Raw genomic sequence first — 71,677 nt, 5'->3', positions numbered from 1 at the left:
TAAAATGCAAATTAATTTCATGGAACTAGGTCCTTTTCTTCTCCAAATGTAATCCAAAGCTATGTTTTATACTGTACTCCAGGAAAGAGATGTGACCTCCTAAAAGATATAACCTCACGTAGAAGGGTGTTTCCGGTCGCTCTACTACACACACTTACCGTCGGATCAACACATTAGTTCTTCTCCATCTGTTCACACTTACACCTTTACTCTGCCCAAGACTATTTATAAATATTTTAAATAGGTTTCATTTGTCCAGGATCTGACTTCTCTTATTTTGATTTTTTTTTTCCTGGTATCGTCTTCTATAAATGAGTCCTTTTTATCCTGTGTTTTTGCCACTCTGCTTCCCCTTTCTTCACTTATTCACTCCTTTGGTTTTCAGTTCTGAATCTGCCATTATTCCAGACAGGCGCCGTTAGTGACCAACAATGCTACACTGGGAGCTTACACACGAAGCCCCGTGTCCCAGGCCGGGGAGGGTGGCTGGCCACTCCATCTAACATGTGGCCTGGGGAGATGACCTACTGGCACTAACGTGAACTGAAGGGCGCCTGTGGTCGGCAGCTGCTTGCTGCGCTGCTATTGCTTTTTAACCAGAGATGGTTGGAGGAGAAAGAAAATTCAGATGAACCAAACGGGGGTCACAGTTAATGACTAGCAAGCTTCCAGCTGCTGAGGAAGCAAAGAGAGTGAGCCAAAGAGATTTTTAAAGTAAGCACTAGGTAAGTGTTAAAAATCAAATGCATCGTTAAGAGCGATAAGCTTTTAAGTTTGTGTGTAGGCTCCACTTTGGGGGGAAATGGGAAACTGAATTTAGAAGCTGCTTTAAGATGGAAGGGGTTGAACGGAGTAAAGGTCATCGCAGGGCTGCTATGGCCTACCGCAGAGTACCTGACAGAACGGGAGGGGGCCGTGAAGAAGGAACCGCAAGCCTCTGCAGATCAGCCTACCACCCTGAAACACAAACTTACCATAGACGTGAGGAGGTGCCAGCCTGGACCACAGTCACAGACACCACCCCCAGCACACATTGTCCCGTAAGAGAGCACTCCTCAGATGGTCTTTGGGCATGGCAGTATCCTTGGTAAAAGATGATTTTAGAAAGCTGTGCAACAAATCCCTGGTAAGATAGAAAGCAGTGACCATATATTCGTTTTGTTTCTAGAAGTCACACAGAGAACACATCGGTTGTCTCTTTACTTTCCCGCTCCAGAAACACTCAGTGGCTAGTCGATAGGCCAGCTAAGACCACTCTAAAAGCCTGACACACTCTACGTAATTCATGCTAGTGTAAATCATGAAACTGGGGTGTTGTTTAGAAGTGAAGGGAGCAGAATTCAAGAGACTTGTAGACGGACTAAAAACTACTTTTTAAAGCTTTCATTCAGCAACTGTTATGTGTGAACACTCCCTGTGTCTGAGCACTCACCGTGCCTCAGCACTCACCATGGCTGAGCACTCACCATGTCTGAGCGAGCACTGAGTGTGAGCACTCACTGTGCTTCAGCACTCACCATGGCTAAGCACTCACCATGTCTGAGCGAGCACTGAGTGTGAGCACTCACTGTGCCTCAGCACTCACCATGGCTGAGCACTCACCATGTCTGAGCGAGCACTGAGTGTGAGCACTCACTGTGCCTCAGCACTCATCATGTCTGAGCAAGCACTGAGTGTGAGCATTCATGGTTTCTGAGCACTCACAGTGTCTGAGCACTCAGTGTCTTGTTCGGAACAAGCAAATCAAAGTCAATACCCCAGTTTCAGTATTATACCATGACACTGCAAGATGCCATCCATGGGGGCAACTGGGTAAAAGGAAAGAATGATTTCTTTGTATTGCTTATTACAATACAATGTAACTGTACTGCTTATTACAATACAATACAGTGTGAAGCTATGTGTGTCCCAGAGGAGCAAAGACTATTTCATTCATTCACACTTATTCCATTTGAAAGAGTAGGGAATATGTCATTTTGAACTAAGAACACATAAAAAACAACAGATAACAAAAACCTGACCTCTCTCTGTCTCTCTGTCTCTTTCTCTGTCTCTGTCTCTCTGTCTCTCTGTCTCTGTCTCTGTCTCTGTCTCTCTCTCTCTCTCTCTCTCTCTCTCTCTCTCTCTCTCTCTCTCTCTCTCACACACACACACACACACACACACACAGAGTTGTGACTGTGTGCGTCAATCAGGAAAGAACTTTGGGTGTTGGTCCTTGCCTTCCCCTTGTTTGAGACAGGGTCTCTCTGTTGTCCGCTGTTTCACGTCCAGTCTAATTGGCCCAGGGGATTCCCAGGTTTCTCCTGTCTCCATCTTGCATGTTGCCATAGGAACACTGGCATTAGAGATACGCACCACAGTGCCAACCAAGCTTTATGTAGTTTCTGGGGCTTTGAACTCTGGTCCTTGAGCTTGCACATCAAAGTGCTTTTACTCACCGAGCCATCTCCCTACCCCTGTCTGTCTTCTAAGAGCAGGAAAGGTGACAGTCACAGGGGAAAGATGCTCCTTGCTCCAGAAGAGAGTTTGTTGTTATCACGGGTGGGAAGCGGAGGCCAGCGGACATCAGCACAAGCAAACCTGTTATCGGAACCGGTCAGCTGATGCACATCCTTGTGCCGTTCCCCAGCCTAGCTCCAGCCTCCTTGCCTTTTTGTGTTTTTGCACACTAGTCTTCATCATATTTGTCCTACTTAGGAGAGAGGAGTTCATTTCTGTCTTGTGTCTTCATTGGCTTAGGAGGACTCTTACAATATGTATATTTAGTCTATTTGTATGTTCCCTGCCCGTTAACCTGCATTATGTTAATTTAAACGAAAAAAAAAAACCCATGTAAGACTATGGTAAAGATATTGTGATCACTTTGTTTGAGGTTTAAGAAGTAGATGTAGAGTCCCCCAGAGTAACTGCCACTTCATATTATAACCTTATCAGAGTAAAAGCTTGTGGAGACACGGGCTGTCCAGGAGAGGGCCCTGCGACCTTACGGAGCCAGCAAAGGATCCACGGTGCCGTCAGCCTTCCGCGCGCACACAGGTTTTTACCTCTCACACTGATAGCCCGGGAGAACGGTTCTGCACGACGACGGGCTGCTCTACCGACGCAGCTAAAATTCTTGTGTGCTGAGTCTCTCGTAGAGGCTTTTGAGCTAATGGAATTAGCTAACTGAATTGCCACTAGACTCAAGTCCTGATTAAAAAGGTAAATCTGCATTAGCAGGCTCTTTCAAGGAACGGCAGCTGCTCCCAAGATCCCGGAGGAGAAGGGAAATCAGAGCACTTGGTGGTCGCCTCTAGACAGAGCAACGGGCTCCAAGTCTGGGTCAGCTGAAGTGAGCGTGCACGACGTTCGGGCTTCTGTGAATTTCACACACTTTCATCTTCTTAGATTCTAAAGGAGAAAGACTCGCTCCCCGCCCTCACATTTCGTGGCACTAATGAGGAGATTGCTGCACGTTGGAGTTCTTGTCCCGTATCAAACAGTCACCACTGATAGGTTCTTTATCCGTTGTTTTCATCACTAGTATTTGAGGAGGGTTGTGGGCGTGGCTAGAGTGTGCCTCAGGCCAGGTGACTCTGGATGCTTTTCCTACCTGTAACTGGTGCAATCAGGATGAACGGTTCATTTGCCATCTTCTTGTGAAAAAAAAAAACAGCAACGAATGAAACAGAACTCCCCTGGGAGTATAGGGTTGTAATGTTTCCTCTAAGCTTGTGGTGATCTTAGTAAGCAAGTTCAGATAGAGAGCAACACCGGGAAGGAACTTTACGGAAATGGTGGCATGCAGTGCATGACCAATCAGTTTCAAGAGAGTTATTGTTGCTGTCGTCATCATCATCATCATCATCAACCTCATCATCATGTGGGATAAACTGAATGCATGTTACTGCCAAAGGCAGCCATGTCTGTGGGCAGGTGGGACATCCTTATGGCACAACTTCATGCCGGAAGTCATACTATCAAGACCCCTAGATGCTGCATGTAAAAAAAAAAAAAAAAAAAAAGCCAGTTTCCTAAGCATATCCACTGTGTCCTAACAATCAGAGAAAGCTTGGTAGTTAAGGTCTGAGTCACAAGCACAGCTTTTACCAAGTGAGGATCCCATTAGTCACATTCAAGTGAAACGGAGGGGACAAATTAGGTTAGAGGACAATTCTAGACAGCTGTTTGCCTAGAATCTGATTAGCTAGAAATTACATTTAGTGCTGTTGCTGTTATTGGTCTTTGAGTCCCCTTGACTGCCCATCATCAAAACGAACCTTCAAATGTCCTATGAAGGAACAGAACACCCATGAGGCATTTCTCCAGTCAGGAAATTAGTGAACTGGGCAACATTAAGATCAACCCTTTTCAGCTGGGTGGTGGTGGTGCAAGCCTTTAATCCTAGCACTCGGGAAGCAGAGGTAGGTGGATTGCTGTGAGTTCAAGGCCAGCCTGGTCTACGCGTCCAGGGCAGCCAAAGCAACACAGAGAAACCCTGTCTCGAAAAACCAAAACAAGAAAAAAAAAAACCAGCCCTTTTCTCTTCCACACTCTGATCTAGCCTCACAGCCTCACCTCATTTGGTGGCTGTGATGTGCAGAGGATGGCACATTCTCCTGAGCTACGCTTCCCTCACCTGACCCACAGGAAGCCCCAGATTCGGCGACAGTCACTTCAAATACAGAACATCCATGAGATTAATTAGAAATCGTTGACTTTAGATACTTCCAGGATAATGAGTTTGAGGGAGGAAGTAACAGCCTTCAGACCTGGTCCCTACGGGTCAGACCCTTGGGAAACAGCTCACTCTGGGCTCCGTTAAAAGATAAAAGAAGATATAGTGCCCTCTAGTGGACAACAGATAAGACAACTTAGAGACAGCTATTTCTTTTTAGAATTTCCTGTCTGGAACTCCAACTAAAATTAATCACAAAAATGCACTATAAAGCTATGAAGCCAACTATTAATATCTAGACAGTGTTTTAATACCTTTTTCTTAACCTCATGAAACAATAAAGTGCAAGAAAGGTTCTTACCCTTTCATTAGACAAGCATTTACAAGAGCCATGTAAGAATAAGAGACTCAAACACCTTTTTTTTTCCCCAAATAAACATGAGCTATTGAGATTATTTTTGCACCAATGATTGGGCTTTACACAATAAAATCACTTTGGCTGGCCCTGATTGTGTTTCCCAACCTCTCTGGACACTGAGACAGATGGATGCTAAATTCAAGGCCAGTCTGGGCAACTTAGAGTCTCCCAAGATTGAGAGAGAGGGGGGGGGGGAGGGAGGGAGGGAGGGAGGGAGGGAGAGGGAGAGGGAGAGGGAGAGGGAGAGAATGAGCTGGGGTATTGAGTACAGCACTTGCCCAGCATGTGCGAGGCTCTAAACTCAATATCCACTACTTGAGAAAGATTTCATCACTGGAGCGGTGGCTCAGCGGTTAAGATCCCATCTGCTCCTCCAGAGAAAGATTTCAGCGTAGCGTAAGAGAGAAGGGAAGACTTCTTTCTGTCCACTTGCAGTCCTACCCAACCGCTCGCTCACAGGATTCCTGGTCATCTCTGAGAGCTGGTATGTCTGGCCTAATGGTGTGTTCTTGTAATTCCTGGCACATAGGCGACTGAGGCAGGAGGATTGAGAATCTGAGACCTGCCTGCTTTACACTATAAGACCCCGTCCCTTCTGTCCAAAAGGAACTTGTCTCGGGACCATCGCTAATGACGTTGTCTATGCTCCAGCTGTTACTTAGAACTCGTCCCTTTAACGGGTGTTATGGGGCTGGTTTGCAGCCAGCTTCTGAGTCTTACACTAAAATTCAGTCGGGACAGTGTGAAGTTGGTGTCTGAAGGCAGGCACTCTGAGTCCAGACTGGACTTCGGTTATTGACAGTGGGAGCTGTGTTCTTCAGTATAAAACAGCAGTGTAGATGCCAGCTGCTCCCCAATGTGTGTCCTTTCCCGGGTGATTAGATAAGGGGCCTATCATCCAGCAACTGTTAAGGGCCTTCTGTGTACTACAGACTCAAGAGGTTATAGCCCATGTGGGCAAGAATAGGCCCTCGCCCTAAGTGTTGGTTTTTAGAGAGAGAATTTTCCCTACAGTCCTCTGGCTTCTCCTCTCTCTGTTCTTATTCTTCCTAGAGAAGCAAGGTGGTGTGCTTACAGTGGATGGACTTTGAGTGCATCCCATGAAGAGAGGGCAAAGCCTCTTCCAGTGATGCGAAGTGGGCTTGCTCCTCACTCTGTACTCCACACACCACACACACACACCACACACATCACACACACTCTGTAGTAAGCCTCCACACTTCCACTCTGTCAGTAATAAAGGTTGCCGCTGTGTTCCACCACAGTGTTATGCTATGGCTCTTTACCTGGACAGAACTCAGTCCTGGAAGCAAACAGCTATTTATAGACAGAGACCATTGGAGACCCCAGTAGACATGCTGACCTACAGGAGCAGCTTGTGCAGTGTAGACTTGTACAGTGTGGCTCTCATACGGTGTGAATTTGTAGAGTGTGGACCTTGTAGAGTGTGGACCTTGTACAATGTGAACTTGTACAGTGTGGAACTTGTACAGTGTGAACCTGTACAGTGTGGACTTGTACAATGTGGACTTGGACTTGTACAGTGTGAACTTATACAGTGTGAACTTGTACAATGTGGACTTGTACAGGGTGGACTTGTACAGTGTGAATTTGTACAGTATGGACTTGTACAGTATGAACTTGTACAGTATGGACTTGTACAATGTGGACTTGTACTTGTACAGTGTGAACTTGTACAGTGTGGAACTTGTACAGTGTGGACTTGTACAGTGTGAACTTGTACAATGTGGACTTGTACAATGTGGACTTGTACAGTGTGGACTTGTACAGTGTGGACTTGTACAGTGTGGACCTTGTAGAGTGTGGACCTTGTAGAGTGTGAACCTACTGCACAAACATCTTTCAGGAAGGAGACTTTGGTGTTGGTCAAAGTGACAGAAAAGAGCTTCAAAGAGGTTGTGCTTCACCTGGTTCTTGAAGACTGGTATAGAATTTGGCTAGGGAGAAAAATAGGAAAAAAGGTTTTTGGAAACAGATTGTTTTCTAATATTATAATGACTTAATATATAATTATAGTAAAATGTAAAACACTGGTCAAAATGAATAACTCTTAATCCTATTTGATGAGCTATGGTGTCATGACTAAGCTATGGCAGTGAAATTGGTGAACAATTCCTCAACATCTGTTTTTCTAACTGTGAGGCATAATTACCAAGAATGCTGTAGGCACATTTTGTGTGTGTGTGTGTGTGTGTGTGTGTGTGTGTGTGTGTGTGTGTGATTTGTGGTATGGTATGTGTGTGTGTGCACTAGCTCTTTAAACTCTATTTCTTTCATTTTGCACCTGATGATGCTGAAACACAGGAAGTAGCAAAATTTGCCCACTGTGGCCTGATGGCTGGTATTGATTGTCAACCTGACAGGCTCTCCAGTCACCTGGGGAACAAATCTCGGGGCATGCCCTTGGGAGAGTTTCTAGACTGGCTTAATCAGAGGTGGGAGGATCCACTCAAAACATGAGCAGCACCGCTCTGTGGCCTGGGATCTCGGACTGAATAGGAAGGGGAGAGCGAGCTGAGAGCCAGCGTTCACTCTCTGTGCTTCCTGGTTGTGGACGCAGTGTGACCCGCCGCCATGCTTTCCCGGCCATGATGGACCGTATCCCCTCACGCTGTGGGCCAGAATAAAGCTTTCATCCGTGAAGATGCTCTAGCCATGTTTTCCGATCATAGCAATGAGAATCACAGTCAGATAGTGAGACGTAGACCAGCTGGGTTTGAATCCAGGCAACCTGATCCCTATCCCGTCACACCAACCTCCTTTGCAATGTCTCAGTCCAGAGTGAGGCAGGGTCAGGTGGGATCTCCTGTGAAAGGAGCCAGTGAACGGACAAGCTGAGCACAGTGAAGGCTCAGATGGCCTTAGGCTGCTGTGTATGGGAGCCTGGGAGACCAGGAAGGCTGATTGATGGAAGCTTGGTTAGAAAAGCTAGACATGCTGAGTCAGGTATGATGTCACACACATATAATCCTAACATTCTGGAAAGAAAGGCAGGAGAACTGTGAGTCTGCATAGTGCGCACAAAACATACAAGCCAAGCCAAGCAGGAGTTTGGGTATGAAGAAAAGAATGATCAGGCTGTCACGATTCTGTGTCAGTTGCTGATTTATTTCAAGGAAGACTTCGTTGGCTCCTGTTTCATAGCCTAGACATTAGAGAGACATGAAAGGCCAGTAGGATAAAACTGGAACCTGACCTTGGCCAGGCTACTGATGGGAAGGGGCGTGGCTGAAAGTAGAACTTTGCTCTTTCATCCTTTGTCTCCAATCAAGGATGGAGACAGGAATTGGAGATTTCATCTATACTGGAAAGCTGAAACTACAAAGTGTAAAGCTCCCTGGGAGAGAGGGGCTGGTGAAGAGGCACAAGAGGAGCCACAGGACCTGGGACTAAGGACCTCCTGCCGCTGTGGAATTTAACGGGTCTGCACAATTTCAGAGTGCCCGGCTGGCCACTTCAAAGAGGAGAGAGGAGGAGAAGTTGGACGCAGCTAGGAAGTTTAACAAGGAGCTTTGGAGCGCTGAAGGGAAGAAACCTAATGTGGCTTCCGCCCTGACCACACTGTTTGGTGGGGTGAAGCAGGGAGTGGCTCCTTGGTGTCCTCCAAGCATTCCCAGCGTGGAGGCCCCTTGGAAGCCAGCTAGGATGGAGAAGTGTACAGAAGGAGGGTGGGGAGCAAAGACCTCATGTTTAAAACTGGAATACTTACTTTTCAACACTCAGTGTGTGTTCGTGGTGCCACCTGCATAGCTCCAGGCCTCCCGATCATTTGATAGGCCTACTGTGTGCAGTTCACTTGCTTCTGACCAATTGTGCCTTCAAGGGAAGGCTCCTCCCATGAACGCCCATGAGGCTTCTATGAGTCTCCATCCTGCCTCGGCCTGGAACATTCTGTTAATATATCTATGTATCATCAAGAGGGGACTAGCTAGATTTCTCTGCTCTTCTTGTTCCTAAAACCTAATGTGGCATGACTAGATTATCTTGAAAGGAATCCGCTGTGTTTGGGCATGTTGTTTCAATCATTGGGTGGTCATCTGGCCCCCTGTGTGGTAGACATAATAGAGCAACCCCAGTGAGCCACGCCCCTTGTGCCATCCTGCCCCCGGGTGCTGGTAGAACCTGTGACTTGCTTCTGAACAGTAAAGCAGTGGCACGTATGATCAGATGTCACCTTGTTGATCATGTTTTGTTATACAAGACTGCCGTAGCTGGATGGAAAGACTTGCTGCGTGGCTTCAAAGATGCCGTATTGTGGGAGAGCCATACAGCAAGAGACCGGAGATGGCTTCTTCAAGATGACAGGGGCCCCAAACCAACAGCTAGTTGGAAAACAGGGGCCTTGGCGCCCTAGCCTCAAGAGACAAGTCCTGTCAACACTGAAAAAGATCAGAAGTAGGAGCTGGCTTCTCCTTGCTCGGGCCTCTAGATGAGTACACCAGCCAGCTGGCCCCGTGTAGCCCTAGGATAAAGCTCAGGATATAGCTGAGCCATGCCCAGATGCTTCCCACTGTAGGAAACTCTGAGCTCAGAGCAGGCCATGCTTTGGAAAGGACGAGCTGCGCACAGCAGTAGAAAGCCAAAAATAGAAGCACTGTGGAGAGGCTTAGTGATAAGAAGTCTGGACAGGCAGGAGACTTTCCAAAGCTCTTTTTAAAAGATAGGAGCACTTCACAGAGCGCCCCACCCAGCCTGTGCTGCATCAGCCATGTGGAATCCGCCTCGTATAAACAGTGTGATTATAGCTTTGAGAAGATGTTTGTATCGGTCAGGTTCCATGCGGGAAAGCAGAAATCATTACACCACTTGAATGACGTAATGCACACGAGTCGTTAAGCAGGCACCAAGGCAGCCTAGAGATTAGCAGAGTATTTAGGGAGATCTAAGCAACTTTTGGGCTTCTCCCTGAGTCTCGTATTTTATGTGGCGCTCGAGTTTGTGTGCGTGTTGGTGTGTTTTGCTTTGTTTGAGACTGGGTCTGGCTGTGTTGCTCAGGCTGGCCTCACACTCACAAGTCCCTTGTTTTAGCTCCCCTGTAGCTGGGGTTACAGGTGTGTACCACCATGCTCTGCTGGTGAAAGTGTATGCCTTGTCTGCTAATTTGCCTTTGGTTAGTTGTTTCAGCAGAATCGATTACTGGAAGGTTGAGCTTTCCTACAGTAGTGTGGAGATAAAGCCGCAGATTAGAGCCAGCAAAATGACTGACACCCAGATCGAGCAGGGATCGGATACTGGAACTGTTATGGGGAAACTGGAAAGCCGTGATGTCCTCGTGGTAAAACACAGATGGCGTGCTTATGTAGATCGTGTTGCAGCGTGTCACCATAATTGTTCTCCTTCATTAACGTGAACAATAAGACAATTCAGAAAAATAGCTGGCTTGAGATAATAGAAATGCCTATTAATAAGCATATAATGGTTTGACAAATTGTAGTTAGTTTCTGTCTGTAAACTGAGGTCTCAGCGAAGTGAAGGACCATTAAGTCACTAGAGTCGTCATCAATGGTGCTTCCTCCTGTGGTACCAGCACACAGCTCATCCTTTGTTTTAGCAAATGGTATTATTTAACCTTGATGCCAACACAGCTTTTTCAGATCTACTCTAGACACTTCCTCGTTCCTGTGGGTTATCTTCCATGAACATAGGAAGTAAACATATAAAAAAAAATGGTCCTTTTCTCCTCTTACTCTTTCAGTATAAAGCTCCCTGGAAGTAGGCATTATTGAGGATTAAGAGAAAACTATCTTTCCTCCCCTACACTGGATGCTGACATGGAATCATTAAGACATATCACAGATTTAAAGAATGAATTCCAGAGCAATGTATAATGTGCTAATTTTAGGATAAAGGAGAGTGTGAGGGTTAATTCTGTCAGTTTGACTAGGTGTACAGTCACTTAAAAAAACCTAACATCTGGAGCTGGGCAGTGGTGGCACATGCCTTTAATCACAGCACTCAGGATGCAGAGGCAGGTCTCTGTAAATTCAAGGCCAGCCTGGTCTACAAAGTGAGTCCAGGACAGCCAAAAAATACACAGAGAAACCCTGTCTCGAAAAACCAAAACCAAAACCCAAAAAACTAACATCTGGGCATGACCACAAAACAGTTTCTAGACTGGAAACAGACATCTGGGCATGACCACGGAGGGGTTTCTAGACTGGATTAATCGAGGTGGGACAACATGTCCTCGATGTGGGTGGCACCATCTCACAGGTTAGGGTCACAGACTGAACAATAAGAAGTGAGAGGCTGCGCACCAGAGTCCACCTCTGAGTTCGTCTCTCTCTGCTTCCCAACTGTGGCTGCGGTGTAACTGGTTGATTCACGTCCCTGCCACCTGGCCCCCCTGCTGTGATGAACTGCGGGCTGCTGTGAGGCAAAAATCAACCCTTCCTTGAGTCACATCTGCAAGCAGCAGGTAGAACTGGTGAGAGACTTTCCACACTCTGGTTTTGGTGTTAAGCCTCAAATCCTGAGGGATGTCATGTCTACCAGAGGTGATAAGCAAAGCCGCGGACACCTCTGCTCCCCTTGCAAAGGGAGGGGAGAGCAATGGGAGCCATAAACAAAAGCTCGGCATCTGTAGACCTGGGTACCACAATCCCAGGCTTCCACTGACCAGCTCTTGGCCTTAGGGAAATGATTTTTTTTTTTATATAAAATTAGCAGTTGGCCTTTTATATACTCATTTGATGTACATGTATGCTGACTTAATTTGGTTTCTGTTGCTGTGATAAAATCATGACTAGAAGCGGCCAGGGGAGGAAAGGGTTTATTTGGCTCACACATCTCAGCCCCAGTTCATTCTGCAGTTCTGCTCAGCTCTTTTCCTTTATACGACACGCCACCAACCTGCCTTGCTGTGGCACCACCTGTTAGTGTGCCAGGGCCTTCTCCATCAATTAGCAATCAAGAAAATGTCTCCACAGACATGCCCGCAGGCTCATCTGATCGAGGCTAGTCTTCAGTTGCCCTATCCGCTTCCTAGGTGCAGCAAGTTGACCACCAAGATTAACTACTGCATACGTGTTTGCCTGTGTTTTGTTTTTGTTTGTTTGTTTGTCTATTGTTTTGGGGGGGATTTTTGTTTGTTTGTTTGTTTTCAAGACAGGGTTTCTCTGTGTAGCCTTGGCTGTCCTGGACTCACTCTGTAGACCAGGCTGGCCTTGAACTCAGAGATCCGCCTACCTCTGCCTCCCAAGTGCTGGGATTAAAGGTGTGCACCACCACACCCGGCTTGCCTGTGTTTTTAACACACATGCTGTGTGTGTTATATGTGCGCACGATTAAAAAACACATTGTAAATGGTCAAATGATATTTTCACGTCTATTTCCCCCGTGCCTACTCAAGTGCTCAACTTCTCCTGTTCCCATGCAGGTGCCGTAGACAGCTACAATTAGAATGCATGTTAACTCCGCTGCTGACCCACCGCAGGTACTTAAGAAATAGTTGCTAAATAGTTAAAGAAGTGAATCTGCCCAGTTCTTCAGAACACCTGAGTAGTGTGGGGGTAAATGAACCCCAAATGAGGACATTCTGAAGTGCTGGGAAGTCCAACAGCTGCTACACCATGGGAGGTCCCCTCTAGCCTGCCCCAACTCCATGGTGACCAGAAACACATCAGTTTCTATCCTGGCAAGAAGATCTTTTCCTCTCCTGTGCTGGGTTCGCCTAAGGTTCAACTGAAGGTTGATTGAAGGACAGACTGTGTCTATGCTCATAAGAGGCTCAATGGCTGCTGGGCCCTAGCTAGCGTCCAGATAAGGACTAGACACTGATAAGACCCTGCTGATTTACAGGGCTGGGATTCTAGTCCGAACCCCTAGACTCTGGGAGGACCTGTGAGCCTCTTGGAAAAAAAAATGCAGGACCACCCGCTAGTAGGGAAGTGTGGGTACGTCGAGTTATAGCTGGTCAGGAGTACAGGCCAGGCTCTGATGTAGCTAAGCAAGAACACAGAGTACCCTGGCTCTGATCCGAAGGAACACAACCAACCAACCAACAAAACACAGGGCACAGCAGGAGGGTTGTGGTTCCACTGTAGAGTGGGGGGTCAGTCCTGAGATAGAGGCTTCAAGGTGGGGGATCTACTACTAAGGTAGTGCCCACACAAAATTAAATTAGAGGCACACCTGCCTGGTGTCCGCTGCTGCATAATTAATTGCTTGCTTAGCAGTTGTAAGGAATCTCCACATCTCTCTTGAGGCCACAGTCCAGTAGGGTGAACACCTAGGAACAATTCCTTGGATCTCCCAGGCATGGAAGGGGAGAGGGGCCATTTCCGAATGTTCCTGCCCTGGCTGTGCTGGTCCTTCTTGTCTGTGTGCTCATTCATAGACGACTTCCCACCCTCCCGTCTTTAGCTGCCGGCTGTGCACTGCTGCCCTCCAGCGCAAGGTACATGCACACCTCAAGGTTTCCTTTCTGGGCAACTGCCTAGTGAAGGTTTTCTCCCTGGTGTCCTGCAGGCACCATAAACTGTATCCACTTATGTTAGCCCAGCGGTTCTCCATGTTCCTAATGCTGTGACCCTTTTAATACAGTTTCTCATGTTATAGTGACCTCCCCCCCACCCCCCTGCTGCAACCACTATTGTTTTGTTGTTGCTAATTGTTAACTGTAATTTTCCTACTGTTATGAATCATAATGTAACTATCTGATATGCAGGAAATGCCACCCCTGTGAAAGGATTGTTCGATCCCCAGAGGGGTTGCAGCCACAAGCTGAGAACTGCTGCCTTAGCCAAACCTACTTCTTTCCACACACACCTCACCTCAGCAGTGACCTTGATCCACTGGTAGCAGAGAATATTCTGGACTCTACGTCCATCAGAACAGAGACCACTCCTGTCACAGTTGCTTCTAGCATAACAAGACACATAGCAGACACTCAAATCCTGCTGCAATAAATGAAAGGCGAAGGATAGGCCCTGAGTTTGTAATTTGCATCAACCCTCCTCAGGGACTAAAAGCACCGGGTTCTTTTTCTCCCTCCATCTGTAGCCTACATTAATCAAATAAGGCCCCCATTCCTTCATAAAACCTTCACCAACTACACCCCTCCGACTACTCGGTTTCCCAAGGCCCAGAATTTCCTGCATCCACAGCATAGGGTTGCTACGCCAGCCACACACACCAGCAGGCAGAAGGATGAAGGAGACACTATCTACTTATCATTCTGCACCCTTACTTGGTAGAGGGCAGGACTGATATCCTGGGAGAGGTTGGGGCGTGAGTGTAGAGCTCAGAAGAGGGCTGTGGCAGAGACAGATGTGAAGCAATCGTGGTGGTGCTGTAGATCACTGCTCTGCATCCAGAGTGATGCTGAAGATGACTGCTCTCCATCCATGGTGGTAGAAGATAGTCTTGGGCAAAAGACACTGAGGATAAGTGGAGCCTGCGGTTCTCTAGAGAGAACATACGCTAGGCATGGGGACAAGCTAGTAACCAGTGTGCAAGTATGCTGGCTCACTGTGGCTCCATCTTCTAATGTTCACTTATCTTAGGAAGTTGGAATTGTGCTTTTGAGTTAACAATCTCCCACACAGATGCTTCTCAACATATTCAGGTGTCACCACTGCTTAATATTGTCATAAATTGAGAATGTTAAGTTAGAAATGTATTTAGTATATGTATCCCATGCAACGCCATAGCTCAGCAACCCAGCCAACCTTAGAGTCCAGGCTGGGTAGTTTCCCCTTGAGGACACATGTCTGACCTAGCATCCAGACTCCCTCCTGTTGCCCAGCTTGCCAAGCAGATCAGGAAAGATCAATGTTTAAATGCAAAGCATGGTTCTACTGGGTGTGTGTTTCTTTGCACAAGTAAAGGTGCAAGCCAGGCCAAACATGTCGGTGCATGCCTGTAACCCTGGCACATGGTGGGTAGAGGTAGATCAGGAATTTGAGGTTGTTCTGGGCAATGTGAGACTATTTGTTAAACTAACAAACATAAAGAGAAAACAGTCAACAATAATAACAACAACAAAACACACACACACACACACACACACACACACACACACACACACACACACACACATAATATCTCTGCATCAAACAGTAGTATGTCAGGATAGAGACATGTAGATCAAACCAAACACTAAACCAGATTCATGTCTTGATTTAACAATTTGTGACTTTCCCTTGGGGATAAAATGTGGACTGTTCCTTTTAGACTATAGAAATGTGAATATGTAATAGTGGAAGAAAACTAGAAGCCACAATCCACAGACAGCTGGAGGAAAAATAAGGAAATATGACCAGCAGCATCATGTTCCTGTGAGAAAACACGAACAGACCTCGACCCCATGTTAATACAGGGTTGGGTCCATCACTGTCCAGTTAAAGGATCCTTCCATTTCACTCTAGCGAGGGATGCCTGAGTGCTTTTGTGCAGCTCAATTGGCTGCAGAATTTCCTTTGGTATCAAGCAGTAAAAAAATTTAAAATAAAGAGACCATGACAAAAAGCATTTTTAGGTGATTGGGGGTAAAGTTCCCCCATCTTTGCTTTTTGTAAATAGTTTTCTACGGTAGAATGAGCTTGTTCCTCCATACCTTGTCCTTGAGGATTATAAGGAACACCTGTAACATGCTTTATGGAAAAAGAGTCACGATTTTTTGAAAAGCTTTGCTGACATACCCTGATCCACTATCTGTCTTGACAGCCTTAGGCACACCGATGTGAGAAAAGGCAGACAGGCAGTGAGCAATTACATTCTTTGTGGCTTCTCTGAATTAGAGAGAAGCAATTAAATATCCAGAATATGTATCTATAGACACATGAACGTATTTTAACTTCCAAATTCAGGTACAAGTAACATCCATTTGCCAAAGTTGGTTAGGGACCAGTCCTTTGGGATTAACTCCCAGATGTGGTACAGGAAGAAACTGAGGACATGTGGAGCATGCCTTCACAATGGCTTGAGCTTGCTCTTTAGTAATCCTATATTGAAGCCTTAGGCTTCCGGCTATTAATATGGTATAAATCATGAGCTTAATGAGCCTTTTCAACATTTGTAAGCCATACCAATTTTTTGGTAGCTGCATCTGCTAATGCATTACCTGTAGCCAAAGGTCCAGGTAAATCAGTGTGAGTTCTTAAATGTCCTATTAAAAAAAAAGGAAGTTTTCTCTTTAGAATAGCTGTCTGGATTTGAGAAAGCAATCCACTAGCCTGTGATGGGGGTTGGATTTATCCTGCAGTTTCTAGGCAAGGAACTGCCCCTGCTACATAGCCACTATCTGAATATAAGTTAAAGGAACAAAAGGCATAGTGTTGGAAAACAGTAGCTACCACTTGCAGCTCAGCAGTTTGAGCAGACTTAGCAGTAGTACAAATAACATGTCTGTGCTTCTACTGAGTAACTATCTTTTCCATTTGAAGATCCATCAGTAAAAATCAGCAAATCATCTGTCACAGGCTGAAATTGAGTTATCTTAGGAAAAATAACTGGATGTTTATTTAAAAACTGGAGAAGCCTATTATAGGGAAAATGGTTATCGGTATATCCACAAAATTGTGCACAAGACAGTGACCAATCATCAGTGTTAGAAAACAACCAATTTTGTTGATCTTTAGAATATGGCTGAATAATAAAATCAGGTTCTTTGTCAAAATAATTTCTTCCTTGTAATCGACCTATATGAATCAATTTTGTAACAGCCAGATGATATGGTACTATTACCTTTTGTTCAGGTGCCGTATGTCTGGCCTGCGGGACAAATCGAACCAGGGTTCACCTGAAAGAGGGAGTGCAGATTGAAAGTAGGGAAAGAGGTGCAAGAAAATTGAGTCAAGTCTGGAAATTCCAGATCAAGACTCCCTTTAATGTAGACAAGTAAGACTTTATATAGCAAGGTCAACAGGATCTATTGTAATCTCACTTTCCCCTAGCCCCCCTGGCAAGAATACAATCCCCTGAATACAATCCCTTCCTTAATCCTTAATCCTCTGGGTAGTTCCCTGTAAGGACTTCCCTATTTCTCTGGGTAGACAATCCAAAGATAGCCTAGAACGCAAGACCTCCTTCAGCAAGAGTCAACAACTCGAAGGTCACAGCGTGCAGCTTGAGCACAGGATTTCTAACATGGCAGAATTTAGCATGGCTCTCCATATGTATATAGATATTTTGCCTACAGGTATGTATGTGTGTCACTTGCCTGCCTGGTGTCCACAGAGGCTAACAAGCATCAGATCCAATAGAATTGACATTACAGACAGTTGTGGGCAGGCATGTGGGTGCTGGGACTCAAACCTAGGACCTCTGAAAGAGTAGCCAGTGCTCTCCAGCCCTGAGGTTGATTTTTTTTTTTTTTAAAGACAAAGTCTCTCTCTACAGCCTTGGCTGTCCTGGAACTCACTATGTAGACCAGGCTGCCTGGAATCCACAGAGATCTGGTTGCCCTACCTCCTGAATGCTGGGATTAAAGGCGTGTACTACCATGCCTGGCTCTGACGTGGATTTTGGGTTTTTTTGTTTTTGTTTTTTTTTAATTCCTATTTTTGAGGAGTAAGGGTTGGAAAACATTGTTCATTTATTTACCCACTTGATGAGTATTTAACTTAGGATGCAGGGCATACACCATAAACGAAGAGAGGTGACTTAAAAAAAAAATAAAATTGTCCCAGTAAAGTTCAAATTCCAGCTGTCATCAAATAGATCCAGGGACAGAGTCAGTGGCCTTCTGTCCGCACGGCTTTGCTTTGAATCCAAGGCTCCTAGTAGACCTCAGACAGTTTCTAGTAGGTTGCCATTACTGTTTTAATAATAACAGTAATTTTGAGGAACCAGCAAAGTACAGACCCATGACTCAGGGAATGGAAGTTCTCAAGACAGCTGAGGCGCCCTAGGCCACACTCACCAACCACATGCCTTAGGCAAACACCCAGTCTGTGGCTGACAGCAGTGTCAGGTCTGTGCCTGGAGGAGCCACTCTGAAAACAGCAGGGACTAACACAATGCAGGTGGAAGTGCTTATAAAATCATTAGTGTAACGCCTGACATATTATAGGCATGGTTTCAGGTAATTATATAAATAGAGTGCTCTTTTGAAAAATGGCCCTTTCAGCCAGTGCCATGACATTTCCAGTGATCTCAGAAAATTTTCAGTCCTGTTCTGGGGGGATGAGTCAGCGGTAAGTCTGTTGACTCGACAAGAAGTATTGTTCAGTTGCCCTTTGAAACAATTAGTTTTAGCCGGAGGGAGGCAGGAGGACCCAAACCAGTAGGACCCAGACACAGGAAGAGGCACTTCTCAGAGCTAACATCATTCGGGGAAGGATATAAGCGAGCATTTTCTCATTCATTCATTAAACAAATATTGGCTGGTCGCCTACTCTGTTTTGTTCATTGCTGTGCCCTTGGTGTCGAGAGTAACACCACTGCCCGGAAGTGGTTTATGTTCTAATAGGGGGAGATTAATATATAGAGATGTGTTTATGTTAAGTAGTAAGCGCTACAAAGAAAAATGTGATGGGGCTTCCAATGGTGGGACGAAGGGAGAGAGACTGTGGTAGTGGCGATAATTAATGCCAGCTGCCTCAACAAACAAAAGCTGCTGTTTCAGTGGCTTAGCCCAGCAAAGGCTTTCTCTCATGAAGGACGGGAGTGGAGGCTCAGGGACCCAGGCCCTCAGGCACTCTCCAGCTTGGTAGAGGGATGCTGATTGTGAAAGAGGGAAGGGTGCAATATGGTGACCTCTAGGGTATGGGAGGTCCAGGCATAAGCACAGCAAAGGCAAAATCCCGGGCCGTCCCAGAAGAGTGAAGAAACCAGTGTGCCCTCTGACCCGTGGAAGAGGCAGCCAAGAGCCAGGCACCTTAGGCCTCTCCAGCTATGGGAGAAATTGAGGAAATACAGGTGTTCCCTTAGGACCACCTAGTGTCCCTTAAAGACTTTTAAATATAAACAGGGTGTTGGCTCATGCTTTTAATCCCAGCACTCCAGGAGGCAGAGGCAGGCAGGTCTCTGTGAGTTTGAGGCCAGCCTGGTTTACAAAGCCAGTTCAGGACAGCCAAGGCTACACAGAGAAACCCTGTCTTGGAAAAACAAAAAAACAAACAATAAAAAAAACAAAAACAAAAAGAAAAAAAGTATCTTTACTATAAAAACGTAACAAAATAGAAATTGCTGATAGCTACAGTGACTACATAACTGTAATTATGATTCATAACAGTAGCAAAATTACAGTTATGAAGTGGCAATGAAATAATTTTATGGTTGGGGGTCACTACAGCCATAAAGGGCCGCAGTATTAGGAGGTTGAACCACTGTGCTAGAATAAAGTCTTCTCAACATTTTCCCACTTGTGACCTTTTTAATCCCAAGAAACCTTATACAACCTTAGGTATCTAGCTATGTAAAAATCAGTATGAAAATCAAGTAGCAAATCAAGTATTTCAAACAATTCTCTTATAGGCATATAATTTTACCATTTATTAAAGATAAAAGTGCATACTAATGAGATAAGTGTGCCTGTTTACTTTAAATAAATATTACATCTTGGATGAATGTTTGTTACTTGAAGGCACACATCGTCAGTGTTTTTCAGAGATGATTGACATTTGTTTTTATAATCATCAAGGCTTGAGACCTATATATTTTACATAAATATATATTACAAATCCTGGGAAATACATTGAGGGTCATTTCATAAATCACTAGCAAACCCTATCTTAATCTCAAGCCAAAATTCACCTCTTTTTTTGTTGTTTGCTTTTTGTTTTTCAATACAGGGTTTCTCTGTATCTCCGGCTGCCCTGGAACTCGCTCTATAGACCAGGCTAACCTCGAACTCAGCAATCCGCCTGTTTCTACATCCCCAGTGCTGGGATTAAAAGCATGCACCACTGTGCCTAGCTGCCAAAAACTCACTTAACAAATTTTTACAAACTTAAGTGAGCAACTCAAACAAGAGCTGTACAATCAAACACTTGAACATGGTCTAGAGATGATTTGACACCACCTGGTTAAGGAAGACCAGCAGGAAACTATTCCCTTTGTAAAATTATGGCTCTACAAGAGCAGAGAACTTTATATGCACACTAAAAACACTGCCACTCATAACAGGCAATGGTCTTAGATCAGAGCTGGGGCACACGGGGCAGCATTCACTGGCATTGCACATCTGTTGACACGCATCCTGTAAGGTGTTCTTATTTTGTAGGCTGCAGTGAAGTTGGCCGTGTAGCATGGTTGAGCACTGGCACAAGCACCTCAGGCCTGTTATGTATTTGATTCCGGATTCATTGTGTTTGTTTGTTGCCTGTTCGGGAAATTATTACTATTTCTAATTTTTTTCATGATGCTCACACTCAGTTATGTAGCCTCTATAAGAAGGAGTGTTCTAGATAAATCTTTTACACATGCACTGCTGTATTTACTTCCCTAGGTGAGCGATTGTAAGTTATTCACGCATAAGCACATTTCCTCCATATCCAAGACCCTCGAGGGGGGTTGTATTTCCTACCATTCTGACCGCAGGGCCAAGCACCACAGCCATTTGCTCCCCTACCCACCAAAAACCTGATGCCTGCGAAACGTGAAGTCCTTAGCCTTGCTCGCACAAGCTGAGCTCTCACAGACGCATGCGCACTTGGGGTGTCAATGGACGCATCGCCCTGGAGGTCCTTAGCTATTGCTTCACACAGTTGCTCAACCCTTCCGAAAGACCCTTCCCGAAAACTCCTGGAATTACTGTACCTGAGAGAAGCCTGAAGCTACTGTAACTAACTCTTGAATCTAAAGTGTACTGCTAACTGAGGAGTGGAGGAAATCCTCTACGTGTTATCTGGAACAGCCTAGAGGACTATCTCGTGAGTTTCTACACAGGACACACTGTTTAGTTAGCGTGGGCTTTGTGTTTCTGACCATGTCAAGGAACGAAGTAGAATCTCACTCCATGGGAATCGTCATCGTCTTCAGAATTTGGGGCTGAAAATGCTCAGAAATAGCTCCTGAGGTTGAGTTAAGGTGTTGCATTAGGATGTACGGTGCGGGATCAGGTGTGGCGTCCTGGGCTAGAGGCTTTAAATAGGATGCTTAGCTAACCACAGTGCTTGGGATAATGGAATACTGTTCTGATCTGATCCCCAGATTGTCACTGCAAGGGTCAGAGGACAGGCTGAAATTAATGACATGTGACTGCACAACTCTAATTAGAGGTGTCTTCAAAGGATTAGAGTAGACTCAGGAAAGAGAGGATGTGAAAATAAGCCTTGGGCAAATTATATATTGAAGGAAAAGATATGAACAACGCACTACAAGATTTGAAGCTAACTAAAATCTCAGGAAGAGAGTTTTGATCTCCTTAACATAAATTTATTAAAAAGGAAAGGTATGGTCCAATGACCTAGGAGGAAATGCAATAAACATGGGGCCCTTCCCTACTGTGTACCACACCTGTAACTGCAGCTTTAGGGCCCTTATTCTCCTAAGGAAAAAGGCCTGAGATTGTGCTTCCCCAAACAACAGTAACAGCGACATCAAACAACTGAACTGTGCTAACCGAGTGCATTAGCAGTTCATTTCCTTCACCTTAAGATAAGGATGACGTTATCACGAAATCCACACAACTCTAGGTTGGTAAGTACAGTGCAAACGACTCGCTCAAGGTCATGCGTCAGAACACGAGCTGGAACAGGCAAACAAAGCCCCGCAGCCTGAGCTCTCTCGTTTGCTGCACATGTCGTCGAATGCTCCCTGTGCATTTACTGGAAACTTCTCAGCTTCTCTCTCCCACACCACCCTTGCCTCTGGTCCAACAAGGATCTTACCGCATCTTCGCTCTTGTCAGTCTCCTCTCACTGCCAATAAGATCAGAGAATGGTGGAAGGAAAGAAGCTGTGCCTTCGGTGATCACACCCCTGGCAAAAGCTTATCAGTGCAAAAGCTAATCTCTATTGTGAAAGCCTTTATTTCAGCGTGGGGTTAAGTCCTTTTAGGAGCACCCACTCCAAGCAGTCAGAAAGGGATCGGTTATCATGGATACAAATACTCACTTTCTTAAGAAAAAAAAAGTTTTTAAACTAAAAAATAAAAATCTAAACGATTTCAGATAATTCACCTCTGGAAAAGAAAACAATAAATTCAACCAGCCTCGTGGTCACCCAAGCTCGCCACTTTCCCTCAGACGCCTCGAGGGGGCAGCGGCGGCCGCGGAGTCGGCGCCGGAGCCGCTGCTCGGCCATCGCTTGCTCTTGCCTGGCAGGCCGCCTCTCGGCAATGGATTTAGCGCCGCTGGGGACGTGGGAGGCCCGGGCCCCGCCCCCCCCCGGCCAGCGGCGCCCCGGAGCAGCAGTCCCGGCTGCAAGCAGATCGGTTCTGCACGGAGGGCGCGAGCCGAGCGGAGCGGGAGGCGGACCGCGCGCTGCCCTCAGAGCTCCCTTCGGCGTATACAGGGGCGCGGGTACTGATCGCAGGGCCCACGGGCCGGCCCGGTGCGCCGGGCTCCGGACCATGGCGCTGCGCGCCCGGGCGCTCTACGACTTCAGGTCCGAGAACCCCGGCGAGATCTCGCTGCGGGAGCACGAGGTGTTGAGCCTGTGCAGCGAGCAGGACATCGAGGGCTGGCTCGAAGGAGTCAACAGCCGTGGTGACCGCGGCCTCTTCCCGGCCTCGTACGTGCAGGTGATCCGTGCGCCCGAGCCCGGCCCTCCGGCGGACGGCGGCTCCGGAGCTCCGGCCCGCTACGCCAACGTGCCGCCCGGCGGCTTCGAGCCTCTGCCCGCCGCGCCGCCCGCCGCCTTCCAGCCGCTGCTGCAACCACAGGCGCCGCCGAGTTCCTTCCAGCCTCCCGGCTCCGGCTTCCCGTACGGCGGGGGCGCCCTGCAGCCGTCGCCGCAGCAGCTGTACGGCGGCGGCTACCAGGCCAGCCAGGGCAGCGACGATGACTGGGACGACGAGTGGGACGACAGCTCCACGGTGGCCGACGAGCCGGGCGCGCTGGGCAGCGGCGCGTACCCGGACCTCGACGGCTCGTCGTCGGCGGGCGGAGGCGCGGCCGGCCGCTACCGCCTGTCCACACGCTCGGACCTGTCGCTGGGCTCACGCGGTGGCTCGGCGCCGCCGCCGCACCAGGCGTCGGGAGCCAAGAGCTCGGCCACGGTGAGCCGTAACCTCAATCGCTTCTCCACCTTCGTCAAGTCGGGCGGGGAGGCCTTCGTGCTGGGCGAGGCGTCGGGCTTCGTGAAGGATGGGGACAAGCTGTGTGTGGTGCTGGGACCCTACGGCCCCGAGTGGCAGGAGAACCCCTACCCCTTCCAGTGCACCATCGACGACCCCACCAAGCAGACCAAGTTCAAGGGCATGAAGAGCTACATCTCTTACAAGCTGGTGCCCACGCATACCCAGGTGCCCGTGCACAGGCGTTATAAGCACTTCGACTGGCTGTATGCGCGCCTGGCCGAGAAGTTCCCCGTCATCTCGGTGCCCCACCTGCCGGAGAAGCAGGCCACCGGGCGCTTCGAGGAGGACTTCATCTCCAAGCGCAGAAAGGGCCTGATCTGGTGGATGAACCACATGGCGAGCCATCCTGTGCTGGCGCAGTGCGATGTCTTCCAGCATTTCCTGACCTGCCCCAGCAGCACGGACGAGAAGGCCTGGAAACAGGGTAAGCGGAAGGCCGAGAAGGATGAGATGGTTGGCGCCAACTTCTTCCTCACTCTGAGCACACCCCCTGCCGCCGCCCTGGACCTTCAGGAGGTGGAGAGCAAGATTGATGGCTTCAAGTGCTTCACCAAGAAGATGGACGACAGCGCGCTGCAGCTCAACCACACTGCCAACGAGTTTGCCCGCAAGCAGGTGACCGGCTTCAAGAAGGAGTACCAGAAAGTGGGCCAGTCCTTCCGGGGCCTCAGCCAAGCCTTTGAGCTGGATCAGCAGGCCTTCTCGGTGGGTCTGAACCAGGCCATCGCCTTCACCGGAGATGCCTACGATGCCATCGGCGAACTCTTTGCTGAACAGCCCAGGCAGGACCTGGACCCCGTCATGGACCTGTTAGCGCTGTACCAGGGCCACCTGGCCAACTTCCCAGACATCATCCATGTTCAGAAAGGTAAAGCCCGGCCTGTGGAGCAGGTGGCACGGGATGCTTCTTCTGTCAGGCTGGAAGCGGTGACTTCGATAGATGTACCGCCCGCTCTCTCTGGTTTCTGGTTTTCCTGTTCGTCCAACATGTCTTGTGTTGCGGGGAGGAGGGGGCTGAGAGTTTTCTAGTCAGGCACTGCCACTTTTCAGAGAAGTAGTTTTCCCCGACTTTGTTGTCATTTGAATAGACAGGGAGATCAGCGGCTCTGGTCTGTTAAGCTTGTGGACCTGGGCACAATTAGCAGGGGACCCGAGCCAGGCACTGCAGAGCTGGCAGAGATAGGAGAAACCCTAGGAAGAATGGGTCCCCGAGAATAGAGGTAAGTCAGGCCCCTCGGTTCCTGCTGTGACAGGGGCCTTTGGCCAGCCCTGTTCACGGGGTTGGGGGTTGAGGGGGGGGGTGCTCCGGGTAGCCCTGGAGCTTCCTCTGTCAGCCCTTGAAAGGCTCTCCACCCTCAGGAACTCAGCTCTCCTTTCTCTGAGTTTGGCATTTCTCATCCAACCCAGACTTGGGCTGGTCTTCAGTACAATGATGTAGGGAGACTGGTTGGGGCAAAGTGGGAGTGTTGTGTCTGAGAGCCTTGCCAGTGTCGGTGTGCCCTTAGTAGGTGTGCCCTTATAGTAGGTGTGCCCTTAGTAGGTGTGCCCTTAGTAGGTGTGCCCTTAGTAGGCAGTGGTATTACTGTCTTTCCTTAAAGCACTGGCTTCCCAAAGGATTTTTTTTATTTTTATTTTTGTAAAGTACAGCAGCCACGCCTGCCTGACCTGAGGTTGCTCACTAGCCCGGCCTTCACTTATAATGGCTCTATTGACTGAGAAAGCTGGGAGGTGTTGCCATTAGGAATGTGGCCTTGCCTCTGGAGGTCCAGTGTGGGGGAGGTGGCAGCAGGCAGCCATCTCCTGTAGCATCCTAGGCTGTGTGGAAGGCTGTGTGGGTCACCAGCTTTGGCTTAACCAGGGTGTGGTGGGTGGGTGGGGGTTGGGGGGTGGTGACCTGTCCACTTCCTTGCCAAGTGGGACAAAGCATTTGAGAACATCCCTGATTTTTGACCTTTTTCTTCCTCCTTCTTGTATTCAACCAAATTCTTCCTTTTTGGATGTCTTTCTGGTTCGCTGGAAGCGAACAGAACAAATCTGTGCCAGGCCCTTGGCTGGAGCTAGCGGTCTCCTTACCATCACCTCCCCCCCAAGGGCCCCCCCTTCTTTTCCTTCCCCTTCTCCGTGTGACTCTTAAATGGGGTGGGGGATGGGCGAAGTTCAAAGGTCCCCAGTCCGTTCTCCATGCTGCCGAGCACCCCGTGCTGTGGATAACTGTTGTACTAATTTCCTAGCGAATAGCAACTTTCTTGACAATTTGCAATTCATAAATACAGTCTGAGGCGTAATTAGCTCTTTGAGAAATAGTGTTGCTGCTTGGCCTGAATTAGGCCCGCATCTGCATTCTTTATGTTTTTATTTGTAAGTTGTTATAAACCCTTACCTTCTGGGCTAGTGTGCTAGTGAAACTGATGTTTTGAGTCTTTAATGCCAGACCTTACCATTTACATTCCATTGTATTACTTCAGCCAGGTCACGTGCTAGCTGCCTACTTACGAATCTCTTGAGTTTGTGCAGAGTGTTGGCAATAACTGAGCAAGGGCAGAACCAAGTACAGACACTGGTAGGGGTGGGCAGGTGTCTGTCTGCCCCACCTCTGTGTGGGGTTGGGGTCATTCACTGGTTTTACTGTGGTTCAGGCCTTTCGCATGCCCTGATATGAAAACTGTGTATCAGGAAAGCTATGTTTGTCCTAGGGACTGTTTAAATGTGCTCTGGTCTAGTCAGCCATTAAGCATTTTTCCCCCCTCCTAAATCCTAATACTTGGATTCTCTCCTGTTGCTTGGGACCTGGAAATCCTCCCTTTTCAAAACTGGTGCCTTTTTTTTTTAATGTGGTTCAAACAGTTCTAGAGATCCAACATCTGCAGAGTTACTGTGGGAACACTATTGGTCGCGGGAGTTTGTTTCCACAGTTGCCTGAGTGTGTGATGTGCAGGGAGCCTGAGTCTCTGGCTGACCTGTCTTTAGAATGCTGCCGCTTAAAGCTGCAGTGGGCCGTGCATATGATGCAAAGACCCTTGGCTTACAAGCACTGTCTGTTAAGGATGCCAGCATTACAAGTATAGATGAGATTAATGTCCTGTTGTCCCCTCCTCCCCCCCAAGCCTGGGAGAGTTTTTTGAGCATGCTTGGGGACTTGTAAAGGGCAGCTGACCCTCTCTGCCTTCATCTATGTAGTTCCTCTTGGAATGACTCTTTCTCAGCTGAGCCTTGGGTTTGTTTACTGCTTGAGTGGCCCCTCTGCCCCCCTCACCCCCTTGTAAGGTCTCAAAGTATAATCACATCCAACAGTTCAGCGGATCTGAGAATAGCAAAAGCCAAAAGAACAAAACAAACAAAAACTCAACGCAACTTCCCAGTGTTTTGTTGTAGGTGATCCGAAGCTTATACTTACATCAATTTAGGAAGAAATTTTATAATTGAGAAATTCAAAACATTTGTCTTATCTCCGGTGTTCTCAGTTTTTTTGTTTGTTTGTTTTTTAAGGGAAAGGTAGTTTGCATTTTACAAACTGGTTAATTAAAATTAAATTTGATGAAAACTGCAGTTCCTCGCGCAAATGGTGGTTAAGTAACAAGAGCTGAAACACAGACACTGCCCTCCTCTATCTAAGTTCCTGCCAAGCAGCACTCCCTAATTTGCTGTGGCTTCAGCAGCCCCTTTCCTAAGGCCCTCCTTCAGATTAGCTATCTGTCATTGTGTTTTCCTGCTGGGTTTTTTGTTTGTTTGTTTGTTTGTTTTTGGTGATTTTGTGGCAACACTTTTCTTCCCTTGTAAGCTTAGTTAATAAAACCTGGGAGGGGCAACAGGTTCTGCTGGCTCCCTGTTGCCGTCTTATTGGCCCTGTGAGCATTGTGTGTGAGAACACGCCCCGGCCTCCTCTGAGAGTCTGAGCCATCCTGGCAGGGGCTCTTCAGTGCAATGGGCTGGCTTTTGCTTAGGCTAATAAAGGTTTTAGTTTAGTACTTGGAGCAAAAGAGGAGAGAGCCATATGGTTCCATCAGCTAAGAGATAATTCTAGAATTGTATTTTTAAATCAACTAATGGACTCTTAGATAAATAGACCTTACTTAGTGTAATGGAGTGGAGCGGAGGGTGCAGGGAGCTGTTGTGCTCTGAGTGATGTTGGGGGAATTTAGACTGTGCTCTGGTTGTAGCCGCATCTTTCTTGATATAACAGGATGTAACAGGAGTCCTTTTCAGCTCTCCAGACCCTCTGAAGGCAACGTGTGTGCTCAGGTCTGTCGCTGACCTGGAAACCCCGTGGCTCTGATTTTGTTCCCTCGGTGGTAGCGTTTTCCGGTCTCTCTGTTTATTGCTCTTGCCTGCAGTGTGCTTTGATAGTGCTGAGGCCAGTGACTTTGAGGCAGCACATGGGGGAGTGTGTGTTACTGTGACGGGAGCCACAGCGCTCTCGGTCTGGTTTCCAAGGATGTGATTGGCCTCTCCAACATAAAGCCACATCTGGACGGCTCGTGGTTTAAAAGTTTTACATTTATCTATCCCTAGGGGATTATGGGAGAGAAAGGCCATGGGGGTAAGATGGCAGGGCTCGCGCTTTCATCTTTGCTTGTACATTTGGACTGGAGAACTGGAGGGAGCCATGCAGAGCAGTTTCTTTATTCCAAAGGAAAGGTATCAAGCCCCGGTACATACCTGAAGAGAGCTAATTTGCAGGAGCATCTTAGGAAAGGGGTCTCCAAAGCTACAGCCTCCTAGGCAGTGCTAATCAAGGGAGCGGTACACAGTGACAGAAACGGCTGTTGGTGAAACCTAACTCGCACCCTGTGAGGTGGCACTAGGTAAGTAGAGTCCTGTTCGCAAGAAACTGCAGACTCGATTTCTTTGCTCTCTAAATGTTCCAGACGGCACTGCCTTTTCGACAACAACAACAACAACAACAACATAGCCCAGGACCTGAGGCTGGGGGCCCAAGCTGGCCTTTCAGTCCCACTGGATAGGGAGGGTTTCATCATTGTGCTGCCTTTCACCACTCTGAGGAGGGCTGGGCTTGTGTCCCTCAGACATTAATTAAAGATAACCAGAGTCCCAGCAGGGCAGGCAAGGTGAGGCCTTGCTGCCCCAGCTTTCATTCAGTGCCCCCCCCACCCCCTTCTCCTGTGCTAAAAATAGCCTGAAGAAGAGGATGCCAGGAAGAAAAAGAAAGCGCCGGAAATTGAGGCCAGTTGTTCTTTTTGTTTTAACTGTTTTGTCTCAGTTGGGATCATTTCTCTCCTTTGCTACCTCCACCTGAGCTGCTGACTTCATGTGCAGTGTGACCTTTGTCCCATTTTGTTCTTTCCTTAGGGGCACTAAGGTAACCTTTGGGTTTTGGAAGTAGAGGAGTCGGTTGCTTGGTTAAAGCTTATATGTGACCGTCTGAGGGCCTTTCCTGGTCTGTCTGTCCTTCTTAAGCAGCTAGGTGGATGCTTCCCGTCCTCCTGCCGATGGTTTCTAGACTTCGAGCCCTGCAGTCCTGTCTGTCCCGTGGGAAGCCAATTACAGCCAAACTGAGAGGAGGCAGGGGACTTTGATTCTATCCCAGCCCCGACAGGAACTCTTGACAGCCCTGGGCTCCATGGGACTTCCCTTCGTGTTGGGAAATGACACCCTGTCTAGTCACTTTAGGATTTCCAAGCATGAGAGATTCTCTGATTCACTAGGAAACAGGAAACTCCCCTTAAACGTAGGCTCCTTTTTGGTGGCTGCATAAAAATTTACCGTATTATTAATAGTGTTTTTAAACCAGAGTTTCCAGTTCGATTGGATTCCATCATCTCTGAAGCCCTTGATTTCTGATTATCACCAATGGAGTGATGTGGTGGCTGCGCTGTGTTCGGTGAGAGTGTGTCCAGGAGACAGACTGGGCCATCTGGCAGCTGGTGCTTAGACAGCACAGACTGCATGTTACTGGAGGCACAGACAGCATCTTCAGTGCTCACTGAGTCCTGGACCGGTGAAAAGAAAGGTGGTCATCCAGCTGTGGCAGTGTGGCGGGTGGTGTGCCAGGACGCTGAGAGCCTGGAGGTCATGGGAACGGGGCACGCTCTCAGTGTCCTGGTGGCCCAAGGCAAGTTGGGCAGCTTGAGTCTGACAACTGAGCTGTGTAGGTCAAGAAGTCTTGTGTGCAGCTTCCTGGCTATGGCACCAGGCCCGGCTGTGGACCAGTATGGTGGAGTCTGGTGGGCTGGTGTGTGGGTGAGTGGGAGCAACTTTGAACAAGTAGTTGGAATCTGCACAGTCTTCAGTGCCAAGGAGGGAGCGCTTCTCAGGGGCCTCATGAAGATTAAGTTTTATTGTGCTTAGTAGCTGCTTAGTAAATGTTTGGTCTTGAGAACAGGAAGGTGCTTTGAAAATGGGTACCAATTCCCACTGAAACACAATGCTGGTAAGTATGCCCTGCCCCCCAGCAGCACGATGCTGGTAAGTATGCCCTGCCTTCCAGCGGCGCGACACCACCAGAATCACAGGCAGGGACGTAAGCTGGAGGGGTCATCGGTGGGATGCCGGGGTGTTCTGTTTTGATCAGGTTCTCCTGTAGTGAGCAGCAGAAGTACTGCTGGCATCACAGGGGAAAGATGCTCTATGGGGTCGTCAGTATATGGTTCACACTCCTGTCAGCCTCTTTCTCCCACACCAAATCTTGTGCAGGGACGGAGCGCTTCAGCATTTCTGAGCATCCCTCTGTAAAGATGATGTTCCGGGTCCCCTAGATAAAAATTTGTTTAGACGATTTTTACTTTGTTAAATAACATTATTTTTATATTGAAAGTAAAACAACTCAGTGCTGCAGTAAATGTTTAGACATTGTTTCAGCCTGGTTTCCGTAGTGTTTTGTCTGTCCACGTGATTGCAAGCTGGGAGTGTGGAATCCTTTATCAGCTGACAAAGTTAAAAACATTACGTTCAGATCAGTAAGCATGTATCCCTGGCCTAGTTCATCAGATGCTTCTAGATGGAAAGTGCCTGGCCGCCTGGCCGCCTGCGAGGGCAGCTGCCTTCCCGTGAGCATCTGCGAAGTCTAGGGCCCGAATGAGGGATGAAGTGAACAGGGCCACAAACGCGATGGGTTGGAATGCTAATTGTTTTTCCTGCCTGCAAAGTGAACTTTATTTTGAACTCTAAATACAGTCTCCTTTCCCAAAATAAAAGAAAATCAGTTAAGAAGTTTACTTTTCATGTTGTGACCTGAACATCTGAAAACATGCAGCTTGCGGGAGGATGGGCTGGCTGCCCACCCTGGGGAGAAGATGTGCTGGCTGGAGTGTGCGGTTTGTTCTCCTCACCTGCTTCCAACTCTGAAACAGGACGCAGAGGTGTGGCCTCCATCTCTTCCTCTTTATTCATCGTGAGGCCCCGCCCAGCCTCTGGGTCGTCCTCAGTTTATCTTCCTTATTAGCCCCTCACAGATATTCCCAAAGATGTGTGTCACTAATGTCCTTAATCCAATCAAATCAATAGTCAAAATCACCCATTACAGTGGGTGTCTAATCTGATTAAACTTTAGTGTGAATAACCGTTGTGTCATTTCTACCCTTCTTCTTAGAGCTTTGTAACTCTTGACATGGTCTGGTTTCCCTGTGCATGTTACTTAGTGGGTTGGTGATGGTAGTTGGGAGAAAGGCAAAATCATTAAGTTTATTCATAGGAGCCTCTTTAAAAAAACAAAAAACCTTGACTTTTATTGCATAAATATTTAAATAGACATCATAGCCTAAGCACTGCCAACATTACATCAGTGACTCAAGTGAGCTGACATTCTAGCAGGGTGGAGACACAGTGAAAGACAAACACAGCAAACCGTCATGTATAACAGATATGTGATACGTGTTCAGAGTGGAGCGGGGGGAGGGCGTTGGAGAGGCAGGATTGTGGTCAATGGGGACCTCACTGGGGGGGGGGGGTTTAAGCCACACGCTGAAGGAGGGGGGAATTATTAGAGCAGGAATTGCAGTAAAGGGCTGTGCGAGAAGGCGGCACATCCTTAACAAGGCCTGGGTGGCTGTGGGCTAGGAAGGTTGAAGAGCAGCCAGGAAGTCAAAGGTTGAGTCTAAGGCTGGCCTGGTAGGAGAGGTCATCGCAGAAGAAGAGATTGGTAAGGCTCTGTTAGTTTGGTAAGATTTGGTAAGGTGACACTTGTCAGGACCTGTATTAAAAGTTCAAGTGGGATGGAAGCTATGGCGGGATTTTGTGTGAAGGGATGGCATCCATTTGAACATCTTCCAGTCAGGCTGGGAAAAAGAAAGAACAGCTTGGAGATTGGAGCGGGGTGCAAACAGGAAACCAATAAAAGGTGGTGGCCTAGACAGGCGGAGGCAGCAGAGTGGGTGGTGAGGAGCAGGGCCCTGCCCACCTGAAGGTCCAGTCCACAGATGGGGGCTGACCACCAGGATGGGACTTTTGCTTCAGCCTCATAGGGACACTGGGTTCCACATCTTTCTCCCTGTCCAACACAAGCGCAGGCGGAAACCCCAGATTTGGAGCCTTCTATTCAGGGTAGGTCTTTTCTAAGCAATCATCCGAATAGGGCTTGGTGATAGGCTGGTGTTTGGTGTCTCCCTTTTGTGACCCCGTATTGTATAGCCACACTAATTTATATGTTTGTACTAAGTGCTTAATGCGTGTTTGTAGAGTTAATGAAGCAGACACTCATTAATAAACTACATGGCAGACTTTGAGAGAGAAGTAAGTGTTCTGTGGCTTACAGAATGGTTTTTGTTTTTCCATTTAAAAGTGCACAGGATCTAAAAGATAGAATGTGTGTATACTTTATGGATGGAGTCATTAATACGTGAGTGATTTTCAAGTCTCAGGTTTATGTGGCTGTGAAGGGACTTTCCAGACTTCACCGGAGGGAGGAAAAGGAATATGTACCTCGTGGCATTTTTTTGTATGGACTGGTTGGAACGTGGAGAGCTACCTACAGCTCACAAACACACACATAGTAGTTATCTGGGGTCCTTTCTGTTTAATCTGGGGCACAAGAACCTAAGTATGTGCTTTGACGTGATCGATGGACTTGGATTCCTAGAGGTCAGATGCTGTGCAGGGGGTACCTCGTGGAACACAGTTCTGTGGGGTACAGTGTGTGTACAGAGGGTCCAGATAAAGGACAGATTCACCTCCGAGAGTCCAGAGGATGGCGAGGGCCGCCAGCTCACATCAGAGGTCTGGGCAGAGGGTACTTGAAGGGTGTTCACATTTGACCTTTGGAAGAACATGGATGGAAAAGTGCCCACCAGGTCTTGGACATGCTTGGATAGGTGTGATTAGCACGTAACAGCTGACACGTTGGTTCCAGCACTGAAGTCCATGATGGAGTGTGCGCACAGCGTGACACATTCAGCCACGGCATACACTGATGGAAGTAGATCAGGAGAAGCTATTCCCGACTGCGCAGTTTCATCCCGAGATGAGTTTTGAACACAATCGTAAATTTGCAAGCAGGGAGGGAACTTCCCAGACTAAAGGAACCGTGTATGCAAAAACCGGTCCTGGCTGCCTCTCAGAATCAGCTGAGGCTCACCCGTCTCTGGAACCTGAGTGTCAAATGCATGCTGTCTGGACACTAGTGGTCTCCAAAAGGTGCTTTTGCTAAGCTTCTGGCTTTACAGCTGCTGGGGGTGGCGGAGGGAATGTTCTAGAAAGTATTAATGTGGCTAGGTTAACACTTCTGTTGGACAGGTGTGTCCCTAATTATTTTGAAATACTTGAAGCAAGACATGATAAAATCCTGACGGGAGGCAGTATCATGGGATGCGGAAGAGGAGACAGGAACTCCTGTCTGAAGAAAGGGAGAGAGGGGACATAAAATGACCTCTGGAGCGTTGACTATGGAGCCCCCAGCGCAGATGCTGTGAGAAAGCTTTAAGCAGAGGTCTGCGCCAGCGGGCCAGGTGTCTGAAGGTGCTTGTTTACAGCACCTAGCCTGAGGATGGTTTTTACGATTTTAATGTTTGTGTAAGTGCCTGCATAATAACCCCAGGTTTGCCTGTTGATCTGCAAAGCCTAAAGTATTTACTGTCTAGGCCTCAAATTAAATGTTTGCCGAGCTTCTGGTTAAAGGATCCGCAGTTTATCGAGTTCGCTGTGTGGCTTTCACTGTCCCAGGCATGCTGGGGGACATTACGTCATCGGTCTCTGAGCAAGCGCTTCACGTCTGTCTGGTGGAATTAGCGCTTACTGTTCTTACGCGTTGGCATTAGCTCCTGTATTAGTTACTTAGGGCTGCTCTAACAGGTCCTGTAATCTGGGTGATTTACACAGAAGCAGTATGTCCCGTTACACTTCCGCCAACCGACTGTCTGAAGTGAAGGTGTTGGCAGAACCGTTGCTCTGTGCTCAGAGAGCACTTCCATTCCTGGTTGCTCAGGAGTAGCTTGGCGGCAGGGGGTCACTCCAGTCGGTCCCTGCGTGTAACCCACTGGCCGGCCGGCTCTATCTGCCCTTCTTTCTTGCTTGCTCTGTCCTGTATGGCCTCACCATGACACCAACTCACTAACCGCATGTGCAAAGCCTGTTTCCAGGTGGATACGGATGGGAGTGATTGTGGTTCAGTCCAGTACAGTTAGCTAACCTCCCCCATGGGGGTATTGCTTCCTCATGGTGACCCTCACAGCTCAGGCTGAGAACTGAGTGAGCCCTAGACCACACAGCGAACTGAGTCAAGGCAAGATTTGAATTGGTCTTTCGCCTTGAGACTGGTGTGCTTTTCATTACATGAATACTTGCTAGGAAATAGTTGATTCTGTTGGCAGCTAGCAGCTGGTAGAGGTTTTTCAACTACAGAGTGACATCTTGATCATTTTCTAAGTAGCTAGGCGTATTTTGAAGGCTTACCATGCACCATGCACGGTGCTTCATGTTTTATATTCGCTATACTGGGTTAAGCCTCAAGGGAGCTTTTGAGATAAGCGCCCTGAGCTCACAGGCACCTCACAGGTGGGAGCCGAGTCGCAGGAGGTTCCCACGTGGCCCCTGGTGACTGTAGACCCAGTGTCTGACAACTGGTAGCCTGCGGAGAGGAGGCGGCTGTGGGTAGGGCTGAGGTGCGTGCAGCTTTGGAAAGGAGCGGGTAAACTTGAGGCGTCCGCCTTGCGTTACCTTTAGCGCTAAGTGTGGGTGGTGGGACATGGTGAGGCTGGTAGTAGAAACAGACACGGAGAGAGGAGGAGCTGCGGAGACAGGCGCGAGGCTGAGAGGGACTCTAGGAGACCCCGTGCTCAGGCCTCTGCCTTTTGTTTGTTTTGTTTGTGCTTTCCTGCAGGTCCCATGGGTGGCCCAGGTTCACCTCGAATTACCAGATATCTTCCCGCCTTAGCCTTCAGTGCTGGTATTACAGGCACGTGCCACTATGGCCACCTTCACTGTTTTAATTAAAGGAAAAACTTGAGCCTCTCTTGATCTTCAAAGATAAAGGGAGACGCTGGCTAAAATAAATCAACAGAGAAGCCCCTAGCAAGATGAATGATACGGTCATGAGCCAGTCCCCACCCGCCTTTAGTGGTCCTCAGGAGTTGAAGCACCACAAGAGCCTTTATGAAGTTCTAGCCGCAAACACTGTTTTTAGCAAACAGGCTGTAAGAAGATGCTCGGCTTCAGGCATCACTTGGGGCCAAGGCAAACTGCGCCTCCCTTCGGTGAGGGCCGCCACCTGCATGTGCTCACCCGCACTGGGTCCTCCTGTCGCTGGACCTCGCCGATGGAGACAAGCTGGACCAGCTGCTTCTTCAGGATACAGCAAGGCTTCTACCATGAACAAGCGCTTATTTTGTTTTTAGGGTCAAACTGAGCTTAGATAATTGAATTCTTTAAATGACTTCCTTCCTTCCTTCCTTCCTTCCTTCCTTCCTTCCTTCCTTCCGTCCCTCCTGTTCTCCCAGAAAGCACCCAGGGTTTTCTGTCTCTCATTCTCCTTGTCCCAACCCTCTTAAAATAGCTCCATATTCTCCTCATTTAGTGTGGTTATGAGTTGAAAACGAATTCAAATTAATTCACCTTTAAATTCTTAGTACGTGGCTTTAGTGGCATTTAAACCCTTCAGAATGTTGTCTTGGGACCAGGCGTAGTTGTCCTGGGACTGTGAGAGGTTGTGTTTAGCAGACCCTGAATTCAAGGGTAGTGGGTAGTCTGGCCTGTGTCTCGAAAACAGGAACTAGTAAACAAAATGATTGCATTCCCTGGCAGAGTGTAGAAGTGTGCTCAAAACTTAGTATGACTTGAATGCATGGGATTCTTGAGGCGGCTTGTGGATGCTGCTACCTGAGGTGTGGGCCAGGGAGGCCCCAGCAGGCAGAGCTGAAGCCGACTGCGCCATCCACAGGCAGCCCACTGCGCTGGGGAGGTGACTACTTCCCCTGGGGGTTGAGGTGGAGAGAAGCCCGTAGCTTAGAGAGTACAGAACAGGAGTCCCTGATGCCCTTGGGACTGCCACCATCCCAGTGGCCATCCCAGCTGCCACCTACCTCTGCCATGGATATCGGCCTTTGTTTTGAAGGCATTTTAATTGAGTGGCAAGTGAGTGAATATTGCAACAGGGGAAAGTGAGTGGAGACCCGTGGGGAGGAGGGGGTGGGGAGGAGGGGGATGGGGAGGAGGGGACCTGCAAGGGTGTGGGGACCAGTAGAGGGAGGTCAGGGAAGTAGGTCACCTTGACCAAATTAGCATTTTCTTTCAACATTGGAAGTGCAGGAAGATGACTATAAACGGGCCACCCGTCCAGACTACCCACCCTTATGACCTTCCGTTTTGCCCCTTACCAAGGCCTCTGTTTTCTGAGAAAGCTCACAGGAACACCAAAAATCTACTTTATGATTTTGGCACATTCATGTATTTCAAAACTAAACGAGTTTTTTTTACCACCACTCCATTTTTCTTTCAAGGGGAAAAAAAACATAGCCTTTGGATCCCGTTGCTTAGTGATGGGGCCTTTTGTGTAAATGGCTTTTGAGGGACAAAATCAGCTGAAAAGATACTTGGGTGCCAATGGGAAGGCAGGGCTGAGGTGCAGGGCGGGGGGGGGGGGGGGAGGACACATAAAGAGGGAGCCCTGCACCAGCCCAGCAACTTTAATTTAAACGGAGTCGGAGATAGGGCAGCTCCTGAGGCCCTGTGTAGCCTGTGAGGAGGGGATCCTTTCTTTTGCTGGGTCAGGTGATGCCAGGAAAGTTGCCTGACCCTGTGGAGCAGGAGAGCTGTGAGGCACGGCACAGCTTGAGGTGGGTAGTCAGTGGGCACCAAGACCCGAGCTGCGGTGCTCAGATGAGGTCTGTCCGCAAAGGCAGTGGTGTGGCAGTGCTTGGTAAGCGGAGGGAGAAATGACGTGGTATGTAAACAGTGTGGTGCTCTGTCACGTGGTCCTGACTTCCTTGATCATTACTCATTTATAAAATTTGAGTCCTTAATGTAGTGATGTTCATGAGCTTTGTTAATAATTCACTTCTTTAGTTCTGTATTCATTGCAAACGTGAGTAACACGCTCTCCTGATAAAGGAGTGTGCGCGTATTACAAAGACTCTGCTCTCTCTGGCTTTGGGCGGATAAGACTTTGCAAGGTGCCCTACCCTTGTAACATACACACACAAGGGTAAGTAGAGGACGGAAGTGAATCCCCAGGACCTGGGGGTGGTTGGGGGGCATCTTGACTCTGGTGTTGGAAATGTGGGGCGCCAGTGGGCGTAGGTGTGAATGAACCTTGCAGGATTTTGCAACCAAAGAGTCTGCGTTGGCATCGGAGAGTTTGTGGTTAACAGCAAAGTAAAATCATTGGTTTAATTCCTCTTAACTCTCAACATGTGGAGAGTGAAGGGTGCCTTTGGGGTCTTTAGGACGCCTCGGTCTCTGGCGCCCAGGCTGGTCTGGGATCTACTGTCCTGAGCTTCCAGCTTCTGCTTCCTAGTGCTGGGATATGGGCGGGCTTGCATGCTAGCGCGAGATGCTCAGCATGCATCTTGTCTACAGATGCCCCCCAAGGTGTTAGCACCCCCCATAGGCACCTGTGTGGTATGAAAGCAGCAAGGGCCAGGCTGGCCAGCAGGTGGAAATGGTGGGTTCTTTGAAGCACATAGCCCTGGGACAGTTTGGACAAATGACAGCCTCTTTCCTGGAAGATTTTAGAATTATACCAGAAACTCCTCCATCCACCTTTCAGCTTCCAATAATGAAAGAAGCGGGGCACCAGCAGCACCCTGCTCACCTGGGCCTGAGCTCGCCTCTCTCGGGGTCTGTCAGACCTCGAGTGATGGGGCTGGCGACTGGCCAAGCTTTCTGTAGAAGCTTAGGGGCGGCGGCTGCTCCCTCAGAAACAAACTGCTAGCTGAGTGAGCCCGGATATTTGCCAAACTAATTCAATAAATCCACCAAGTACTCACCAAAAATGTCCCTTGCAACATGGGTCTTAGTTAGGGTTTCTGTTGCTGTGACGAGACACCATGCCAAGGCAACTCTCACAAAGGCAAACGTTTGATTGGGGCTGACTCACAGTTCTGAGGTTCAGTCCCTTATCAGCCTGGCGGGACACATGGCGGCGTGCAGGAGGGCACTAGAGAGGTGGCTGAGAGTTCTACGTCTTTTTTGTTTTTGTTTTTGAGGTAGAGTTTCTCTGTGTGCCTTGGCTGTCCTGAAACTCTGTAGACCAAGGTGGCCTCGAAATCACAAAAGATCTGCCTGCCTCTGCCTCCCTCCCAACGACTGTAAAAGGCATGCACAGCCACCAGTTACAGCAGTACCAGGTCTGCGTCTTGATCTGCAGGCAACAGAAGGGTTGGAGACACACTTCCTCCAACAAAGCTGCGCCTCCTAATACTGCTGCTCCTATGGGCCTGTGGGCTTGTGGGGGCCGTTTTTACTCAAACCGCCATGATGTGAGCTTTTTGTGTGTTCTGTTCCTGCCCCTTGGTGCTATTCACAGAGCTCCTCATAGGAAGGAGCCATTTGAATGTGTTAGAGGCCTGGGCCTGGGCCATGTCTGTCTAAGTGTGCACCTCACTTCAGTCAGGCCCCTTCCCGCACTTGAAGTTCATGTGAGGAGCCCATTTCCTGTGGGCGACTGAGGAGGCCACGGTGGTTTGCGCCACCTTCCTGTAAGAAGCAAGTCCCTGAGTGCTCCCGCATCTCCTCTGAAGGACACACCCGCTCTGGAGCAAACCCTTTAAAGTAAGCACTTCTTTTGCTCATGTTATTCCAGGCATGACTCATGTCTGTCTGTTGTTGGCCCAGGAAAGTCCCATTAGAAATTCTTCCCACCAGTCAGTTTTCTCTTAGCGTTTTCCTTCTATTTGTTAGCACAACTTCATTATGTGGAAACAGTGGCTTTCACTATGAACTTCGTACGCTTTCAGAATGTGCTTTGAGCATGGTCTCCCACCTGCCTGCTCTCTCCTCCCCAGTCCTCCCAGAGAGTTTCTCTTCTCCTTTCATGTCTTCTTTAAAAAAAAAAAATCTAAATTCTACACAAGAAAAATGTGATATTTGTCTTTCCCTCAACGCAATGTCTTTCTGCAACTGAGATCTTGTATGTGCATGTAGGTGGGTGTGTGCACATAGGTGGGTGTGTGCACATAGGTGGGTGTGTGCACATAGGTGGGTGTGTGCACATAGGTGGGTGTGTGCACATAGGTGGGTATGTGCACATAGGTGGGTGTGTGCACGTAGGTGGGTGTGTGCACGTAGGTGGGTGTGTGCACGTAGGTGCCAGTGTGTTCCTCCTTTAGGTTTCTTACTGCATCAGGAGCTCACAGTTTTGGGAGACTGCCCCTCTCTCTGTCTAGCCAGGAGACCCTCCAGCACAGCAGTGGGGGGCTGTTACAAGAGTGCTCCCCTATGTCTAGCTTTTGTGTGGGTCCTCACACTCGCACAGCGCCCGGCCGGGCCATCTCTGCAGCCCCAATTTACACTTCTTTATGGCAGAGTAATACTCCACTCTGTACACCTGCCACACTGTCTTTATCCATATATGTATTGATGAACACCTAGGCTGATCCCAGAGTTTGGCTGTAGAGTTGTGGGGACGAAGGTGTCTATTGCGTGCTGACTTAAAATCCCTTTCGTCTATGCCCAGAAATGCCGTAGGTGAAGTCTGGCAGCCTTTGGAGGACCCTGCATGCTGATTTCTCCACAGTGGCTACAGTAACTTACATTCCACTGAAGCTGTGTAAACTCTGCTTCCAAACACCAGGCGCTCTCAGCATTTGCTTTTTCTTTTTAACTTGGTGGCATCCATTCTGACTGGTGAGATGGACTCTCGCTATAGTTAGGATTTATGCTTTCCCGATGACTTAGAATTTTTTTTCTCATGTATAACTTGTCTGTCTGTGTTCTTTGAGAAGTATTCACTTGAATTTTTTGATCTGACCTGTATGGTCTTTTCTTTCATTTAGACACTGTTACCCTAATCGTGGGCATTATGGGACCTTTTGTTTAGCAGTGCTCTCTTGACCTTAGACCTCGCCACAATCTCTTCCCCCTTCCTACATTTCCTGGTTTGGTCTTGAAAGCATTGTGACGACAGTACGCGAGGGACCAGGTCCCTCCTGGGTGGACCAGTTACGTAGTGGAGCTTCTGAAATCCTCACTGTTTCCCCGTTGGTTCTCGGGTGGATGTGTGTGGTCCCTCTGTGGCTCTGATCTGGGTTGGAGAGAATGCACCATTGTTGCTGTCGCCACTGCCGTCTCTGCTCCTCTGTAGTTGTCCCTGAAGTCCTACAAAGCACCTGCATTTTCAGAGTGACCTAGAGAGAGCGAGCCTGCATTGAGCTGGCTGTACCCCAGTTTTCCTCTCCAGCTCCCCACTCCTTACATGGTAGGTTTGATGGACAATCCGGCAAACCCTGCTTTGCTTTTGTTATTTAACGGGTTAAACACAAAAGGTTGTGAAGTCGGAACTGCACAAAGTTCGCAGCTTGAGAACTGTCCCTGTGGGAACAGACAGTTTGTAACAAGACCCAGTCCAGCCCAGAGACGCTGGTATTCCAGTTCCCACTGATGCTTTGCTCTGTCGAGAACTCAGTGAGTGGAGGTGGGGCAGAAGCTTCTGGAATCCTCAAAAGCAGTTCTCCATCCCCCTCACATGTTCACGCCCTCCTGATGTATGCGGCTTGGGTTGTATAAGTCTGTCAATGTTCTGGTTACTCCGAGTCTAAAATAGTAAATTAGCTTTGTGATAGTTAATCTTGTTCATCGGAGAGGAAAACACATCAGCTCCCTGTCTATCTGTTAGAAGTTGTAAAAAAATTTTTTAACAGCTTTCTTGTACAAAAAAAAATTACATTTTATGAGAAAGAAACATTTTATGTTGCTTCAGATGTGGAAGGCCCCAGAAGTTAGGATTCTGGAGGATTCTGCACTCTCAGTAGGGGAGTCAGGCAGCTGGTCCCACAGCGAAGGTCTGTTGTAGCATGCTGGTGGCTCTCTTTCATTTAATTCCTCAGTATAATTCTATCAGTGTTATTTTTATTTTTAGCCATCTTGCTTTCTTTTGAAAGTAGTTCTAGGAGAAGTCAAGTTCACTATATTTCATTTAAAAGGCATTGTTTTAAACAATGTGCTGTACATCGTGAGTGACAGTGGTACGGTTTGAGATGGTCTTACTGTGTAGCCCAAGTAGCCTGGAGTCTGCAGTCCCCCCTCAGCCGCCATGCTAGAGGTGTGAGCCTTGACTGCACAGCTCTCACTAGTCTTTGAGTTTGCACATTCATAGTATTCTTTTTAATGCCTTCATGCACTGTTTATATGTTCCTAATTGTTTCAGGCGTGTACACTTTGTTACCTCGGAAAATGATTTGAGCTCTTGTACAGGAGCCACATTTCTCATAGGCACACCTGCTCATGTGTCTCTGTTGCAGGCTTGACATGCTACGCCAGCAAACTTGAATTTCATTAAGTGGGTCGAACTGAAATTCCAAGTGTAATTGGCTCCTGGCATTCATTCTTCCAAATGCGCTATCCTTTCCTTTTGAATTTACAATAGTGATTTGGATTTCTGTTTGTATGTTTGTTTTTTTGTGGTTTTTTTTTTTTTTTGCCAGAATATTACAGTTTACCTGGCAAATAAACCCATACATTCCTAAGCAAGTGTGTTGATATTTGGGGTTGGAGTTGACAATTTATGTCATTGTCCATAGCATCTAAGTAATGGAGAAAAGAGAAAAGAAAAACAAAAACAGGCGACTCCCTCCCTAGTCTTAGTTTGTGTTTAGACTTTCAAATACTGTAGTGTGCGCTTTTTCAATGTTTCTTTAAGTATAAAAAGTTTTACAAATTCAATTAGCAAATTGAATTAGGTTAAAGGAAAAATTTCAAACATAAACAAATAGTTTCTTTCACACACACACAGAGTGCCTTTTGAATTACACACTTAAAACAGAAGTCCGGGGCTGGAGGGATGGTTCTTTGTAGAAAGGTGCTGAGCCTGAGGCCCAGCCCAGAGGCAGGAGGGTCGCTGGCCTTGCCACCTCAAGCCTCGCTCCAAGTTCAGTGAGCTAATGGTGTGACAGGGAACAAGGTGGAGATGATAAGACAGGACGCCCCCACGTGCTCCGCTGCCATCTGCACATGTGCATTTACCATACGTGTACACCGCACACCGCCTGCCCCCAACACACGCAACTCTTGAGGAAAGTGGGAAAGGGGACTGCGGTCTGTGGCCAGCGGGAAGCGTTGTCACCTGCAGGTGGACAGGCTCCTCCACGCCCACCTTGCTTGCCTATTCAGGCGCCTGTTCCTAGCACCTGTTCCTTTACGGCGTGAGAGTGCATGGGGACTTTCTAAAATGAAGCAGGCCAGGCATGCTGCGCACGTTAATTCTGGCACTCAGGTGGTAGAGGCAGACCTGTCTCTCTGAGTTCACTCTCCCTTCCCCCAGTCTACAGAGGGAGTTCCAAGCGAACTACGAGTTTACAGTGAGAATCTGTCTGAAAGAACACACGAACAATAATCCACAGCAGGCACACGTCAATTCTTCACTGGTGCTGTCCGGGTTGGAGAAATGTTTTAAGATATTATGCTTAAGCCAGGCGTGGTGGCGCACGCATGTAATCCCAGCACTCGGGAGGCAGAGGCAGGTGGATCGCTGTGAGTTCGAGGCCAGCCTGGTCTACAGAGCGAGTCCAGGACAGCCAAGGTTACACAGAGAAACCCTGTCTCAAAAAAAAAAAAAAAAAAAGATACCATGCTTAGCTGGGCAGGGGTAGTCTTGAAACCACGTGTTGCCTGGGGGTGGGCGTGTTTGTGGGGAGGGGGGTGTATTTGTGGGGAAGGGGGTCCTAGCTGCCTCTCTGCCCAGCAAAGCATCCTTCTCAGTAGCGGGGTGGAGCAGTGCCCCTGCTGTGCTGTGCCCTTCTGCTCTGGGACTCTGCACATTTCAATGAAAGATCTCATTTAGAATGAGCACATTAAAAAAATGTGTGGGTATGTACATTCCTCCACAGACACGCATTTCTCTAAATAACATTTGCTGTTGGTGGGTTTTCACTTCTCAACTTTATATAGTGCTGAAGGCGGGGCAGGACCACACCGGAGCTCAGTGGCAGAGCTCCCGTGTTTTATTCCACAATGTAACATAGCGTTTTGAGAAGCACACCATTTAACCCTGAGTACTAGTTTATTCTCTGAGTTTTCAGATTTAGAGGGATTTAGAAACAGGGTGGCCTTCTCAGGTGAGAGTGAGCCCTGTGGGTCCGAACAGGCTGCCTTTCTCCCCGGATGTTGAACTCACAGACTGCCGGGGCCCTCCGCTGCCTTCCTTGCTCTGTAGTCTCCGCCTTTGATTGCTTTGGCCACGTGAGGTCTGCTGGACACCTCCATTCTTAAGCTGCTAAAATGTGTCCAGACCCCGTGAGCGTCAACATTGGTCAGCCCTGGAAACCAAAGGGTGCTGTCATCTCCCGCCTTTGCAGCCTTCTGTGTGACGCGTGCTTCTGAGGGAGAGTCCACCCTTGTGTGTCACCTGCGGAAAGGACCGCTCCCATGCCCTCACCCTGCAGTACACTGGAGACAGCTCTAGATAAGATGCTGTGGCTCTTTTGGTGACCTTCTGAAGCAGTCACTAGAGCAAACTTAAAGCCTGCAGCCCCTGTAGTTCTGCGAACTTGTCACCTTCTAATCATTCAAAATGCTAGTGCCCCACTTGTGTTCTCCCAGAAGGCACTGTCAGACCAGGCACACGTGCATACGCCACCCCATGTTGTCAGGCACGTACATCATCTGGGCACAGGCTGTGGGTGGGCCCAGCGTGGGCTTGGGTACCCTGACAGTCTTGTTGTACACTGGCACCACTACCCCACCCTTCCTCCCCTGCCCCCGTCGCTTGATTTCCAGATCCAGATTGAGTTGGTACTGACCCACTTCAGGGACCAGTTCTGACCTTATGCAATTACTCTTCAGTGAGATTTTCTCAGAAAGGGGCATTTCACCCTTTATGGGTCATTGTTTCAAATATAATTCTCTTAGTAAGCATGGGTATCATACTTTGTAAACGTGAAGACTGTGGGTTTAGGGTTTATCTTTAAAAGAACAATTTTTTTTATACCTTTTTGTTAGATATAGCATCTCAAGAAATGCTGCAGAGGCTTGGTCAGTGTGGAACATTGGTTTGGGTAAGTGAAGTTGGAGCATTGGTAAAACTTTGAGAAACCAGGCTGCTTTTTAAATTGGTATTTACAGTCACCACTTTGAATTCCGAAGGACATTGAAATAGTTTAGACAAGCGCTGGCAGTCCCTACGTTCCTGTGCAATACTTAGCTGTGTCACTGGGATATGTGTGTGCGATGTGTCTTAATTATTTACTGTCTTTGACCACAGGAGCTCTTACCAAAGTAAAGGAGAGTAGACGGCATGTGGAGGAGGGGAAGATGGAGGCGCAGAAAGCTGACGGCATTCAAGACCGCTGTAACACTATTTCTTTCGCCACGTTGGCCGAGATTCATCACTTCCATCAAATCAGAGTACGAGACTTTAAATCACAGATGCAGCATTTTTTACAACAACAAATAATATTTTTCCAAAAAGTGACCCAGAAGTTGGAAGAGGCGCTTCACAAATATGACAGCGTCTAGTAACTGGCCGCGGACTCTGCGCTCGTCTTCAGTTCGAGGGTAACTTCTACAGCAGAATAAAACTGCTTTCAAAGAGCTGTTGCCAACTCTAGCTGCTGGTACAAGGACGGCCTTGCGTTCAACTGAAACCCAGCCGGCTGTGTAATCACGTAGGAGAGGAGCGGTTAATATGGTTATGTAGCAGAAACAGTACCACACTTTGTAACTAAATTATACTATGTATGCCTACACTACCATTGTAACTTTTGGATAATGATTATACTGTTTGCCTTATTGCTTTTTGAAGTATGGGTATATTAGTGTATACTTTGTAGACCTCAAAACCCACGAAGAGTCTCAAAGAAGCTGGCTGGGTAAAAGCCTGCTGTGGATGCCTTTTTTAGTCTCACAGATCGAGATTACCTAAATTCAACCTATTCTCTGTTTACAAACTCCCACTAGAGCAGCTATGCGACTTTGTGCCTTTAGACTGGTTGTTTTCATTTCGGACCCAGCTCTGTTGAAGCCCCAGCTCTTCTGATGGAAAGAATGAAAGGCCAGTGTGTGCACTGGTGAAAAGCTGATGAAAACCTCGCGTTTCTGGGGGCGGGTGGGAGTGTCAGTGGCCGTCACTTTGCACAGGAAGCTCGGCCCAGTCAGATGCTGGCAGTTGCCGAGGAGTGAGACATGACACTGTCTTTGGATGTAAAGTCTCACAGGGGAAAAGGCAGTGCGCCATATTCCCTTACACCTATAGTACATGGCCTCTCGACTCGAGGGTCGCGCAGGCCTGAGGATTTCTGAAATGCCCTTAGCACGTGGGGAAGGAGGTTTCCTATCGGGGATAAAGTATAGAAACAGTGAATGACACACACTCCATTTTAGTTTTGGGGAGGGTCTCCGTCTGTCGTCTTTTTTTTTTCTTTTTTCTTTAAGCTTGAGATTTTCAATGTTCCACTTTTTGTTTTGGTTTTAAATGGATCTACACTGTTAACCGAATGAGACTCCACTGTGATTCACTCGTTTACTTAATCAAAAAATTTCAGGGATGCCTGTAAATTTCAGTGTTATAGTCAATGAGAAGTGGTGATGGTTGATTTAAAGAGGGACCAGAAATAATTTCTCCTATTCCAGTACTGAAGGAAAAAGAAATACTGATTTATACCATGTTTTTTTTAAAAAAAAAAATACATATTGATAAAGCCCCCCTTAGAACATTTAACCTTAAAAATTATTTTAAATATAGTCTTTTACTATTAGAAGGGAACTACAGATGACTGATAAATACCAAAAAGACTCACAAGCAGCTTCATTTAAAAAGCACAAAGAGGTTCTGGTACAAAGTGGCCAAATCTCAATGTTTTTTGTAGTTGCTGAGCTAAATAATGTGATTCTTGAGTTTACAGATGTAAAAGCTGTCACTGGAGGCTGGAGGACCTGTCTCTGCTGTTCCTGTGACATACACATATGCCACCACAAACCTCCTGGTACAGAAATGGTGACATGGGGTAACAGAGGCCAACCTCAGGAGGTGAGCCAGTTACCCAGAAGGCTCGGCGTGCAGAAAGGTCAAAAGAGGAGAGGCTAGTGGGACAGTTACTCCACAGCGCATGTACTCTTCTCTGAAGTAATCACACATGGGTTGAATTTCTAAAAACAGATTATGATAATTTTGACCTCTGGTCAGATTGTTGTACTTTATAACTTAAGAGGCAGACTTGGCATCATGCGGCGGCGTTGTCTTTACTACAGGCATGTGGGACTGTCGCCAAAAGCCACGTTCTCTCAAAAAAGCGACTTCCTCTTGTTGATCGCAAAGTACAGTTAGATAAATAAAACCCATATATATTTAAAAATTAATTTTATTGCAGAAGTTTGGCGGTTATAACCCTAGCATTTAACTTAAGTTTGGGTTGGTGTTGAACAGGCAAGCTCTCTGCTTTTCAAATGATTTGAAAGTCACATCTATTTGCCTCTTTGTTTTGATGGTGGTTTGATTTTTTTTTTTTTTTTTTTTTTTAGTAAAATTACTAAACTTGTGCAATAGTAGCAAGGAATTACCTGAGATGTCTTGTACGACTGTGCTTTAGCCAGGGTGGACAGAGCTTAAGTTATATTTAAAAAAACAAAAAAAAAAAACAAAAACAAAACTAAAGAGTAAGAGACAAAGAAGGAGGTGCTCACACTGCCCCTTCGGAGAGAACTTCGGTTCTCCCTAACCGCACAGCACAGAGCCACTGATTTGCAGCGCTGAAAATGAGTCCCTTGGGCTGAAGCACCAGACTTCTTGCTAGTGTCCATCTTCATCCAGGATCCTTTTTCCCTAACGTTCTTGGTCCTATTGAAACATGTCAGTATCTAAAAATACTGAAATGTTAATGTCCAAGAGAAAAGCCATTCTGTGTTTGCTGGTCACCATGATCAGCGTGGTACCGTTTTCTTTTGTTGTTGTTTTGTTGTTTCGTTGTTTTCGTTTTTAAATAAACTATCACACCGTTCAAGCCACCGTTTGTCTTTTACGTGAAGGATTTGTGATTTTGGCATGTGATTGTGTATAACACAACGGTGTGGGTCCTTGTGCCTGGCTTTACTGTTTTAATTGCAGGCAGTGAGCCGTTTATGGGCTGTCGCCGTGGTACAGCAAGACTGGCTGTACAGCCACACAGTTTTCTAGGAAAGTTGTATGTGAAGGCACAGTTCACACCCGGGATGCGGAGACACACTTGAAACCTAACTCAGAGCACGCTGGCTAGAATCCCTCAGGCTTCCCGGGTACTGTCACTGGGTGACTAGGGCTCTTTCCTAACAATACAGCGGACTCCCGACGCTGGGTTTTCATTGTCTTACGTCGTGTTGCTCTTCTCATAACTGAAGGCCTGGAAAAGATTTCAGCTTGTCAAATCAAACATGTAACGTTTATATGTAAACCTTTACGCCCTCGCTATATAGCTATTTCCCCTCCCTCCCCCGACCCCATGGGTTTTCATTTCCTCGGAATCAAATACTCTATCTGAGCCTCCCATGCCATGGACATTATCCTCTTTGTCTTTGGTTAACAGAGTAAGTCCAGTGGGGTATTATTTATTTTTAGATGAGACATGTTGACTATTGTTTACTGCCTTCAGAATGTCACGGGCAGTGCGGATCCTACGCATTTATCTTTCTGAAAATAAACAAAGGTTGCTTCATTCTCAACCTCAGAAGGATGTGTTCTTTTTTTCATTCATCAAGGAGGGGCTCTCTAACGTGAGACACAGAGAAACTGCCTATGCTCTCTGTCAGCGTTCCGCTGTACTTGCCACTTGCATCACCCATGGAAGGCTCGTTGGATTAACGTCAAGCCATATGCCACTCGGGTGCTCTCACGGAGTAAACTGGGATCTTTTGAGATGATATTTAAAATGGATCCTACTCTGACCACACAGTACATGTTGAAGTAAAAATCCTTACAAACTGTCTCCACTGGTTACCAGAAAGGGGCAAACTCAAACCTGCCTACGCCAGGAAACAGCGTGCAAGGGACCTACCTGGTGGAGTTCCAAGGGGATTACACTAGCTCACTCCCTTTGGGGCTTTGTGGTGTGACTTCTGCATTATTGCAAACCTGCCTTCCCTCTCCACTTTAGCCTCTCTAGCCTGCCTTTCTTAAAGGGCGGTCAGGGAAAGACAGAAAATGGCTGTCACCCCCGCCACACCCCTACGCACCCCCTAGTCCCCCCTGTCCCGTCCCCGTCCCCCCCCCCCCCCCCCGTGAGCTGCATCTGTTGGTCCACAAGTGGTGTCTCCAAGGAGACCGTCCCGTTCCCATTTATGCAACTACTGACACTCATACTGGGGTCTGGCTGAAGCCCATTAATTTTAACTGGTCTCACAGGGTGACATTTCTCTGCTTTTTAACCTTCTTTAAGCCTTCTGAGCCCCTCTCCCCCGATGCTGGGTGGATAGGAATCCTGGCATTCTTTGACTGTGCTGTATAGGTGCAGGATCTGCTCTGCTCCTTTTCCTCTGAGGAAGATGAGTGTGTCTATGGAGCAGCGTTGTCTTAATGCCAAGGACTGACAGACTGGGAAGCGTGTCAGCTTACTGAAGTCACCTAGTGCCTGCCTCCTACAAATAGGCCTCCTAAGAGTGGCCTGGGGCTGAGTATGGGTAAGATGTTTGCCCAGATAGTCAGAGGGAGTTAACTGTGACAATTACTATTTGGTCACATAGGTGGGAGCCACAGAGAGTTCTCAAGCGTTGAGCATGAAAGGATGCTGCTGGGCCAATGCACTGTACTGTGGACAGTAACCCAGGAAACCGCACAGTGGAAGCCAGGCCTGTGGCTCTATCCCAGACACCGAGGTGGAGGGAAGTTAGTCAGGTTTGGTTTGTAGCCACAGCCTTCCCAGAGCGCACAAGCTCTAACTAGGGACTGACACCCTTGATGTCCCAGCGCCATGGTTTTTGTGGTTAGACGCAGAGCTTCCAAACGTGATCGTGGCTCTCTGTCTTAAAGGACGGTCCATCCTTCCATCCTCACTGGTAACGTCTTTGAGTCGTGCATCAAGGGCAAGACTGACTGTCCTGTGAATCACGATGCCCTCTCCACACTGCGCAGTCCCTGTCCTGTGGGTCACGATGCCCTCTCCACACTGCGCGGTCCCTGTCCTGTGAGTCACGATGCCCTCTCCACACTGTGTGGCCCCTGTCCTGTGGATCACGATGCCCTCTCCACACTGCGTGGCCACTGTCCTGTGGATCACGATGCCCTCTCCACACTGCGCGGCCCCTGTCCTGTGGGTCACGATGCCCTCTCCACACTGTGTGGCCCCTGTCCTGTGAATCACGATGCCCTCTCCACACTGCGCGGTCCCTGTCCTGTGGGTCACGATGCCCTCTCCACACTGCGTGGCCCCTTCTCTGCGCTCTTACCACTTTCATGATGGCATTTAGCAAATAGTTACCAGGGATTCTGGGAGTAATACCTTTTACCAACTGTATGTGGAATAGCTGCTATGGGCACACTTCTCCCGGCTGTCACACTTCTCCTTCCGGCTGGCACATCCCAGTTTTATCTGCAGCACTCTCCTCCTCAACAGTTTGGTGAGCAAGGAAGCTGGGGGCTTGTTGTCACCCTAGAAAATAGCAGATTTAGAAAAGAAGCAAGCAGGGCATGTTGGCGCCCGCCTTTAATCCCAGCACTTGGGAGGTAGAGGTAGGCGGATAGATTTGAGTTGGAGGCCAGCCTGGTGTGCAAAGTGAGTCCAGGACTGCAAAGTGAGTCCAGGACAGCCAAGGCTACACAGAGAAACCCTGTCTTGAAAAACAAAGAACAAAACAAACAAAACAGAAAGAAAGAAAGAAAAGCAGAGCTGGGATTCGAACAAGGGCTGCTGGACTCCACAGCTCACAAAGTGGTCTAAATCACTTGTCTACCTCACCCAGAAGTACCTGGGTGAGCCTATGCAACATGGCAGGGAGGTCTTGTTGTCTTGAAGACAAGTCTCCTCCCTGTCCATGTCTCACACTTTCCCAAGATCCCAACTGTACATGAGCCAGTAAAGGCAGACAGGCAGCCTCAGTCACAGAAAAGCCAAGTGTGACCCCCCCCCCCCCAGGTGGGCGAACGATACTAAATGGCTCTTTAGGAAACAAATGAAATGGAGACATTTGAGCCCTGGGCACCAGCAATGCCAGCACACACAGTCGCCTTCCTGTGAGAGCCATCCTTCACAAAGACAGGCCTCTGTTCAGCTTCCAGAAGAATGGTGGGCCGGCTGGCCACAGAGCGAATGGCCACAGAGATGCTTTGTTCAGCAGGGCAGTGCCTCTGTGCACCAGCCTGCCGATGCAGATTTGTGACCCTGCAGAGTGACAAATCCTCCACACATCACAACCTTTCGAGCCATTCGTGAGTGGCTGTTGGGTTTTTTGACTATCTAATCCTCTTCCTCCTCTTTCTCCTCCTCCTCCTCCTCCTCCTCCGCTAGGCTGCTGCTGTGTAGAGCTGGAGAAAGGCTTTAGGACTCAGTCAGGAAAGGCAGCCTCTGAGGAGGGGGCCCAGGGAGACGCAGCATCATCAGAGAGATGCTGGAAGTGGACAGCCCTAAACACCAGAAGAAGTCACTTGCCATGCTGCTTGTTTTATGAAGTATAAAATGTCCAGCAGAGCAGACGTCAGGCCCACGCCTTCTCTCCTGTAGACAAGCCCTTGGGGAAGCCGCCTTTCCACTGAGGACATTCACCTACAGTGAACCACACATTTAAGTAAATCAGTTTCAAAAAGCTTATTAAGGCACCTGTCTACACAGTAGAGACGTCTTGGATGTGGGTCAGTGAAGTGCTTCATTCATTCACCATAACTAATTGACTGCCTGTTGTCTTACAGGCCCTGTCCTAAGCACTGGGGCTGCAGTAATGAGCAGCACTCACCGGCCTGGGCGTTCCTAGCATCTGGAGAGTGAGGGCAAATCCATGAGTGAAATAAATGGTGCTATTTTGAAGAGAGCAAGCAGTACAGGAACAAGCAGGAAGTGAGAAGAGACACCCCCTCAGACAGTAGTGGGGGGATGGATTTGCTACGAGCTGGTCAGGACAGGTCTTAGAATGTGAAGGACTTGAGAGAGAGCCACATGGATAACCAGACACACAGCAGAAGCACAGGCCGCGTGGGGCAGGAGCGCACCTAGCATGGCTGAAGGAGGGTATGGAACGGGGGTCTGCGTGGCTGTATGAGGTGAGGTATTCTTGCAGGGTTGAGTGAGAGATTAGCCTGGAGGTGAGTGAGGAAAGAGGAGAGAGAAGCATGGCTGTCACTAGATGAGACGCACTTCCTCTAAATACGATGGGGAGCCCCTGAAGAGTTCAGCGGAAAAGATTAGGATTTGCTTTGTGTGACTGGAAACAATGGCCGTGAAGGAAGGCAGACACAAGGAGACCTGCAGAAAGCTTAGTGATCCTCCAAATGTGGGCGTGGCCCATCCCAGGACATTGGCAGTGGATGCTGATGGCAGCTGAGTGGAGTCCCTAGGCCAGGACACCATATCCCCAGTTCCCTTAGCGCCTACCGTAGGTGCCCACCTGTCTTTGACTGTTGACTTATTTGTAATTTATTGTACTGCCTTGCCTTCCCTTACATAGGGTTTCTTACGCACTGCCTTTATAAGGAAGCCCAGAGGGCCGTCCTATTTCTAAGTCCTAGGACCACCCCACCACTGTCTCCAAGTACACCCTGAACTCAGAAAACTGCCTTCCAGGTTTCTAGGTGCCACATCTATTTTCAGCTTTCGATTGAGTTTCCTAAGAACTTTGTCTCTGGGTGCAATTGAGTCTGCCTAGTTGTCATAGGTGCCAAACTCCAGTCAGCCCTGGGATCTCCAGTGTAAGTCCAGGCATGTTCCTCGGCCCAGGGGACTTTATAAATGCCTGGTCAGGATGCTGGTACTTGACATTGCAAACTGAATTAGCCAACTTGCAGGATTCTCTTGGAGTTCTTCCTACTCCCTTGTGCACAGACATTGGTTTCCTAGCCTTTTGCAGCATCTGGGCTGCAGCTGCCTGCTTACTTGCCAGGCTGCCACTCCTCCAGACGGACCTGTGCGAGGCTCCCTGTAGTTTTGGCTCATCTATTTATTTGTTTCTTTATGTATTTACCATTACTTACCTGCAGATGGGCTGGAAAAACTAGATTCTCTTCTCGGGCCCTCTTCTGGATATGGTCATTTTGGAAGCAAGTTTTACATCAACATCACCCAAGGGCCTTTTAAAGTACTATTTTGTGGGGCAGGTGCGATGGTTCAGTGGTTAAGATGGCCCACTGCTGGCTCTTACAAATGACTTGAGCTCAGTTCCTACCACCCACATTGGACAGCTCACAATTACCTGTCACCCCAGCTCCAGGGCATATGAAGTGTCCATATTCCACAGGTACTTACAGTCATGAGTTCAGACACGCATATATATACATAATTAAAAATAATGAAGTCTTTAAAAATATTGTAATGCCCAAATCAAGTATCTTGTGGGTGGGCTCAGGCCATCAGTGTACTGTGTGAAGCTTCCAAATAATTCTGAATACAACTTCACTTTCCTCAAATAAATATGAGCAGAGCCGGCCAGGCCCCACAAACTATTTACACTTCTCCACAGCTCAAAAGTCTTCATTGGGTGTGAGGTCTTATGGAGAATCTGTTGGGGAAGGGGTTAGACCAGTGGTTCTCAACCTTCCTAATGCTATGACCCTCAGTCCCTCAGGTTGTGATGACCCTCCCCCCCCCACACACACATGAAATTTTTCCTTGCTACTTCATTCCTGTAGTTCTGTTACTGCTATGAACCGTAATATAAATATCTGCTATGCATGGCACCAGCAATGCAACCCCTCTCCGTCAAGAGGGGTCGAGGCCCGCAGGTTGAGAACCACAGGGTTAGAGGGAGAAAACATTCATTATATAAACAGCTCTCCGTTCCATTACCAGGACCCAAGGGCTGGAGTGTACTGTGAGTTCATGTGGTCCAGTCTATGATCTGTCCTGCACACCACGATTTTGCCTTACAGTTCGTGTGCACAGGCTTAGGGTGGTGAGTTGCTAAGAATGGGTGATTTCAACACATCACAAAGAAATGCTTATCATCCTTTAATGCATTCAAGGTTTTCATCTTCTAGAAGTGGCCCTTGCCTGCCTGGGAATTGTACCTGGCCAGGAAGATAGAGATTTCCAGAAGTTTGGATCATCGTTTTCCAGGACCCAAGATGCTGGAAAGGTCTACTTAGCCCCTTCCCCCAGTGGTAGGGCCCGTGCCCGTGCTTCTCCTATTACAAAGGTGCAAGACGGAGGCTCAGGAAGTTTTATGAAGTTAATTATGTTCAGGTCCTTCATGCAGCTTTGTAGAATTTCCTGGTCTCCTTGGGCTACCCCGCCCATCGCAGCACATTAGACCTTGTGCCAGCTGGCCTTTTGTGAGCTGTTTCCTCTGCTGTTCTGGCCTTCTGGTCCTCTTTGTCTGGCTGGACCCTGCTCTTCCTTTGGGACTGGGTTCAGGCACTAACTCCCATGGGCGGTTATCCCTGCCCTGTCCCCCGAGTCGTACTTGGTTAGGTGTCCCGCCCCTTGGATGCTTCTACTCTGCTTTGGCATGTGTCATACTTGATAGAATCTCTTCCCTGCTTCCCCCACCCACCTCCCCTCTATTCATGTGTTCTTTATTTTCTAGTGTTCAGCCCAGTGCCTGGCATATAAGATTGAAGCCAAGAGCGGATGACTCAGAAATACTACAATTTCGCTGTTAGGTTTTATTTGTAGTTGTGAGCAGAATGGTTTAAAAGCTCGGAAGCCTTCCTTCCTTCTTCCTCTACCTCCCTTCTGGTTCAAATTGGTTGGCAAGAAACGTTACCCCCTCTCTTGAGCAAAGGACACGGTCCTCGGTACCCATTGTCACCACACAATGCTTTGCCAGGCTCCTACGGGTGGGGGTTCCGGCGTCTGATGTGGTTCAGCTGTGGCTTAAGTATGCTGGAGGCTTGGTCCTCACTGTGGTGGTATTGAAGGTGGTAGTACCGACAAGAGATGAGGTCTAGTAGAAGGTGGGTAAACCATTTGGGGGGGTACGATCTCGGAAAAGGCAAACTGTAGTTCTTGGGAGCCACCGGTTTTCATGAGAGCAGTTGTTATGAAGACAACGAGCCTGGGCCTGGTTTCACCATGTGATGATCTCTTCTACACATGTTCCTGCCATTGGGATGCCATCCATCCCCTGTCCATCACCAGCAGCTGAACAGATGGAGTGGTCCAAACTTGAGTATTCACTCTCTAAAACTGTTTCCTTACAAAACACCTAGCTCCAAGTCTTTGTTGGGCCAATAGAAAGTCAGCTAGTACAGTTGCCTACCGTTTTGTTTGTTACAAATGGCGCACCTTTATTCATTACATCAGTTGCCTACTGTTGCTACAATAAATCATCACAAACTCGGTTGCTTACGTAAAAGTAATCTTATTCTCCTAGCTCAATTGTTATCTGGGAGGCTAACTGCCTCCTTCTGCTAACCTAGGCCTAGTCCTGGAAGCTTTTAGGCCTAGAAATATTTCAGCCTCTGAGACTTAGTGCTGAATAAGCTCACCCTTACTTGTTTTTTTCTGAGCTTTGGGCTGGCTGGTTCAACTCAGCTGTTCTGGCTCAAACTCTTCTCCCAGCTGACTTATTTAATCTGGCTTCTCATGGCCCGTAATTGCTCTGCTCGGCCTCAAACTAATTTAGCAATCTGCTCTAATAATTTTCTGGCTTCTCATTTTCTGGCTTGTTCTGTCTTTACCTGAGTTCTTTCTCTGCAACCCATCGCTCTATTACTATCCTAGGAAAAACTGCTTCCTCTCTCTCTGAAAAACTACCTCTTAAGTAGCTTCTCTTTCCTCTCTCTTCTCATGAGAGTTGGGTGTGTCCTATTCTGTCAAATCTTCTCTGCCACTCCATTAGACCACTTTCAAACATGGGTGCTTCCTCCTACAAACTAACTTCTTTGTTTGGGATGGAAGGCGTGTACCACCAGGCATGGACCTAAGCTTTTCTTTACCTGATACTTTCTCTACACCAGGCTGGCCTTGAACTCAGATCTGTTCACATCTGTCTCCTGGATTAAAGGCATGTTTGTATTCCAGCCAGATCACACAAACCTAGAAGATCTTTGGATGCGATCTCTTGCCAGAACAGCCATGTTCTGAATTAACTTTCTTCTACAACTTAAGTTATCAAAAATGCGTTACTTTATAGTTCTGGGTGTCAGAAGTCCAAAATCGATATTATAGAGGTGGAGGTGTCAACAGCATTACATTTGTCTTTGGAGACTGTAAAACAAGAGGCTTTTCCCCTGCCTTTTCCTAGTGTCACTGCACTGCCTTCATTTCCTGGCTCCAGACATCTTCCATCTTGACAGAGCGCACTGATTGAGTCTCTCTTGTTTTGAATCACTGTGACACAGTCCCTTCGTTCATCCTTGATCACATTTAGAAGACTCTTCGGACTACACTGGGCACAACGGGTGTGGTCTAGCAGACTCTCGGGAACGTAAGCTGGTTGGCCACCTTTTTCACTTATGCAGCCTTCGTTGCCTTCTGCCATGAATGTTAAGATTTGCAGGTTCTCAGATTTAGGATGTAAACCTCTTTCAGAGCAGCATTATTCAGTTTCCTATAATCATCTGTCTTTGGATGTTTGTATGATGAGCTCTGTCAAACAAATTAACTAGAAGTGAACTTGCAGAACTGTGGAATATTTGCACAACATTTTCATTTGCCCTTATGAGGGTCTAGAGTTCCACCACCACTGTACCTTATGAGGGTCTAGAGTTCCACCACCACCGCAAGCTCCATTCCTGCCGCCCTCCAGCCTGAACATGTCAGTGCACTGGTCCCAATTTACTTTTCTCCTGTGTTCTTAATAACTAAAGGCGCCCAGCTGATTTACATGGAATCTCATCCTTCATAGTCTCTAAGCCAGAAAGAAGCGTATTAAAATCGAGCTGGTCCTGTTGATGTGTGGCTGTGACCCAGGCGCTTAAGAGGTAAGAGGTGGGTGGGAGGTGGGAAGTTCACGGACACCCTTGGCTTCGTAGTGTGCTTGAGTCCAGCCTGGGATAAATGGAGCAATAAGAAGATGGTACCCAGAGTGAGGCGCAGCAATTTACAACCCTCCAACTTCAGTACTCACGTGGCTGAGGTAGGAGGACGGAGGATTGTGAGTCTCAGGCCACTGAAAGCAACAAGAAAAGCCCTATAAAAACAATACAAAGGAAAAGGCTCCTCCCCCACATACATCAGCAAAATGCCACAAGTTTATTTACTCAGAATATAAAAGCCTTGGAAATAGTCAACATCTGCAGTGAAAGTTCATGTTACTAAAAAAAAAAGAAAGTTCTTCCTTCCTCTTCTCTTTCTCTCCCTTTTTCCTTTCCCGTTCCTTCCCGCTGGCAGGGTTAGAGTGTTGTCAGACTCACAGTCACATGGCAGGGCAACACGTATCAAGGTGGCTTATAATTACATTATCTCCAACAGTGGAGTCTTGCTCAAGAAGGCTGGAACAGATCTGTTCGAGATCAGACAAAGGACACACCCCTCCTGCTCCTCCTCCTCCTACCCGGCCCTGGATGACATCATACAAAAAGTCATTTCCTGCTTGATCCTTATCTCTAATGCTCACTAAATTAATGGTCCCACTTCCTTTACTCTTGTATGTCGGATCTGAGAATAGACGTACAATCACTTCCTATTGAGGTTTATACTTATGACCCTGAAAGGTCATGTGCTTGGCTGGTTTTCTCTTCTCTGGGGAGGAAAATAAAACAGTAGTTTGATGTAGACAGTGGACAAACAGAACATACGCTGCTGAAATACAGTGAACACCATTGCCATTTGCTGATGGACGCATTTCCGACCCACAACTTGGCTGAAGATTTGAAACAAGTCCTGACAGACAGTATAGAAGTTTTACAACTGGTTAAAAAGGGTAGTGGTCATTATAAACTCTATCACTATGTGATGCCCTGAAGCTGACCCCCTTATAGTAAGGGACAGTGAAAGCAGCAGTAGACTTTTGTTGTTGTTGTTGTTGTTGTTGTTGTTTCGTTTTGTTTTTTTATGAGACAGGTTTTCTCTGTATAATAGCTCTGGCTGTCCTGGAACTCGCTCTGTAGTCCAGGCTGGCCTCGAACTCACGGAGATCCACCAGCCTCTGCCTCCCAAGTGCTGGGATTAAAGACATGCGCCACTACCACCCAGCCCAGCAGTAGATTTATATTCCCACGTTGCCACCAGAATCCACAGCTGCCTGTTCCAAAGGGAAACTGGGAGTTGAGTAACAAACCGTCAGATTCCTTCCTGGAAGTTCATGTTCCTAAGAGGATCAAGCTGTAAACGGCAGCCATCACTAAGGGCTGAGGTATTTACAAATAGCCGTTATGAATAGATGACACCACAGAGTCAAGCTAGCTGACCAAATTCACTGAAGACCAATATTCTTCAACACACCCTTAATTATCATAAATGTTTCCTTTTATGCCTCAGAAGTTTTAGGGTATCATCTTACTGCCAAGTCTTGGCAGAGTACTTTTGTATTTTGTTTTTGTTTGTTTGCTTTGTTTTGTTTTTTTCAGACAGGGTTTCTTTGTGTAGCCTTGGCTGTCTTGGAAGTCTCTTTGTAGACCAAGCTGGCCTCGAACTCACAGAGATCCATTTGCCTCCGCCTCTGCCTCCGAAGTGCTGGGATTAAAGATGAGCTCCACCAGGCCCACCTGACAAACGGTTTTTTTTGTTTGTTTGTTTTTGTTTTTGTTTTTTGAGACAGTGTTTTCCTGTGTAGCCCTGGTTGTCCTAGACTCACTTTGTAGACCAGGCTGGCCTCGAACTCACAGTGATCCACCTGCTTCTGCCTCCCGAGTGCTGAGATTAAAGGTGAGGGCCACCATGCCCAGCGACAAAGTACTTTTTAATGCGACAGAGTGACAGGGATGTCTACTGTATAGATGTGCTAATGGTTTAAGAGTCAGAATATTCAGGCCTTTGGACTCTTGACTTCATGTGGACATTGTACATCTTTATTATTTCTATCAACAGGAAGCAGATATGGCTGACAGAAACAGACAGAAGAAAATGAGTTCTAAAATTCGAAAATTTTTTCATCAGATCATGATTATTTTACTTGGAGGGGTAAAGTTAAAAACCTATTTGTATTGTTCTAAAGGGAAGGTTTTTTTTTAATGAGAAAATTTATACATGATAAGTAATACTTGGTAAATATAGGCAGGTGAGACACAATCACTATGGTGTTAAACTATTTTGTTTCATGACACTCCCTGCTGAGTGCGTGGCCTCCATCTCTCTTATTCCTCAGACCCCCTTTGCGGGGAGCATATCACTCTCCATTGTTGGGTACTAAGAAGGAAGTGATTTACACAAAGTCAAAGTAGGAGGAAGTGCGGCGGAAGTGGGTCTAATGTAGTTCCTGTAGCCTCCGAACCTAACAGTGGATGGATTCCGGGGCATCCCCCTTGGGTTTCCTTGGAAATATGTTACAAACATGGAGGCAGCAAAGGGAGTGGTTAGACTTCAGTACCTGTGAGTGCAGTTGGTGGTTGTGAGAAAAGGCCTCGGCAAGGGGCAGCACCTCGTCTCTGTTCCTTGTCTAGCGTATGTCCTCAGGCTGGTGACTCTACCTGACCCTCAGTCCTCTCTGTCCAGGTAGAGGAAGGATTAACGTAGAGCCATTCCTACAGCCCTTCCATGATTGTGTGTGATTTGAGTTTTTATATCATCCTTTCTCTTTGAAACAGCTTGAGTAATTCATCTTTTCTAAAGCTAAACTCTGATCAGAGATTTTATATATGTATGTGTATATATATACATTATATATGTGTGATTATATATGTATATATATTTATTTGCGTGCTTGGTTTTTTAATTTCTCTCATCAACATTCCACAAATTTAAAAATGAAGCATCTATTGGTTGCATATATTTATTCATATAAATGTGTCATTGATCGCTTTCTATTCTCTTACTAATGGATACTTAAGTTTTCCACATTTATACTTGTATAGATGAGTAATTTTTTATATAGAATGTTAGCTTTTAAGTACTAAATGCTTGGTAGCTTTAAAACATCATGAACATACTGCTTTCTAGTTTTAGAGGCCAGAAGTCAGGTATAGGTGTCACTGGACTGAAATGAAGGTGTTGGTGGAGGTACACTCGCACTGCAGGATCATGGGAAAACGAATCTCCCTATGCTTGCCAGCTTGGCTCATGGCCGCCTTCCATCTTTGAAGCGAGCAAAGTCTGGTTAAGTGGGCCTCACGTGCGCCCCTCTGATCTTGACTCTCCTGACCTCTTTTTCTACCTACAAGCTCCTTGGTGATTCTGTTCGGTCTACTTGGATAATCCAGTATGAATAATGAATTTCAAACTCACTTGCTCGGCAGCCGCAGTTCCTTGCACCCTCGCTCCCTCTCACTCTGTGAGATAGCATGATCACAGGAGCTCATAATTTTGGGGACCACTTGGGGGGGCATCCTTCTACCCCACGTGAAGTAGTAATTCTTCTAGCAGCCTAGCCTGCAGAAAGAATGAGAGGAGCAGACACGGAGAGAGGTTAAAGGCTACCGTGTCAAATATGGCTCTCCATTTATATTGCACTTGGGAGTTTAAGAGTTGCCGTCTCCACCACCCTACTGTGTAGCACTGAGCAGTACTGCTTCTCAGTACCCTGCTGGCCCAAGAATATCAGTGCAGTGTCTTCATGTGGTAAGAAATTCAGAACGTGAAAAGCACACAGTGGGAAGTAAGCCTCTTCATGACCTGTGTCCTCCAACTTCCTCTACAACGGCTCCTGGTTGTCAGCAGAGATGCTCAGTGTACAGAGAAGCGCACGTGACGATGTGCTTTAAGGCCTTTACAGTTAATGTGGGAAATACAAATACTGTTTTTCATCTATAAGTTCTATGTAAGACTGCCCCAGTGATTTAACATATTTTTTGTTTTAGGCGTTTTGACTCTATAGAGACTTTCTTATCTCTTACATAGAAGTCTGGATGCACAGAAGCTCTGCCCTGTACAGCTGCAGGGTTTCAGTGTATAGAGGCATATTGAAACAGCTCAGCTCCAGGAGAGGCGTCCTGTCCTCATCCTCAGAGCTCAGCACTGTGTTTGTGTGGTGAATCTGAATAACATGCTACTACGTGACAAGAAGACTAACCACTCCCAGCAGAGAAAAAAAATGATAATGTAGTATGGAAATATGCAAAATATAGCAGATAAGCAGATTTCACCACTGTGCATTCATATTCTCATGAAGAAGAGCATGGTCACCATAGCTAATAATCACTTTCTGAAACTATAGTCTTCTGCAACTATAATAGATGTGTTATAAAAAAGAAAGAAAGAAAGAAAGAAAGAAAGAAAGAAAGAAACTAAGTCAGGCAGTGGTGGTGCACGCCTTTAATCCCAGCGCTTAGGAGGCAGAGGCAGGTGGATTGCTGTGAGTTTGAGGCCAGCCTGGTCTACAAAGTGAGTCCAGGACAGCCAAGGCTACACAGAGAAACCCTGTCTTGAAAAAACAAACAAACAAAAAAAAACAAAAAAGAAAGAAAGAAACTATGATGAAGTAAATTCAACCCAGTTCTCCTACATTCAAATAATAAACAGGGTGAATTTTCCAACCTCATTTCAACATCAAGATAAGTCCCCACATGCCTGCCTGCCTAAGGACCTGTCTCCCAAGTGATTCTAGATTCTGTCAAAGTGCTGACATCTTTGTAGATGACAGTCATGTCTCTGTAGAGGAATTTTAATCTAGCAATATGTCTGCTCTGGCTGGAGTACAGGCACACCCTTAGTACACACTTTTGATCCCAAACAATGTTCATAAGATTAATTTGTAGAAGGAAGAAACCATGTTTGAAAAGGGACATTTACTTGGAGTCGGTGCAGGGGAGTTGAGTTCAGGCAGTTCAGTGGGGGTCACCAGAGGCAGCTGAAGCCAGAGAATAAGAAGGAGCCATAAGATTAGAACAGATTGCTAGAGTCAGTCATGCAGAGCAAAAAGTCAGAAGCTGAGAGAAGCCAGTTTGAATCAATCAGCTTGGAGAGGAGTTTGAGCCAGAAGAGCTGAGTTGAACCAGCCAGCCAGAACTCAGTAAGAGCTAGAAAGGGTGAGCTTATTCAGCAGTGAGCCTCAAAGATGACAATTACACCAGGCAAATAAAAGATACATTTACCGTCGTGGCGCTAGCCTTTAATCCCAGCACCCAGGCAAAGGTAGGTGAATCACTGTGAGTTTGAGGCTAGCCTGGTCTACAAAGTGAGTCCAGGACAGCCAAGGCTACACAGAGAGACCCTGTCTTGAAAAAACAAAAAACAAAAACAAAAACAAAAGATACATTTACATGTCTCAGTGTCAAAGCCTGGACACAGAACTGGGAAGATAGCTCAGTGATGTGTCTTCTGTGAAAGCGTCAAGTCCTGAGTTTGGCTTCCCAGCACCATGCACAGAGGTGAGCATGGAGTAGTGCACACCTGCACCCCAGTGCTGAGGGGTGGACAGTGGGTTCTGGGGCTCACTGGCCACCCAGCCTGGCTGAAATGGTAAGAGCCAGGTTCAGCGGAAGCTCTTGTCTCAAAAACAGGATGTTGAGCAATAAAAAGAGACATTTAGACATCAACCATTGACCTACACACACACACACACACACACACACACACACACACACACACACACACACCACATACACACACACATACATACACACCACATACACACGCATACACACATACACACACATGCTAGTGTACTTACATATATACATGCATACATACACACACACACATACACACACACACACACACACATACAGAGTTTTGACCTCTGGAAATAAAGTTCCACCTCACATAGAGTTTTGACAGCTCTGGAAATAAAGTTATGTACTTTTATAGGAGTGTAAATTTATAAGTTATCAGTTTGTTTTATTTCAGATGTCAGCACATAATTTAAATTCACAAACCCCTTGCACATTCGCAAGGATATTTCTCTAGGCTACTTTTGTTAAAAACAGGAGTTGCTAGAAAAAAAAAAGATAGTTATAAATGATGTGTATTTCAATGTTCTTTGTAATTTCAAAGCATTTGAAGTTATATGTAAAAACTGGGGTACTAGAAAGTAATTTTTAAAAGTAAAAAGTATGTAATCTTATACCAAAAATGTTTATGCCAATATTCTACAACATGTTTTAAAGATACATCGTCTTGTATATATAAAACTGTATAAATCTGTTTTTAAAAGCAGTCGTGTATGAAACTGTAGGGACTTGAATTTGTCAGCAGTGGAGTGGGAAAGCTGGGGTCAGCCATGGTGAGGAGCGACTTTATACTTTTAACTATATACAATTCCTGTCTGTTTGAAATTTTGATCATCGAATAATCCAAACAATTATTATTAAAATTAACCAATAAACATGGGTGGTTTGAAGTAGATTGGCAGGTTCCTCTGTTCCATATGGTCGCTGAGAAATCCAAGTTTCCTTCTCCGTCTGTCACGGGGTGTTATCTTCATTTGAAGACTGAGGTTAAGGACCGGATTCCCAGGAAGGGGAGATTGTGAAATACATGTGCGTTGTTTTAAGGGTAAGGCAGAAACTGGGCTGTTTCCTCTCACTTTTCATTGAGGAACACACAGACAGACAGATACACACACACACACACACACACACACACACACACACACACACACACACTGCCAGACCTAGGTGGAGAGGCTCCCCCACCCCCGCCCCCAGCCCAGCTATGACTCACTATTGTGGCGCAAGGAAAGCGGTAGTGTTGGTCCACAGCGGCCTTCCCCTCCCCACCTGGTCTTGCTACAAAACTAGAAATGTTCCACATGCATCTCCACTTCCGGGAAGGGTTTGCCGTGTGGTCTTGGCCTCAGAGACCACGGCAGCTCACCGGCGGCGCTCCTCACAGCACTGGCTGGCACTCAGCCACAGTCTGCTTCTCTTGCTCATGTCTTTTGTGTGAACTGAGATGGTGTCGGTCCACCTCACACTCTTTCATTAGATTTATCAGATTTGTGCTGCTACAACCAATCCTTGCTTGCTTGGGAGCAAGGATAACTTTACTTGTAGGGATAAATATAGTCATTTGGAGCAGAGACATAACGTGTGTGTGTGTGTGTGTGTGTGTGTGTGTGTGTGTGTGTGTGTGTGTGTGAAGAAAGGTGTGCTCAGAACCTCAAGAATTGGATATGAGAGTCAACATGAAATATGTTGAGTCAGGGTTTTTTGTTTGTTTGTTTTCTGGCCCAGAAAAAGCTGAAGAGATGTGTAGCACGAAGAAAGGTGACAGACTGAGCACACGCAGGTGAAGGTGACGCCAAGGGACCCAAACCAGGCAGAGCATTTGCGATGATGCCTGAGAGCTGACACTTCATCCTGTGCTTGGAGGGATACAGGCGCTGGCTGGAGGGCGATGCAGTTTCACCTGCTCATCTTCCAGAAAACTGATACCCGGGTAAGAAGTAAACTTTAAAGAGGCAGAGGATGTGCCCAGAAGACACGGCTGAGAGACGTGTTTAAGAAATGGAGTGACTGCCGATGGTGGTGGCGCTCGCCTTTAATCCCAGCACTCGGGAGGCAGAGCCAGGTGGATCACTGTGAGCTCGAGGCCAACCTGGTCTACAAAGCCAAGGCCACACAGAGAGACTCTGTCTCCAAAAACCAAAAAAAAAAAAAAAAAAAAAAAAAGAAAGAAAGAAAAGAAAAAAAAGAAAGAAAGAAACGGAATGATTTATACCCCGGAGGACACTCAGAAAGATCTCACCTCCACTCGGTGTGGCTGGGAGCACTGGCACCCACTTCCTGCCTGGTCTCTGGGTCTCCTGCCACCTTTCCAGTGCCCACTGTGCCTGCACTCCTGTTCTGCAATGCTCTGTGGAAGTGGGCAGCTGCTACTGCAGGGGAAGCGCTGGCTTCTGTTCTGCTTAACCAGGACCTCCCTTACTGATGCACTGTTTGCTTTGAGTTTCCGTAGAAACCATGCCTATAATGCTGAACTCAGCCTTGGCCCCATCCACACACACTTTTTTTTTTCTGTGCAAGTCACGAGGTTTGGCCCTTTCAGTTGTGCCCTTTTCACATGTCCCCACTTTCCCTCTGTTTCTAAAGGGTGGTCAGTCACGAGGGCCAAGCCTCCTTTGTCACACCAAGGTCTGTGCCTGTGCTCTTGGCAGGACCGAATCTGGAGGCAAAAGATGTGCTCTTAGAGACACGCTTCACGTCAGCATCTTCACTCGGCACTGGCGATGACGTCAGGGCTCACACACCCAATGCTGCGGCGCAGAGGGCCTCCATCAACCAAGTTGGGGAAGGGGGGGGGGGCAATCACATTCATACTTCTTTTTTTTTTCTTTAAATAATTTATTCAGATTACATCTCGATTGTTGTCCCCTCACTTGTATCTTCCTGTCCCCCCCTTCACCCCATTCCTCTCCCTTAGGCCCGTGACGACTCAGGATGGTGAAATAGCAACCGGTTTCTTATATCACGTAAACCTTGCGTGTGAGAGGTGAGACGAAGAAAGGAGGGTTAATACGCATTAGCTCCCTGAGGTCTGGGGCCTCACCTAGGAAAGCAAGTGGCCAGAGATGTAACAGTGTGGCCCAGTGCTTTATATTCGATTGTCAATTATTTTGCTTCCTGAGGTCTGCTGGCTGTCTCTTAGGGGCAGACTATCGCGTACCCCAAAATGACATTTGGAATCCTTGCTTTCAAATTATCCCTGATTGGCTGAGTAAATGCCTACACCTGGGCTGGGCAAAAAAAAAAAAAAAATGAGGTAGGCGTGGCCAAATCTCCAGGGTGTGGAGGAGAGAGAGACAGGTGGAGGAGAAAGACGCAGAGCCGCCAGGGGATACGTAAAGAACCACGTGGTCCGAGTGGAGTGAACTCTGAGAAAGGCGTGGAGAGAAGTGGCCTGGATGAAGAGCATGCGCAAGTATTTATAGAGATATAAATACTCCATAAAGAGTCTATATGTGGATGATAAGTAGCCAGATAGGAAAGATTAAAGCAAATGGCATGGGATGTGGGGCTGAGAGATGACAAGGTAGATTAACCGGCACCAGGTGAAATAAGGCTTATTTAAATAGAACAGGTGTCTGTGCATTTTATTTGATATGATAGCGGTTTAATAATAACCACCATAATAATTATAGGCTTTTAATAATAAAAATTAATAGCCTATATATTATCTGCAACATAGAGATGACAGCAGTCTTCCAGGTCTGGAAACAACTGTAGGTTGGTGCTTGTATTCCTGGCTTCATTTGCAGATGTTGACTATGGTGCCTTCCTGTAGCTTCCTCCTTGTGGCTTCTTCCTAACCTACGTGCCTAAGGGTGCTTGGACTTAGGTGGTGCTTCAAGGCTCCTGAAATGGGTGTCCCAGGAACAAGCTAGGAGCTGTATGACGCCCTGTATTACACACCCTTTGCTTCTGTCATTATAGTGAGCAAAGAAGTAGTAACAAATCACTATGGTTTGGACGTGAATGCGACTCTCCAGATGCTGGCGCTCTTTTGAGGGGCTCTGGGAACTTTGGGAGGTATGAGCTGGCTGGAGGAAGCAAGGTCACGGGTGGGGAGTCTTTGGGGGATTCTTATCTTTAGCCCCTTCCTGCTCAGATTCTGCCTCCTACCGCGACAGGAACAGCCAACCTCCACCCCACACAGGCCTATTGCCATGACATGCCCAACTACAGGAAGCCAAGTGACCACAGACTGAGCCCTCTGAGCCGATCTTAGATCAGGAGATGGCATGAGAGACACTATCATCTCTGCAGTGGCACGGACGCCTCGTAATTTCTCAGAGACCCCCACTGTTTCCTCCACAGGGCTCATCACAGTGGTAGAGTGAGCCTTCCGTACATACTGACCAGCCTGTCACCAGACACAAGTGATACTTAGGCAACACAAAAGCCAGTCATCAACAAGTGCTATAGGAAAGGATTCTTAAACTTTCTTTCTTTCTTTTTTTTTTTTTTTTTTTTTTTTTGGTTTTTTGAGACAGAGTCTCTCTGTATAACCTTGGCTGTCCTGGACTCACTTTGTAGACCAGGCTGGCCTCGAACTCACAGCGATCCGCCCGCCTCTGCCTCCCGAGTGCTAGGATTAAAGGCGTGCGCCACCACGCCCAGCTTAAACTTTCAAGGTATTAAGGATTTAAAGAAGCCGTCATCCTTTTCCACAAACCTCATGCTTAAGGGACTTCTGGAGAACATGAAAACGTTAGCCTGAAAAAGCATTCCTTACAGTGGTCAACTACTGTAAATACACGGGGGTCATAGTACAAGAAGATTAAAACCTATGCTTTACAGATGTAATTCGCACAGGAGAAACGGAGTTTTAAATAATCCGAGCCTCTTTTCTGAGTGTCAAACAATGACTCCGAAATGTCAGAGGATGGCAGAAACACATCCTTATGGTGTAGTGGGCCTTGTGTTTCTTGGTCTTCTCCACATTCGTTACTGTTGTTGGGTTGGATGAGCCCCCCTGGGTCTTCCTTCTCCAGAGCAAGTCTCTTTCCTTGGCCTCATTTGTGCCTTTTCTGCGCAGAAGGCGGGATGGGAGGAGGCAGCCCTGGAGAAGAACCATGGAGCCCCTCCCAGTCCCTAGGGTGGGGAAAGTCAGGGCAGCCAGCAGACTGCTCCATCTGCAGCCGCTGTGAAAGAGTCTGTAGGAAAAATACAGCGAGCTTGTCTCCGAGATCTGCGCGGGTCTCGCTTCGACCGTTTACTAGGGCTCGTTACCTGCCCTGAAATAACTTGTCTAGACAGCTGTTGAGAACGCGGTTAAAGGGCATTCTCAGTTCTCCTTTCGGTATGAATAAGTGCTAATGACGGCCGACTGTTGGGCTGGGTGGAGATTTTCATGCCTTCTGAGTTTTGGGAAGCTTGGGTCCCTAGTAATGCCTTCACGGAGATTCGCCCTTTCTCTAGGGGAGTGGAAATGGGCTCCGCACCTAATGGACAGCCGCCATCTTGGCCTCTGAGCTGGCTCTGAGTTTGCACAGGAAGGACCATTGCTTTGCCTCTGTTGTTTCCCGGATGGGTGGGAGGACCCTTCCTAGAGACTACACCTACACCGTGGCCAGCTTTGCTCCCCAGTAAACGACAAACTTTTTTTAAAAAGTGGATCCAGAAAAATGAAGCTGCGGCGAACAGGAAGGATGTTGCCAATAGTCTTTCCCCAAGATCTTTTGTTACCAGGATTCTGGTATTTTTATTATTTTTATTTTTAAAGGTGGAGATGGTTGGGGTGGTGTGTGTGTGTGTGGTATGCATGAGTGTATGTACGTATAGATGCATGTTTGCCAATGTGTGTGTTTGTGTATGGTGTGCATGCATGTTTGCCTGTGTGTGTGGTGTGCATGCATGCCCATAGCACACACATGTGTGTATGCGTGCATGTTTGCCTGTGTGTGGGAACACTTGTGTACGGGAACCTAGGTTGATGGGACTCATCCTTGATGTTCTTCCACGTTATTCAAGGATCACGTCTCTCAACCAAACTAGGCTTGCACATACAGCTGGTCTTGTTAGCCATCTTGCTCTGGGGTTCCTCTGTCTACCTTCTGAGGCCGCCGTGCCTACCTGGCAGTTACGTGGGTGCTGGGGATCTGAACTCTGGTCCTTATACTTGCCAGGCAAGGGATTTAGCTACTGAGCCATCCACCTGGACCCTAAAACTGAACTTTTGGCAACAAGACATGACCCATGCTTTACCTGACACATACTCTCACACATGTGTATCTGTATTACATTCTGTTTCACAATATATTGGTGTTTAAATACTATTAAGACCAATTTTAACCCCCTCCCCCACCATATATATATATATATATCATATGATATATATGATACTGTATATATAGTATCATAATATATATAGTGTATATATATATATATATATATATATATATATATATATATATATGATACTCTGATAGATGCAGTTTGTTTACTCTGGGGCCTCACTATCCCTGTGTTCACATATTCTGTATGGACCTCCAGGGGAGCAAGTGGCATGATTGGAGAAGGAGCGAAGGAGAAAGGAGCAGATAGATAGAGCTCTGTTGATGGAGATAGAGCTGGGATTGTGGTGTCCTTAGGATGTCAAGATAAGAAACTGGAGCTAAGCCAGGCTTGGTAGCGCACACCTTTAATCTCCGCATCAGAGGCAGGGGCATCTCTGAGTTAGAGGCTAGCCTGATCAACAGAGAGAGTTTCAGGACAGCCAGAGCTTCACAGAGAAACCCTGTGTTGAAAAACAACAAAAACAACAACGGAAGGGAAAGGGAAGGAAAAGGAAAGGAAGGAAAGGGGGAAACAAGGAAAGCAAAGAAAATGAAAGGAGAAGAAATCGGTGCTAAACTCCTGCAGAACACAAGGCTACCCTTTTCTGCTGGTGACTGGTTGTACTGGTGAGCTTAGCATGTTCATATATTTCTTGCAGTTTCTAACATTACCTGGGACAGCACCAGATGTATTTTAGCCAAGTTATGTCATGGTGCTTAAGCAGCAAATAAATATAGAAATAAGGAAACAACCAGTTTTTTCCCTCCTCCATCCGTCTTTGCTTACTCCATCCGTCTTTGATTCACTTAGAGTTGGCCCCACTGAAGGTAAGATAGGGGTCTGATAAGTCAGTGTGTAGAGTGAGGGACCCACAGGAGGCCTTTTCTGAAACAGCTCAGCCACAGCTGCCATTGGAAACGCTGGCGGCTGGAAAAGAAAGTTAATCCAAGATAGGGAAGAAGCTTTCTTGTGTTCCCAAGAGGATGCTCCTGGCAAAGTCCTGGGAGGCTGTGACTTAAAATGCATCTTCCCCCTGTCAAGGAACTCGTCTTCTTGAAAAACAAATGTTAATTTCTTAAAGTGAAAAAACCAAAGGAAAGAAATCTGTTTTCCTCGGGAATAAGACAGGTGTTTGCATTTCATAAAAAGGTGCAGTGAATCCATACAGGCTGACTTCTGATCCAGCGGCTGAAGCACAGTAAGGGTTTTTGAGGGAAAAAAAATGAGAAAGAGGGAGAAAGAATTCTGAGTCAGCCCCTTGCCTGATGGGGCTTGTAAAACAGGCCAATAAAACCCAGTTACGGAGCAGTTTTATAAAGGCCTGCCCAGCAAACACGAGCCTCTGTCACTTTCCCTCCCATGCTCCAGCTTATGCTGTATCTTATGTGCTCTTGTAGGCCTGTGGCATTTAGCAGAGCGTCTCGAAAAGTGTGTTTTAGTGGCATTTTTTTTTTTTTTTGGAGTACGGAATTTATGGAGTTTATGAGCTTTTCCTGAGCACATGTTTCTCCCTCCTTCTCTGTTTTTGTTTGTTTGTTTTGTTTTTGGTAGATGCTTTCGTTCACAATTTGATCTTTTACTTGCATTGTTCTGAGTTCCACAGGCCCAAGCAGTTCTGCTCTTAAGTTAGTTTAGTAATTTGATGGCCATTTAAAACATGCCTTCTATTTAGCTATAGACTAGAAATGAATATACATATATATTCATATTTTTTATTTTCAGATGTGCTGAGAATATTCATGTATGGCCTTCACTTTGAAACTGTGAAAAGAGTTCAGCTAGTTTCTCTATCATTTACAGGGTATATAAAGAGGCTTATGCACAAATTGTAAGTAAAGAACAGGAAAATATGGCCCTTTTTACTATTTTCCCTAAAGACCTGCACTGAAAACATCCTAATACCCTGTCAAAGATAAGTTCAAGCAGAACGAGGCATAGGTCTGACAGCAGGGCTCTGTCCACCAGAGGTGTTCCTGCCCCGATGGAAACTTGAGCTGTTTCTTGGGTAAATTTAAAAACAAGAAACAATTTGCAGTCATAGTAAGAGATAGTTTAGATAGTTTCACCTCTGTGTTGCGGGAACTTTTGAGAGAGCACTCAACAGTGGTTATCTTAGTTTGGTTTCCACTTCTGTGATAAAATCCATGACCAAAAGCAACTTGGGGAGGGAGGGGTCTACTTCTAACACTTCCAGGTAATTGTCCATCCCTGAGAGAAGTCGGAGCAGGAGCTGCAGATGGAAGAATGCTGTTTATGCCCTGCGCCTGTGGCTTGCTCAATTTGCTTTCTCATATCCCCAGGGCTGCTTGCCCGAGGGTACCACCGCTTATGCACATCAATTATCCCACATCAATTATCAATCAAGAAACTACCTTTAATCCTAGCACTTGGGAGGCAGAGGCAGGCGGATCTCTGTGAGTTCAAGGCCAGCCTGGTCTACACAGTGAGTCCAGGACCGCCAAGGCTACACAGAGAAACCTTGTCTTGAAAAACCAAAAAAGAAAAGAAGGAGGAGGAGGAGGAGGAGGAGAAGAGAAAGGAAGGAAGGAAGGAAGGAAGAAAATGTCCTACAGACTTGTCTACAGACAAAGGTAATTTGTCAGTTGAGATTTGTCTTCTCAGATAACTGTAGTTTGCGTCATATTGACCAAACCCCACCAGCACACTGGTGAATGAAGTGAAGCAAAGGTTCCACAGGAAAAGATAATATAGGTGAGTCTACTGGAGGACCCAGCCTGGATGGTGACCCGGGCATGAACTGGCCCTAAAAACACTGAGAGGAGTAAAGCTGGCCCCCCAAAAGCACAAAGTGAGCCCAAGAGCCTTGTGGGAAAACAGACTAAAGAGTCTTTCTGGCTGGCCGAACTGTGGTATACCATCAAATTACACGTTAGTCCCCAGTGTTCACTCTGTGTCAGGGGTAACATGGAAAAAAAAATCCTTTATAAATATCAAGTTATATTTGGGAAGATTAATTTGGTTTCACCGTGTGGGAAAAGAAGAAAAAGGAGGAAGCTCATGGTGGTAGCGGGCCAAGTTAGAACGAAGTTGTCTAGGAAGGGGATGAGTATTTTAGGAATTGAGTTCATGCTGTTATTGTTTTGAGGCTAAATATTCCAAAACAACATAGTACTGTAAAGGAGTTTTAAGAAATGTGACCAAAAGAAAAAAAAAAGCGCAAGTATAACCATGCTTGGGAGGAAGTGAGGTATTTGGCCTCTCCTTAACTTCTGTTTTAGGCATCCTCCAGCTGAAGAGCTGGGCCAGGGTGTGAAGACATACTTGATATCTAAGGAAAGATAACAGGTTCTGGTTTGCTCTCGTGACAGCCATGCATCCTTATAATTTTTCCTTTCTTATATTTCTAAGCCACCTCTCAGGTGTTGACCGACAACTGCATCCTGAACAAACTGTGGACCCTGTTACAGCACAAACTGGAAATCCCGTGAGCATTGATGGGGATCCGTTCAGTGGCAACACGTTTTTGTTTTTTCTGTTTATGTAATTTTTGTCTAAATATAGAATCTGTTTGGAACGTGGGAAAAAGAAAACAAACCAACAAACAAAGATCAATGCATAACTCATTATCACCGGCTTTGAGGGAAATCAGCCAAGCCCAGTAATTCATTGCAAGAGGGGTTTTATAAGTATGCAGTCTCTTCATATGCCACTCATTCCTGAGACTCTGACAGGCTCAAATCTGTTCTTTATAAAGCTTTTGCTGTATGGGTGCAACCCATAGCCTCCTCCTCCCTAACATCTATGAAAGTTGGAGACAGTACCTGTTGTGGTTTGAACGAGAAACGTCCCCTACAGGCGTAGATATTTGAACACTGGGTCCCCAGTTGGAGGCCCTACTAGGGCTTGATGGAGGAAAGATGTCAATGGGGGATGGGCTTTGAGGTCACATGGCTGGTGATGCCCTCTCTGCTTTGTGCTTGACATAAAGGATGTGAGTTCTCGGCTCCCTGTGCTGGACCCCGTACCTGCC

At 47.1% G+C, this 71,677-nt stretch overlaps 1 protein-coding gene across 1 annotated transcript; it reads left to right on the top strand.

Annotated features, from left to right (window-relative positions):
• Window positions 1–22,179: 22,179 nt before the first annotated feature.
• Window positions 22,180–46,823, top strand: SNX18 (sorting nexin 18). The gene is made up of 2 exons (XM_084800413.1): window positions 22,180–24,156; window positions 44,086–46,823. Exons 1-2 carry the CDS (start codon window positions 22,326–22,328, stop codon window positions 44,337–44,339), a joined length of 2,085 nt encoding a protein of 694 aa, XP_084656539.1. The 5' UTR covers window positions 22,180–22,325; the 3' UTR covers window positions 44,340–46,823.
• Window positions 46,824–71,677: the final 24,854 nt, after the last annotated feature.

This window comes from Acomys minous (genome assembly GCF_964271855.1).
Source record: "Acomys minous genome assembly, chromosome: 11".
Taxonomy (NCBI): domain Eukaryota; kingdom Metazoa; phylum Chordata; class Mammalia; order Rodentia; family Muridae; genus Acomys; species Acomys minous.
This window is presented reverse-complemented; position numbering and strand designations above follow the sequence as displayed.

Bases quoted from the DNA above. Each gene is read 5' to 3' on its own strand.
- SNX18 (XM_084800413.1), top strand. From the start codon at position 22,326: ATGGATTTAGCGCCGCTGGGGACGTGGGAGGCCCGGGCCCCGCCCCCC. The intron at 24,157-44,085 runs GTAAAGCCCGGC...CTTTGACCACAG, and splicing joins CATCATCCATGTTCAGAAAG to GAGCTCTTACCAAAGTAAAG.